This window comes from Lepeophtheirus salmonis, chromosome 7 (assembly GCF_016086655.4).
Source record: "Lepeophtheirus salmonis chromosome 7, UVic_Lsal_1.4, whole genome shotgun sequence".
Classification (NCBI taxonomy): Eukaryota; Metazoa; Arthropoda; class Copepoda; order Siphonostomatoida; family Caligidae; genus Lepeophtheirus; species Lepeophtheirus salmonis.
Window position 1 is genome coordinate 14,421,481 of NC_052137.2, and position 68,277 is coordinate 14,489,757.

At 31.9% G+C, this 68,277-nt stretch overlaps 6 protein-coding genes and 1 long non-coding RNA gene across 19 annotated transcripts in view; 3 read left to right on the forward strand and 4 right to left on the reverse strand.

Moving 5' to 3' along the window:
• The window catches only part of LOC121121905 (uncharacterized), a 13,801-nt gene extending 5,664 nt beyond the window's left edge, over nucleotides 1–8,137 (forward strand). Inside the window, exon 2 of the mRNA XM_040716893.2 lies at nucleotides 3,845–8,137. Coding sequence (XP_040572827.1) covers nucleotides 3,946–7,554 — 3,609 coding nt within the window. The 5' untranslated portion in view covers nucleotides 3,845–3,945 and the 3' untranslated portion in view covers nucleotides 7,555–8,137. The remainder of the gene's footprint in view (nucleotides 1–3,844) is intronic.
• Nucleotides 8,138–10,055: 1,918 nt separating this feature from the next.
• LOC139905942 (uncharacterized) lies at nucleotides 10,056–11,499 on the reverse strand. The gene is made up of 3 exons (XR_011781101.1): nucleotides 10,836–11,499; nucleotides 10,641–10,780; nucleotides 10,056–10,579 (listed from the first exon to the last, which is right to left on the reverse strand). It is a non-coding gene; the product is annotated as an uncharacterized lncRNA (long non-coding RNA).
• Nucleotides 11,500–29,579: 18,080 nt separating this feature from the next.
• Nucleotides 29,580–31,923, reverse strand: LOC121121981 (riboflavin transporter 2). Of its 2 annotated transcripts, XM_040716985.2 has the most exons (3): nucleotides 30,296–31,330; nucleotides 30,090–30,241; nucleotides 29,580–30,032 (listed from the first exon to the last, which is right to left on the reverse strand). In XM_040716985.2, the coding sequence occupies exons 1-3, from the start codon at nucleotides 31,176–31,178 to the stop codon at nucleotides 29,829–29,831; spliced, it is 1,239 nt and encodes a 412-aa protein (XP_040572919.1). In that variant the 5' UTR covers nucleotides 31,179–31,330; the 3' UTR covers nucleotides 29,580–29,828. The 2 variants fall into 2 exon arrangements, with proteins under 2 accessions (XP_040572919.1, XP_040572918.1); XM_040716984.2 differs by having other exon boundaries at nucleotides 30,090–31,923.
• A 3,863-nt stretch (nucleotides 31,924–35,786) lies between these two features.
• LOC121121816 (FK506-binding protein 2) lies at nucleotides 35,787–36,982 on the forward strand. 11 transcript variants are annotated; one of them, XM_040716799.2, is made up of 4 exons: nucleotides 35,787–35,859; nucleotides 36,201–36,414; nucleotides 36,477–36,592; nucleotides 36,664–36,982. In XM_040716799.2, exons 2-4 carry the CDS (start codon nucleotides 36,229–36,231, stop codon nucleotides 36,809–36,811), a joined length of 450 nt encoding a protein of 149 aa, XP_040572733.1. In that variant the 5' UTR covers nucleotides 35,787–35,859; nucleotides 36,201–36,228; the 3' UTR covers nucleotides 36,812–36,982. The 11 variants fall into 11 exon arrangements, with proteins under 11 accessions (XP_040572733.1, XP_040572734.1, XP_040572730.1 ...); XM_040716800.2 differs by having other exon boundaries at nucleotides 35,787–35,834; XM_040716796.2 differs by having other exon boundaries at nucleotides 35,789–35,859; nucleotides 36,205–36,414.
• Nucleotides 36,983–39,919: 2,937 nt separating this feature from the next.
• Nucleotides 39,920–49,404, reverse strand: LOC121121327 (uncharacterized). 2 transcript variants are annotated; one of them, XM_040716213.2, is made up of 4 exons: nucleotides 49,176–49,404; nucleotides 45,412–46,876; nucleotides 40,646–45,355; nucleotides 39,920–40,581 (listed from the first exon to the last, which is right to left on the reverse strand). In XM_040716213.2, exons 3-4 carry the CDS (start codon nucleotides 45,051–45,053, stop codon nucleotides 40,505–40,507), a joined length of 4,485 nt encoding a protein of 1,494 aa, XP_040572147.1. In that variant the 5' UTR covers nucleotides 45,054–45,355; nucleotides 45,412–46,876; nucleotides 49,176–49,404; the 3' UTR covers nucleotides 39,920–40,504. The 2 variants fall into 2 exon arrangements, with proteins under 2 accessions (XP_040572147.1, XP_071746358.1); XM_071890257.1 differs by lacking the exon at nucleotides 49,176–49,404 and adding an exon at nucleotides 47,100–47,217.
• Nucleotides 49,405–49,934: 530 nt separating this feature from the next.
• Nucleotides 49,935–51,636, reverse strand: LOC121121665 (methylosome protein WDR77). The gene has a single exon (XM_040716631.2). The coding sequence runs from the start codon at nucleotides 51,183–51,185 to the stop codon at nucleotides 50,205–50,207; it is 981 nt and encodes a 326-aa protein (XP_040572565.1). The 5' UTR covers nucleotides 51,186–51,636; the 3' UTR covers nucleotides 49,935–50,204.
• A 2,403-nt stretch (nucleotides 51,637–54,039) lies between these two features.
• Nucleotides 54,040–55,367, forward strand: LOC121121835 (replication factor C subunit 4-like). Its single transcript, XM_040716830.2, is given in 2 exon segments — nucleotides 54,040–54,950; nucleotides 54,953–55,367. Coding segments are annotated over 2 exon segments (1,065 nt in total). The 5' UTR covers nucleotides 54,040–54,148; the 3' UTR covers nucleotides 55,216–55,367.
• The last annotated feature ends 12,910 nt before the right edge of the window (nucleotides 55,368–68,277 follow it).

The following is a 68,277-nucleotide window of genomic DNA, read 5'->3' on the forward strand; positions in this document are numbered from 1 at the left end:
GTTACGTTACTTAGTGGAATAACTACTATTTTGAAATTTGTACTTTGCTGTTATTTGAATTGGCAGATACCTTCCTCTCTAAAAGAAGTAATCCATAGAATTCGTACAGAGGAAGTAGAATAACTATTGGTCCGTACATTCTGATTTATTGTATCAAAGTTAGGACTTCCCCCATAAATCGAGAGATTTTAGTCAGTTGTAATGAATCAAAAACCCCTTTAAAATCCCTTTAAAACAAGACTGACTTTTTTTAAACAATTGATAAACAAACAAAGAATAAGAGAGTTTCAAGGACGTTGAATTACTAAACCATTAAAGAGCCAAACGTGGACACTTGTCAGTGCAGTAATCTTGATTATTATTCTAACCTTGATTACTATTTTAGAGAATCAATATAATTTAATCCATGCCACATCAAATGTATTTGTCATCATTTTTAATAGATTTTTTTTTTTTTTTACAAATGAATGTTCATTTAATCTCAAAAATCTAAAGCCTACATAAAATTCTAATTGTTGCAATACCAGCAATTATTAAAACTGGATCCATTAGTGTAAAATTTTAGAAGATCATATTATCAAAATCTTGATAGTACCACGGTGATGAGGAAACATATATCATCGTCGAAATAGCCATCTTTGGACTTTTGTTTTAATTATTTTTACGGGGATATCAAAGGTTGATTCAGAAATAAATTGACCCATTCATCGGTTATCGTTTTATGACTCCAAAAAAACCATAACACTGGTCCGGCCCAATTCTAAATACAAGGTCCTTCAAGCACATCTGTACTATATTTTACTACATTCTCATCAATAAGGGAAGCAAGTAGAGGTTGGAAAATTTATTTACAACTACTAATTATACAAAAGAAAAAAATCATTGAATGGGTTTGCATTTTTGCCAATGATTTGTCGATACGAAAAAGGATTTACAGGCCTTGCCCAAGTCCGCAGGGGAGACTTTGTCGCAGAACTTGATGATTGAGGCATTCAAGGAGTCGATATTGTTCTGTGAATTGGCGGATAACTTCCTCTCTAACTCCCACTAAAACAAGTAATCCATAGATTCATATTTTGGAGGGATTTAAGGGACCATGTGTGGGGGCGTCGAAATGACACTATCTCCTCTTTCAACAAGTTTTCTGTCTTGCACGAGGAGTACGAGTCTTGTTGAAACAGTACCATTTGCCTCAGCTTTCATCCAAGGTATCATTTGGTAAGACAGGAGTTCACAGTACCTGTCAGCACCCACCCTCTCCTTTGGCTCGAAGAAGATGGGGACAGGACAATGCTATTGCTCCCAATGAGCCCAAAAGTCATGATGCTAGCTAAAAACTTGGTTCTAAAGACGCCTGGCTATTATCCCTCTCTGTTACCAACCGTATGTTGTTCTGGATGTTGTAAGTGCTGTCGACAATCCCTTGTTTCTCAAATGAATAAAATATGGTTCGGTTACCATGGGACTTCAAATTGTTCAGCAATTTTCTTCTGTGAGCAGCCCAGGTGGGTTTAATTTTGTCTGTAAGGATATGTCCTTTGTACAAGCGGTATGACTTCATCCTTAGGTCAGTATTTATGGCCCTGGGGACTGCTGCACGGCTTATTTACTGCTTTTTGGCAAGAGCGTTAATCGTAGTACCAGGAAATGCCATCAAGGAATATGTGAGTGAGTTTTTTATCACTCCTGGAATTATGAGCCTTTTTCTTGGAAACTAAAGAAGATTGAAGGGGGAGAAATTGCCTTAGTGATAATACACAACACCATCACCCCCTTGTTCTAATGACATTGCTCCGGGCTCTCTATAGAAGAGGGGGAATGAAAATATTGTAGTATATACTGAGATATTAAGTTTTAAAATTTAAAAAAACGACCCGGTATCATACGGATATACTTATTCGTATTTTCGAATAGAAATCTGAAATTTATAAGGGTATAAGTACAACATGCATACTAATGGATACTGACATTATAAAGAATCATTTAAAGAAAATTAATCTATTCTCAGATGACATTGAACATACCTATCGACCCCTCCCCTTGTGATCATTATTGCTTATACGTACGTACATAAAATTGGTTATCTCCAAATCAATCAAAGTCCCATTACAAATGAGTGTATTCATTCCATAAGAAAAAAAACAGAGTAATCATATTATATAACTAGTACGGGAGTACCCAGTATTGAACGGAGGTATTAGAGGCAAACTGACATAATAAACAATTTATATATAGAATCGGTCCACACCTAATTTTTTTGTAATATCGATCCTGACCCAATATATTTAAATTACCAAATTACAAGGTATGCACCTATAAAATGAGACTTTTATTTTAATTTTGAACATTTATTATGAAAAAATGGTGACAAATTTTATTTTCAATGTATGCGCCTTCGCTAGCCACACATTGGGCCCATCTTTCAAGCAATTTATGTCTGCAAACCAGCCATCGATTCATTTTTTGGCTTTAGCTTGAGAATCGAAGCGTAAATCATTGAGTGCGTGGCCCATTGATGCAAACAAGTAATAATTGGAATGCACCATCTATGAGGAGTAAGCTTGATGAGCAAGAGTTTCCCAGTAGAACGATTCAACAAGCTGACGTGTGGATATAGAGCGATGCGGTGGTACGTTGTCATCAAGGAAAATTACATTCTGTTGCCTCGCTTCATATTTTGGACATAATTGGCGTATAGCATTATTCAAATCGGCCAATTTTTGTTGGTAGTGATCCCCATTGATGATTTGACCGAGCTGTAGAAGGTCATGCCATATGACACCACACTGGTCCCAGAACACACACAGCATTGCCTTCTTCATTTCTCATGTCAAAATCACCACTTTAGAATTTTTTAAACAACATAAAGCACTGTGCTATGCTTAGAGCATGTCCACCGTAAGCTCCACAGGCATTTGATGGGGCTTGAGAAGCGTTTTTCTTCTATTGGTAACAGAAAATGTCCGCACATCGTAGTTTGTAGGCACAAATTTATACATTTTTACGAGCGAAAAAAAGTGTGTTGTTGAATGAGACTATAGAAACAATGAATTAAACATGTCGAAATAAGCATTTAGGTTTTTGGACCGGTTTATAATGACTAACTGGCGAAACCATGGGAGCATCGCTGGAAGAAGTGTGTAGTGGTACAAGGAGACTATGTTCAAAAATAATATAATAGTTCAGAAAAAATGTCTTGTGTCTCTGTTAAGTCGGAAACATTTCAGACCGCCCTTATTAATATATGTTAATAAAACATTAAAACTAGATTGACTACTCGCTAGAGCACAAACTTCGTTTTCAAATCATTTTCTCTAAAAATGAAACTAATTTTCATGATGTGTTTCAACTAATTTATGCTTGACCTTGGCATCTAAAACTGTAATTTGAGTTATGTATGCCAATTTGTTCAAAAAATATGGTCAATTTAGCGTTTTTAACATATCGTTTGACCTTTTTCGTCACCATTATCTTTACTTTTTACCTTGACGTCTCAAAATTGAATGGTTTCTTACTGTTAACATATTTAAACTTCCTAAAATTTCTTCCAAATTGATTTGTAACTTTTTCAGAAAAAAACCGGGGCAAATCATAATAACCTTTGTTCAACTTCGTTGGCGGAGTTAATTTATTTTAATCTAATTCTACTCAGGATAGGAACGAATCAACAAATTAGCATGGATATTTATTGATACTAAAGAAAAAAGTATATACTTGGCGCATTGAGTATTTACTATCTTATTTGTTAATTTAAGGAATTTATATGTTATTTTTCAATATTCTCATATTTATTTCTATCTAATAGTTCCTATGCACTTAATTTATTTTCGTCTTTTTATTTCAGGTGTCCAGCATTATTCAAAACCTGAGCATATTGTCACAAATACATAAAATGGAGCAAATCCCTTATTCATTTAGTTCGAAAAATATTTATAAGTTTCCATAATGCCATTAAATCTAATAAGATCAAAAAAGAAAGATGGTTTTAAGAAGGTTTCAGCCTTTGTAAAGAAGGAAAACCATGAATCAAAGAGTTTGGTCATTAACAAAAAGGAGAATGGGAGTCTGGGAAATCCAACGTCACCTTCTAATGAAATAATTAATTTGACCTCCGAGACAAACAACATTATTGTTGGAGGTACAATTATGAATACTCGTTCCAAAGCACCCCGACTTGGTCTGGGTGGAATTTCGAGCTCTCTTTTCGATGAAGATAGCGGTATTATGTCCGAGGTTGAGACCTCATCTACGGGGATATTACCATCAAACCACGGAAATCGAAGGTCAGCAAAATTTAAAACATCTCTTGTGGGTTTGGGACCAATATACTCTGGTGCTCCTTCTTCCATGATGACAAGCATGGATGATGATCCTGGAATAATGTCAGAAGCTGAAACTTCCTCAACAGTAAGAATGAAAAGAAGTAATCGAGGTAGGAACTCGATTCCAATGGGGTCATTAACCCTACAACGTAGTGGTAGTAGTTTACTTTCAAAGCCTGCCACGGTTAGTTTTTTACATCAGAACGGTCCCTCACCATATTATGAGTTTCAAGACCGATCCTTTGTGCCCCAGCAAGCAGGAATGGGTATGATGATGATGAAGGGTTCCAACTTATTTGAGGATGATCCAGGAATTATGTCGGAAGCAGAAACATCCTCAACAGGTGGCGGAGGAAGAAGAAATCGTCACCATCATCATCATTCTAATAAGAAGTCCACAACTCATAGTAAAAGTACTTTGCCCGTCGTACGAACACCCTCAAAGACTCTTGAAAGGCCATTAGGGCTAGTGTTTTTGATATATAGGGGAGAAACAAAAAGAGCTCTTCTTCCGAATGAAATCACCTCTAAAGATACTGTCAAAGCCTTATTTGTCAGGTCTTTTGGAAAGTCATTAACCATGGAATACATGGATTCACCAAGGGTAAAAATATATATTCATGACAGTGCCAAAGATATATTTTATGAATTAGAGAATCTAGGTGAAATAAAGGATCGGTCAATAATCAAACTTTTTGAGGCTGACAGCTCAGGACGTGGTCCCTGTGGTTTGGGACCTGGTGGATTACCTCCAATAACGAATAAGGATGAAGTACAGGATCACGGCCCGATTCATTCTAATGACTATGTTCCTCTTGAAGGGTCATTTAATAAAAGTGGCGTGAAAATGGGAAACTTTCCTTCTCAAATATCTGGAAACGGAGTGGTAGGAGAAGTCGGTCGCTCAACTACTCTTCCAAGAAATGCTTTTTCTGCCTTGGGCATTCCACCTCCCAATGCCTCAACAGAGTTTACTCAAAATAAGCCTATAATAACGACTAGAGTTAGCAGTAGTGGACTTGGAGCACCAGTAGGAATCCTTCGACCAGAATCTGCATTGGGGGAAAGAAGTAAAACCCTTGGACCAGGTTTTATGAGAGGATACGAAAGAAACAACTTCGTCTCATCTCCAGATGGGAATTTTGGAATTAGTGATCAAATTCCAAGATCGAGATTCTCTACTATACCTGAGGGGCGGTATTATTCCGGTCCTGGCAGTACTGAAGAAGCTAAGGCAAGAATGATGCATATGGAAGCACAATTAAGTCAACTGACAGGAATGGTCGAGAAAGCACTGAAGAATAAAAAGGCTAGTGGTGGTACCAAAAAGACAGTTTCCTTTGAAAAGTCTGTCACTTTTAGTGATGATCCACCTCCAAGTATTCTAAGTACATCCAAGAGGCCCACTCAGACTTCGGTGATGCCCATGAATACTCTTCATTCTCAGCTCGGGATTTTGCAGAAATCTACTCGAGAATTAAGACAAGAAGTAAGAGTCTTGCGGCGACTCACTCAACTTCAGTCAATGGCTATGAAGGATTTAGTTCAAGATACATATCTTAAATTGAAAGAAGCCTGTATTGTTTTTTCAGGTTCAGTATTAGTGGGAAGTGATTCAGGAAGCTCCGAAGATACTGAAGAACGTTTGAGAATAACACAAGATGATGAGGTTTTCTCCAATGAACTGAATGCCTTATTAACACATCTATCCACTTTAGAAGTGCGTGTGGAAGAAATGCGAAGTGGTGTGATAGCCAAAAAGAATAAAATATCTCTACAAGATGTAGAAAATATGGCTATATCTCTGAGTAAAAATTCAAAGGCTGTGACACAACTAAAAATGGCATACCCTTCTTTAGAATCTCGTTTTGGTAAAGAAGGCCTGTTGCAAAAGAAGATACCCGAGAGAATTGACAATGCATGGAGACGCTGTAAAAAACTAACTGGAACTCTTGTCACCCTAAAAAGACTAGCTTCTGTTCAAGAACAAAGATTTAACCCTGGAGCCGTTCAGATGGACGTCACTTCTCTTTCTCCCACTCCGTTAGAAATGAGTAGATATGGATCGCTTTCCTCTACTTCAGCAGGCAGTGTACCTTCCTCTTCTTTAAGCTCAAATGATACCAGTAACTCTTCTCTGAAAGAACAAGATATTAATAGCAAGGATTCAAGTTTAGATGATTTGTTAGATGCACTTCAAAGTTATAGTAAGGATCCCTCGTCCTCAACCTCGTCAGGAACTTCTCAGGTTTCCATAGCTCTCAAACCTACTCCAGTTTCGAATTTAAACACATCCAAATTAACTCCAGTTCCTGCAGCTGTCAAAACAAATGCTCTCTCAAATGAAGAAATAGCTGACTTGTCTCCTATGAAAAAGCCTTCAAACTCTAATAATACCAGCGCAACTAGTAGCAAGAAAGTAAATACACCAGGTGCACCCCATAGAAATACAAAAGGAGCACCTCCTCCTCCCCCACCTCGTACAAGTTCTACACTGCGACAACCCCTGGGAAGAGCAGTATCAACGGATAGTACGTGCACTTACTCATCTTCAAGTTCATCCCTACGAAGTGGAGAAACAAGCTCATCATCTGAAAGCATTAACTCTCAAGAAGGGGCATCCAACATAATGATGCTTCGAAAAGCGAATAGTGTGACGGGTCCTCCAGTTCCTTTAAAACCCATAGACTTGAAATCTTTGACAACTAAAAGCAGACAAGATGCACTGGAAACGCGTCATCAAGAGCTGTTAACTCGACAAAGGCAGCTTCAAGAGCAGTATCAAAGGCTTCAACTAATGCAGGAAAATAATAAAAACAAACAGCAGATTCTTCTTCACCAGACGATAAAGCAACCAACATCTCCTCTTCCCGAAAAAGAAGCAGACAAATCTGAGAAAGACACGCCTGATGTAAGTAGTGCTCAAGGAACTCTGAATAAATCCCCTTCAGTTGCAGACAATAGTGTCAAGGATCAAATTAAGGCTATTAACAATAAAGAAAAAGGAAAAGGTGCTCCTCCGCCATTACCCGTTCGCAGCAATTCAATTTTAACTGAGCGAAAAGAATATTTTCATCAGCAGCAGCAGCAAGTAGCATCAAATGAGAAAAATGATGAACAGGCAATGAAAAAGGAATCAAATTCTGTTGTTAAAGAAGGGATTGATGCATGCAACAGCACAGAAAATAATTCCACGACTTCAACTAAAATATATGAAACAGATATCATTTGAAGAAAAAATATATATTAAATGTTGTGTACAAGTTGCGATTTTGTAACATTTGTAAATAATACAAGAGAAAATTGCTCAATTTCCAATCAAAAAATTACATGACTAGCTTTAAAAGAAGGATGGATTTACAGTACTTGGAATGAGGATATTGCAATAATTGCAATTGACTATTTTAAATCAAATTAATAAATATTCTGTCCCGCAGAATAAAGTTCAAATAACCACAGTTATATTACACGTAATTCATAATTTTAATAGATCAAAAATAAATGATAATATCCAGGGGCGTCCACAGGGTTTGGTTGAAGCCGATGTAGCCCTAGAAAATTTAATTTTTTGTCAATAGCTGTGAATTTTTGATTGGGTTTTCCAAAAAAATTAATTTTCTGTGAATAAGTGTGGCTTTTTGACATTTTTTATGAACAGCTGTAGATTTTTCATATTTTTTTTACGAATAACTATTGATTTCGATTTCGCTAAAATTAAATTTTTTATGAATAGCTGTGGATTTTTTATTTTATTTTTTTCAAAAAAAATTAATAATTAATAATCATTTTTTGAAATTCTTTCCAAAAAAAACAAATTTTTTATGCATAGCTGTGAATTTTGGATTTTTTTTTTTTCGAACAGCTGTGGATAATTAATTTTTTCCAAAAAATTTAATTTTTTGTGAACAGTGAAATTATAGATTTTTCCAAAATCTATAATTTTTTTAGAATAACTATGGATTTTTGAATTCGTGTTTCCTAAAAAAAAAAAAAATTGTGAATAGCTGTAAGTTTTTGAATTTTTTTTTTAAATTTAATATTTTAAGTTTTTAAACAGTTTTTCCAAAAAGTTTAATCCCCCCCCCCAATATATATATATATATATTATCCTTTGAACGCCCCTGGTATCAATGTATATTTGGAAATAATTAGAATTTGGTACAATTTTTTAATACACATTTTAACTTTACAGAAATCGCAACTTGTACACAACATAATATATACGAAGACAATTTCTGATACAACCCTATTATGTCAGTATTTAATGTACTCAATTTATTTTTAATAACATATATAAAGTTGGCAAACGGGATGATTGTAATGATAAAACAATCTTAATCAGAACAATGACATATGAAATATTTTTAAGATAATTAATTTATATTACCCATATATAAAAACATAATATGAATTCTACGATTATATACATACTTATTCTAAATATATATTATTTATTTAAATTATTTATATGATCATTAAATATTAATTTTATTATCACATATTTTGAATAATTAATTAATTATTATTTATAGTTACTATTACAGCTTGTTATTATTCATTATTATCATTTTTGTTTATTTGGTTTTTTTTAAACAATATATCTCAAAATCAAAATACATACCACCCATGTTCTATAATTAATTATTATGATGTTACAATTAGGGATTCATCAATAGGCAATTTGGCAGATTACCGATTATATATTCATTTTCGAGTAAATAATAACTACAGTTAAAGTCCCAAAAATGACAATAATATTTATAACAAGGCCTGCAGAGTTGGAGTCGTGGAGTGCCTTCATTGGTGGAGTCAGAAAATGTATACGGACTCTGACTTTGGTTACAAAAACTATATTAATTTACGTAGATAAAACTTAGGTTGATATTGAGTGTTCGAGAATTTTTTTTTTTTCTAAATGGATATAAAGTATAGGTATTATGTACTATTAATGAGCTTGAAAGTTGACTCCTTTGTATGTTTCCTTCCCAAATTTCAAATGCACGTTATAGTAGTTTATACAATCACAATTCCCCCAACATCTCTAAACTATAACGTTGCGTAGAGTATAGCCACCAGACATGCTAGTTCATTGCCTTGTCTTGTGAATTGTGATGTCATCAGTGTAAAGTGTAACCTAAAGAGTTTATAAGGGAAAGAGGGAGTAGTATATCTATCAAGAATGTTTTTTCTTATCTCTAACTCTGATTCGTCTAAAATTCGGTATGTGCGCTTTATCACCTCTTGTGCAGTTCATTGTTATATCTATAGTTGATAATATTGTAGAGAAAAACGCGTGCAAGGAGGAGGGGGAAAAAAAGACATATGGTATCATTGTTTAAAATACTGATGTGATTATCATCTGCCTGCTTTATTATGATTTTTGAGGGTATAACGAATGTATTTATTAACAAAATGTTTAATGAAGATATACTACGTATAATTGACTTCGACGTTTTTTATCCGTTACAGTAGATTTGAAAACGTCACACTCCATGAAATTGTAATTCATTATGAACCTTATTCTCAGAATAATAGCTAATGAAACGACAAAGTAGAGTATTTGAAATATATTTGAAGCTCAAAGTTTAAAAAAGAAGGCTTTAATTAAATATAATCTACATACTAAAAAAAAAACCATTAAACATTTAAGTTAAATACACAAAATTAAACAATTAAAATCATATAACTATTAATAATGATAAATTATAAATACAGAAATAATAGATTGATCCAGATAATTTTTTCTTGTTTTAACATCGGAATTCAGTTAAATATGTCATAACTTTAGGTTGCAATACACAAGCGAGACGTGGAGTTTAATCAAAAGATAATCACCCCTCTTCTTCATGTGGAAGTTGCTATATACAATTGTGCACAGGATAGATATATCTCTACCGATGAGATCTAACTAATTATTAATAATAAAGTAAATGTAAAAATCATAAAATTAGACAATAAATATACTAATAAAAAAATGTTATAAATAAATTCATCGTAAAGATTTAGAGCAAAAGCTAATTATGTAGTAATGTCCGGCGATATTACTCCCTATTAAGAGCATCAAAAAAGATTTTCCCCGTTATTTAGGTATGCTTATATAACAACATACTATTATCATGATGGATATACACAATTGTTAATTATAATGCAACACCCAATGTAACTACCCTCGTTGTTGTGACCATTTAAACAGTTGTTTTTGCCTTTTATGAGTTTTCTGAACACCATTTCTTGGAGCCCATCAACCATAGCTAAGCCTTTAGTGATAAAAAGTAATATTTATTGACTATGTAATATTGGAAAACCTAATTATCATACCCAAGTCTTAAAGCGAAGTAAGTAGTCTCAGACAAACTAGTTGCGAACCATCCAAAGCTACTACCCCCGTTGTTGTGAACATTTAAGCAGTTGTTTTTGCCCTTTACTGAGTTGTGTATCATAATTCTTGATATGTTTAGCTAAAATAAAATCATATTTTATGGTTAGATTTAAAAAAAAAAATTGAATACTTACTGTGAGATAGTACAAAATTCAGAGTTCCATTTCGATATTCGTAAATACTTTTTACTGATAACATGATCATCATTTGGTGTGGATGACTCAAAACATTTTTATATGTATTTCTATATATGACATCAGTACCAACATCCTCCATTAATTTAATGATGGTTCCTCGGGAAGGGATATGTTTACCCTTGTATTTCTCCATAAATTTTTTGAACGTAGATGATTAACAATGGATAAGGTTATATTACATGCAATAAGCATAGTTGTGAGATCAAAGTTAAAGTCTGACTTGATGTATTCATCGTCAAATTGATTTTATAGATGAATATCCATACTCTTGTTATGATATGAGGATAATGAGTGGCGTGTAATTCTAGACAGGGGACTAAAGGCACATTTATATCGACAAATCCGACAAACCATCTGTTTCTCATCCGGTAAATATTTTCCAAATTCCTGGGCCTCCATTTTCATAAATCCAGACAGAAGGCGACGTCATTTTGGGGATTTTATTCAGTTCTCTATCGACTATCACCATCTAATATTATATTAATATTGAATAATAAAGGCGGGAATGATAACATTCATGATTGATAGAAGAAGATGTATATTATTTAATCAATGATGCCATAAGTATTTCTTCTTTTCTCCTCGCACGCTTTTCTATTCTTACCAAAATTATCACCCTTAGTTATATCACGTCTTTTGACTCAGATTCATATAAAATTATTTAATAGAAGTCAACGTTTTGGACAGGGTTATGTATTTTTCTTTAGATTTAAATAGAAACATGAACTATCAATTAAAAACCTAGTTCATCATATTTGAATCGTAATGATGCTCTAAAAGGTTATAAAGGTAACTTTAAAACAAAAATACAGAAGGTTACGTGAATTCTGAACATAATTCATATGCACTGGCAAGAAAAAGTTTGGAAAAAATGGAATTTCCCTTATTTTTCTAACTACAACTTTATCATCAGATAACACAGTAATTAGTCTATTAAAATGAAAAAAATTAAGGTTCGATATGGGTATAAACATTTATTTGTAAAAAATCAAATTGTTTTTGTTTAAATCTTATCTTCATCAAAAATCTTCCCTTTGCAAGCTATAACTGCTTTACAGACTTTTGGCGTTGTTGCTATTATTTTTTTCAAGAAAAAGCAGGTGTGAAATCATTTCCAGCATTCTTCAAAATGTTTCACTTACTTATGGGGCACTTTTCCCGAACTTTTCTGTGTCTACATGTTCCTAAAATAGCTTTATTAGGTTCAAATCAGTAGATTGAGATAGCCATTTCATAATAGATAAGATGTAAAAAGCTTCTTTCTTTTCCAATAAGTTTTTGCAGAGCTTGGATGTATTTTCTGGATCGTTGTCTTGTCGAAAAAACAAACTTCCTTCCAATTAATCTCTGCCCAGAAGGATTGGCTTGTCATTTCAGGATAGAATGATCATCTTTTTGAAGGAATTAATGAGCAATCTCTCATACTAACCAGAGAGATATATTACATATGAAATTAAGCCTGACCAAAACAACTGGATTTTTAGAGACAAAGTATAAAGAAATATTTTACGGATCTATTTTTTTCATAATAATTTTCATCGGGTTTGATATTGATAAACATTGATGAAAATGACAAGTATTTTTTTTCAAATTTTTTCTTGCCAGGGTACATCTTGTCTTTTCTTTCCTTTTTAGTCTCTTGAGTGTAGCCTTGCATGCAGTAAGAGGATTTTTGTATTGTTTTTCCTCGATTACGATAAATTATCTTCAGAAACTTAAGAATCCAATAGAAATATATTTCATTTGTTGTTCATCTTCATAAATATCCTATATTCCAAATATTTTATTTATAACTGGGACAATTATTTAGTAGATATAACTAATAACTACTTATAGCTATAAATTAAATCTATATTTATAGTCTCGAGACTCAAATGACTCAATAATACTAATATAGCCTATAAAATACATTATTAAAAAATGTTGTGTGGGAGTCGGAGTCGGGTATTTTATGTACCGACTCCATAGCCTTGTTTACAAACAGTAAAAATTGGTTCTACGACACCTCTCCGAAAACTACATTGCCAATGTACAATTTTGCCGAACGGACATAATACGGAGGAAAAAAAAATATTTGGTGATGATTCATGTTGCAAAACAATGTTACTACGAGTATGATTCACATTCATGTTATTCCAATTTTAACAGATAAAATCTCAAATTGATTACTTGCCATGACTTGCAATAATTAAGTTCTGATTAATTAATAATTGGCTCAGTGCATGGTGAAGAAGGATTCTAGGTAATTTTAACGTGAAATTTTTGCTAATGGTAATTTTGCCTTGAGGAGATTTTGTAGCATGTTCACAACCATTTTATTTTTTTTACATTATCGGTTCGAACTTTACTGTTATATCTCGATCAGATTAATTATATAGTTGGCAGAAGAAGAAAAATAATATTAATATGATTTACTTATAATTTATCAAAGATTGATTAATACATTTTACAGTCGACAATGCTCTTCTTTGATTTAGAATTGTATTCATTAAGTCGATCCATCATTTTCTGAGATTTCAAATATTGTACAAAAATGGAAGATTTGATTCAAATACAACGTGATGTTGATATAAAATTATACCTACTACAAATATTATTGGTTATAATTGTACAAAATTGTTATTAGTCGATCAACAGGATTTATCATCAGAAATGATGTTTTTCACGACAATAAGATGCATAGTATTAAAACTCCCTAGCCTTTTCTTTTTTATTATTATTTGTTAAATATTTCATCATTATTCTCCTATTTTCTTCATCTCCTAAACAGCTATATACAGGGTGAGGACTCAAAAATTAGAATCCTCTTCGAGCCCGTCTGACAATTTTGTACTTAGCGCCATTCGAAAGAACTGACAAAAAGCTACAATGTGCAATCAAAAATGTCCGAGCAACAAGCAAAACGGCAGAGGGGGTGCAATCTCCTCGCGCACAAGTCGACAAGTGTACGCTGTTCTCGACAGGAGAAATTATCCTTTCTTCGCTGAATCCAGAGCTCAGGTTAAGGGAACCATCAGGACCCAACATCCAGCTCAGGTCGTGGTCCTTGGCGTCGTGGCGTTGGACAGCAGAAAGATGCATCCCTACTTCTTTAAGGACAACGAGAAAGTCAACATGGACGTCTACTACAAGGTCCTCAGCCATGGTTGAAGAGCACTTTCCCCAGGGATACCTACTTGTTTTCCAAGATGGCACTCCGGTACACACAGCCAAGAAGGTGCATCATTTCTGCAGGGAGAAAACGGCTCCCTTCTGAGTAGGAGACTTTAGGCCTTCGTCCTCACCCAGCATAAGCCTCCTAGACTTTTCTGTTTCTTGCGTCTTGGAGGGCAAGACAAGCAAGACTTCTCATCCGAATTTCAATGCCCTGAAGGCTGGGATCGCGGAGGAGTGGAACAACTTGCCCTTAGACTTCACCAAGGCCAGCTGTGTTTCTGTTTGTCCCTGTATTGAAGCCATCATTAAGAATGGAGGAGGACATATTGAATAAAAAGGGTAGAATGTAAGTTGTTGAATTACCAACTTTTGCTTCAAAAATTTGCCATAAAAATGGCACAAAATAAAAATGTAGAGAAGTAAAAACGGCTTTTATAATTTTTGAGTTCTTGCATTATGATTAATCTGATCGAAATACAACAGTGAAGTTTGAACCGATAATATAAAAAATGGCTAATATGTAATGTGACAAAAACTCCTAGAGGCAAAATTACCTGATGTGAAAATGTTCGCGGTCACGGTGAGAAGTTAGCTCGAACTGATATTAGAAGTATTACAACATAAATCCTCATCAAACATATTTAATAATTTCCCCCGTCATAGTGTTTGTTCGAAAAAACGGTATTCGGGAAAAAGTTTTTGAACAATGGGTCTGTGCACGGTAAAATCTCACTAGCAGCACTGACTTAGCCTTGAGCTCTACCTACTGTATGTTGGAAATAGTTATTGTCATTGAACAACGATAAGCAATTGATATACATGACTTAGATACTTCATTGAGTGCTTATGAATTGAGTCTTAAAGAAAATATTATTCACTTTTTGGAATGTATTGTAGAAATTGCTCCTGATGCAAGCAAAAGAGAAGCCACTTCTTCCATGATAATACCAACATTTCAAGCAATGAACTTATTTTTATCAAGAGCTACGATAAGTATTGCCTTCAAATTCAATATCATCGTTACAACAATGGAAAAACTATAATATTCAATTATGAAGTGAGGTGATAGTTATTAAGAAAACAAATATTTGTATCTTTGAGTACTACATCCTAAATCAGCAGTAATTAAATCACCAAAACCTTAATTATTACCATTTTCTGATTAAACTGGGGAACCAAAACTTGCAGTATGAAGACTTCATTACAAACAACGTGATTTGTATAGAATCAAGAAATGACCACATACATTTAAATACTATATTTAGCTATATTTTTTATTATGGCAGCTCGAAGTGAATCCAAATTGGTATGAGAGGTGCGGGAGACATTCTTCTCCAAAACACCTCAAACTGCAAAGTTCAGGGGGTTGAGGTCAGGGCTGGAGTAGGCCCGCATAGAAACAGCCATATTTTTGCTACAGGAGTTTTGGTAATTGACTTCTTGATTATGTAGGTAGTCCACTTGGAGACTTGTAATAAAAATGAAAGTTATTTATTTTTGTCTGAAATGCCGTTTGCTTGCCTAATGCGTACTATCAATTAAAAATAATTTGAAGTTAATGCTACTGCAAGTTTTGGGTACCCAATCTTTAGTAGCCGATAAATCCGCGCATCCATAGGTACAATAAACGATATATCCCAACTTAAGTCTAATAACGTATTATAATTTGAAACCAAACAAATAAATAACGTAAATGAAGTTTTTTTTCTACCTATGCAATCCAAAGTACAAATACTTAAATAAGATTGGCCTTAAAGTAAGTAATATTTTTTCTTCGATTTGATATTTTACCATTTAGACCAAATATACTTGAAATATAACTAAGAAATTACAACAATGGCATAAGATAAGTTCAAACGTCCATTTGTGATATTTTCATTCAAAAATTAATTCTTTCTTAGATTGAAATAGTCAATTATAAATCTAGATTAAAATCAGGGCTGTGAAGTTAATAAATAACAGTTTTTATTAAATTATTTAATTCCATTATCAAGCCTATTACAGGCCTCTAATTTAGGTATATATATATATATTCGACTATTTTCAATCTAATGAACGTAGGATTTTCATAAAGATATGACGAATGATTGACAAATGGCCTTTTGAACTTATGTACTGTCATTGTAATAATTTCTCTGCTTTATTCTACCCTAAAGCATTAAACTTGGTAGTGTGGAACGCAACTTGAGGAAATAGTATGGTGAGTAATCTTCATATTTTCTCGGAAGATACCGCTTTTCGTATGAAGTCATCAATTATGATACATATAAAATACTTCTATCAGTAAGACCTAGAGTAGAGCTTGCGCCCCTGTTTTCAAGGGTGTTACAATATGATCTCAATAAAGGGGACTTTCATGACCCTTATAATCCATCAATCAGATTGTCATCTAAGAGTCTGAATGACATAAAATGATGGTCAAATTTAAGCGACTCGTGAACTCCTATCATAAGGGAATTCAACTAATATTAAAAAATCGTACTGAAGTATTAACGTTCGGGTTTGGCATATCGTTTTCGGATGGGAGGTTAGAGCAAGGATCTTTAGAGGAGATAAAATTTTACAATGATATTCATAAAGGCATAACTTTTGCTAAAATTATTCTCAAATTTGCTAGTACAATCTTTGAAGATTACAATTGTGTACCTATTGAGATGAAATCAAGAGAGCTAAAGGTACCGTTTCTGCATCTCTATTGTAGAGTGAGTAGTTTCAATACAGTTTAAAATGTCATTAACACTACATATTAAGTGAATTTTGACCTCTGTGTTTCCTTAAAGTGATCCAATCCCTGCCATTGTCTGCCAATATATCTTCTGGATCTTCGTTTTTGGTACCAAGTTTTCCATTGAAATTTGATAAGTGGTCTACACTTTAATAGGCTACATATAAAGAATAAGGGATAATAGACCTAAAATGTGCTCTTATAGCACATCAACAGCAAACCACTTAAGAAATCAATTAAAAATACCAAATTGTCGATATATTGTTTCAATAATTTTATATTATCATTGGAAACTAATTAGTTTTACATCTTGTACATAGTAGTCAGATTCTTCATGAGAAAATCCTCTCTTATACATGAAGTGAATTTCTTCCCATAAATAAATATAAAACTAAAGAGTAGAAAAAAGCTTTACAGCAAAGAAGTTGAAAAGAAGGAACACAAATTTAAGCAAAATTTATAAACTTTATTTCTTTTAATTTATTATGGAATATAAATCTTTTGTCTGAGGTAAACTCTAAAAAATTACAAAAATCCAAATTCAATAACGGTCTGTGATGTAGCCTCCTCTTGAAGGTTCCATCAATATTTATCACCTGTAGTTCGTGGTGCATTTACCTTTTTTTTCCTGAATTGATCTGTCCCAACTTCCGATTTAACCTCATGAATTTCCATAAATTTATTCACCACTGGAGAGACCCCAACAAACTATTGCATGAAGGATTTAAAGATAGAGCCTAGTCAGAAAAGAAACAACTCAATTCATCATTAGCAAGGATCTCTTGGTCAATTTTAGAATGAAACTTCTCCCAGTCAGGGAGACGGGAATGTACCAGTAGGTATCATCTTACATTGGGCAGCAAAGCCATTCAGTATCTGTAGGGGTAAATTGGTTAGCAGAGTTCTTCTCTAAAATTACTCACGATATGGTCAAAAAGCTCATCCGCTCCCTTGAATAACAAGTTGCAGAGCTGTCAAAATAGTCAATTCTTGGAAACCCCATGCATTCATCTAAACATCTCATATAATTTCAATAATTAAGACTTAAAAATAAGAGTGGAGTAATAATTACAACATGTTTACAATATTTTCTGCCGTAACCATTATTAAAATTTTTGACTCTTTTGATGGAAGCTATAAAACTCAATATTCGGTCAATGGAAGTAATAGGTTTAACTAAAAGAATATTTTCTGATATTTTAACAATATTTGACTATGCTTGAGTGATTTAAAAATAACGAAGAATATATTTTACTCTTTATCCTATGATAGACTTATTTTGTACGGTCAGTACAAATAATACTCATGTATAAAAGCATTGGATGTAACCATTCAATCGAATAACAAATATATTTAAAATTATGAATGAGTATTTTGCACATAGAATTAATGGTTCAAATTTGAATTACTTGAATAAATAAAATATATTTTCTTCACCTGAATGGCAGATCCGAAAGTATGACCTATTTTCAAAAAATATATTGATATTAGTGTTGTTCAGTTGCCCGGTACTATACTGATACTGAGAAACTGACGTATTTAAATCGATACTATACTAAACTGGTATTAGAACTGGTATTTGCAGTTCCTCTACGTCATAAAAACCTCAAATCTTTCTTGAAGCGACGTAGCTAAGGGAAAACGATCTGGGCAGAAATTATTCTCTTAAATTCAATGTCTTTAAGTTCGATTTACAGTCGCTCATATAGAAAGACATATTCATTATATATATGGACTTCAATATTCTTGAGAGCGGGAGTCCGCTCATTGTCTTGAATATAGAGCGGGAGGGTACTTTCTATTTTAGAACAGCGATAAAATCACTCGAATTTTCGCTCATTGATATAAATTTGTATTACTTTTTCTGTTTCTACTTCAGAATAGGATAAAAGCAAAAAGTTTGAGGGTTAAAGAATAAATTTAAAGACTGTATGAAAAGACGGTTGAAGTTATGACTCAAGATAAGCTGGAATCCTTTTTCTATGCTCTATCTTTGGATCTTTGCTGTGTTCAGTTGACGAGTTTGCCTCTCATGTAGCTGGCCACTCTTCAGGTATCAGGTCTCTCAGAGACAAGTAGAAATTACATTGGAAGATATATCTATCTTTTTTTTTATACGAACTTTCTATTTTTTTATGTTGTAAATTGAATAAGATCTCAAATTTCACGCAAGCATAATTTCAAAAACTTGAAACCCCTGTGTCACGCACAAACTTCGTAATAAAAGGACTCCTAAGACAGTGATTCCCAAAGCACACCAAAATACAAAAAAAAATGTATTAACACACCTATTTTAGTTAAACAATTATTTAGAAATTGCAAATAATGCATGGTTGTGATAGGAACCAACTTGGGGACCGTTTATGCTCGATTAAAAATTTTCTTCATGAAAACGAATGTTTACGATCATTTTTACTTCATAAATACATATGAATGCAAATATTGACAGGATAAAATTTCAGTAATACTAAGGGTTTCAAATGCTATCTCACAAAACAGCTTTGAAATTTTGATTTTTTTTTCAGTTTGCGTCTATTCCTTTAAAAAGTGCAACACAGAGAAAAATGGTAAGCCAGGCTAAATAATGCAAAACTTTTTTTATTCAAAACTATTTATGGTCAAAAGATCTACTAATGCTAAAGCCATAATTTAACTATAAAATCAATATTATCAACTCTAAGACCGTTTATGCAAAATTATTTTTTTTATGAAGTAAAGTAATTACTATCTTTTTTACTTCATAAATTTATATAAATGCAAATTCCGTGAGAGAATTGAGGCCAATGGATTTCATATTATAAATAAATATAAAATTTAAACAAAACAAAAAATTATTCGCACTGCAATTTCTCCGGATCTGGATGAGGTCAAAGTTTGTTCCAATTGTAGTGCACGACCCTGAATAATGTTTACTGACATTTAATCAGTGCAACTCCATCTGACCAATTAAATGAATATTTAAAAAAAATCTTACCCTTGCAAAAAATGTATGTAAAATGTTAATGTAAAAAAAGCAGGAATATAAATTTCATTTTTATAAAAAAAAGTATCTTAATTTATGAGCTAGGTACCCTCCCAAACAAAAATGGGGTGGAAATATCTACCGTCTTAACGTCACTCTGTTTAAAAAAAAAATTAGTTGAAAATATTTCTTCCACAAATAGTAACGTTAGCATTTTCACATTCACTTCAATAATTAAAAGTCTAATAGAATTCAAAAAATTGTACTGAAAAGAGTAAATTGTTGAACAATAGACACAAATACGTAACCAATTAGTGGAAAAATAGGTGAATATCATAAAAAATAATATAACAATTATTTGATTCAGTTCACTAATTTTAGAAAGTATATCTTAATTCTTAATATATTTTTTTTTTTGAATAAGAAACATTTAATATTTCCTTCATTTGGTAATCACAATACAATTTTATTGGAGCGATTTGTTTAAATTTAATGTAAGAGTTTCTAATTTGTAGAAAATAAAAATTAAAAGTAGGCATATTATGATAAAATTATTAATTTCAACTATTCAAATTTTGAAAATTTTGGAGATGAAAGCTACTTTTATTTTAAAATCATAATTTTCAATTTCTTAAGTAACAAAATTTTTATTATTTTTTCTTTCTTAATAGTGATGAAAATGGTGTATATTTTGGGAGTGTTTAAAAAAAAATAAAGAAACCGAAAATCAACATGGTAACCCTGACAATTTGAAGAATGTTTTGGAGGAAAGCAGCTACAATCATCAATGACAAGGAAGGAGGGGGAGAAAGAAATATACAAGAACATTGGCTAGAAGCGAGGTGGGGGGGGTTGCCCCCCCACCCACAATATATATATATATCAAGGAATTTTTGTTTTGTGCTAGAATTTTTTTCGTCACGAGGAAAACATTTTAAGCCAAATACAGGTAAAAAAATTTTAGCGCATTATGCAACAGAATAAATTTTTTTTCGAAAAGTTCCCAAAAACCAGGCCCCTCCCCCCACCCCCAAAAGAAAAATAATAATAGTAATATATATACCGGTAGTTGCATAAATACGCTAACTATTTGTGGCAAATAATTAAATGTGTAATAAAATTCGTATGACGTATTTTTTTTGAGAATTATATAATAGAGAATTTATTCTGGTATAAAATTTAATATAATTACTGAATATAACCACCATCAGCTTCTATGACACCCTCCAAGCGCTCGCGGAAGGCCTTACACACATTGGTGATGTAATGGTCTTCCTTGGCTACCCATTGCTCATTGACGCTGGCCTTCAATGAGTCCCAATTTTGGTGGCGGGTAGCACAGTCCATCTTCTCAATTTGCCACCACACACTGTAGTCAAGGGGATTCAAATCAGGTGATCGAGGTGGTCAAATGTTTTTGTTCCAAAATGGCATGTTGGCAGCGAGCCAATTCTGAGTAATTCCAGAGGTATGGGCGGGTCTTTCAGATATTTTTCCTCCTTGAGAAGCTTCTGGACCTTGAACACAGTAGTCTTGGATAGTCCAGTGTCCTTGATTAAGCAAAAACAACTGCTTAAAAGGTCACAACAACGGGGTTAGTTGCATTGGGTGTAGCATTATAATTAGCATTTGTGTCTATCTTTCATGATAATAGTATGTCGTTATACAAGCATAAATAACGGGGGAAATCTTTTTTTGATGCCCTTAATAAGGAGTAATATCCGGCGATATTACTCCTTATTAAGGGCAGTACTCAATCTTTACAATGGATTTAATTCTAACATTTTTTTATTAGTATGTTTATTGTCTAATTTTATGATTTAGACATTTACTTTATTATTAATAATTATTTAGATCTCATCGATAGAGATATATCTATCCTGTGCACAATTGTATATAGCAACTTCCGCATTAGGAAAAAAGGGTGATGATCTTTTTGATTAAGCTCCACGTCTGTCACTTGTTTAGTGTTTGTGTTAAGTTATGACATATTTAACTGAATTCATGTCAGAACAAGAAAATATTATTTGGATCAATCTATTATTTCAATATTCTGTATTTATAATTTATTGTTATTATTAACTATATGATTACAATTGTTTAATTTTGTATATTTAACATAAATTTATGATGGTTTATTATGAGGAATTTAATTTAAGCCTTTTTTTTTTTTTATACTTGGAACTTCAAATATATTTCGAAATACTCAACTTTGTCGTCTCATTAGTTATTATTCTGAGAATATGGTTAATAATGAATTACAATTTCATGGAGTGTGACGTTTTCAAATGTACTGTAACGGATAAAAAACGCTAAGTCAATTATACGTAGTATATCTTCATTAAACATTTTCCTAATAAATACTTTCGTTATACCCTCAAAATCATAATAAAGTAGGCAGCTGATAAGTGATAATCATATCAGTATTTTAAACAATGATACCATAAGTCTTTCTTCCCCCCCCCCCTTCTCCTTGCACGCGTTTTTCTCTACAGAATTACCAACTTTAGATATGTCCCAGGCTAGACCTGGGACTGATCAGTGATCACTTATTTGGATGATTTACAAGTGGAGCCGAGAGATGAAAGATGAACAGCTGCATCTATTTTTCCTACATTTAGTCTCTACGTCACTAAAACAACAAATAGCTATTTCATAATTAGGCAAATGCATGATAGAATGACGTCATCACACAATTGTAACATAAAATTGTGGCAATTTTAAAGAGTGATTTAGTGCTAGAGTTGAAGCAAAGTGGAAGAAATGATCACTTCGTGTTGTGCTCTGGGTTGTGAATCAGGCTATTCTAATGAGGGCAAATATCTCATCATATTGTTTCTCAGCGGTTCCCCTTTAAAAATGAAGAACTTCTTCATAGTTGGGTTCGTGTTATACTAAGAAAAAACTAGGAAGCGAACAAAAATTCAAAATTATGTAGCCAACATTTAAAAAAAGAGGACCATAAGGAGGTGAAGACTGATTCCAATCCTCATGGGATGGATGAAACGACACTCCGTCGTCGTTACCTTAAGCCTCATGCCATTCCATCTGTGTTTGAGAACATTCCTTCCCGATTAATAAAATCCCGTCCAATTCCGAGAAATACAACCTCAACTGCAGATTCGAGGTCAAATTATTTGTTCCTTTGATTTCTCAAGTCTTTTGAAATGGGTTATTTACAACTCAAGAACCCTTGGAGTTGATGTCTCCCTCTTACTAGTTCATTTCTATTGTTTCTGTGTATTCTTTCAAATGCATATTATGACTCTTATATAATATTCAATTATTATTTTCCAAATATAAAAGATGTTTGGAGCGTCAAAAAGAATTGGAAATGAGTTATTTTGAAGAAAACAAAGTTTCGTCATTGTGTCAGTTAAAAAATAAGTTAGATTTGTCTTCTTTGCCATCTAACATCCATCCTATAGAAGGCATAGACAACTTACTTTTTTACGCTATATATGGACTACCCTCTCAAATTCAATGTTCATTCCAAATTTTCGACGATCTCACCTTTAAATTATGCGATTGTGATTCCATAGTCGCTCATAATAAATTTCAGCATATCTGTTCTTCTAATAAATTTCAAACTCTTACTCAAGTCGGAAATTTGCTTTGCTTTTGTGAAAGCACTTCCATCTAAAGATGTTCAACAGGCAAGAATAGAATACTGCATCACGATTCTTAACAGTCTAACATTTGTGGAAACATTTGTCAACATACTAAAATGTAGAGAATTAAACTGACTGAATTTAAGTGCGATAAGGGACATCATTTTATGGATTATGCCGCACAAGTAGCTTTTAAATTTTGTAACTTTTTTGGTAAAAATTTAGTAAATGAAAAAAATAGCTACATACATAAATCTGAAAAATGTGCTCTGCCAAATTGTCCTGCAGGTAGAAAAATTACTAAGTTGACTTCCAAATCTTGATTTTTTTTTTGCTCCCCTTTTAATAAATAAGATATTTGTTAAATATCAGCTAGTGTTTTATTTCATTACTAGCTATATTATTTTTAAAAACATAACATCACATTGTTTGTGGAATTATTGAGTTCATTTGTTCTACTGGAATGCATAACATGATATTGAATCAATGTACCGAAAAATTTCAGGCTACTTAATAATTTATTGTGCTATTCTGATAATCGAATATATATAAAACAAAGCAGAACATTGAACAGGACAGAAGTCATGGAAGTAATGCTCCTGCAATAGGAACTTAAGTAATGTAATAATACCTACTACTACTATTCCATCTTCTCGGCTCCAACTGTAGAGAGGTTTAAGTGATTGAAAATCAGTCCCGTCTTTTATTAGTCCCAGGCTAGACCCTTGAAGAATAAAGACCCTAATACAAAAAATAAACAAATTCTATAAATATTACTTAAAACTTTAGTTGGTCTTGCTTATTAATAATAATAATAACTAAGGCCTAAGGGACATGAGTTGTAACAATAACTCATTAGATGTTAGTGAAATCTTGAATATTAATTTGGTAAACTCGAATAATAATTCTTAGATTATGATATATTACGTAATTGGCGAACTATGACAAAATGTATTCTTTTTGATGAAAGTTAAGAAAAACAGAGGGAAGATCTTTTTGGATAAATCTTTGCCAAATACATGGATACATAAGAGAAAGATAGGAATAAGATAGAATATTTTTCTGTGTGCTTTACATTAGTCGTCATAACATTTCTTTATAACTTAATATACTTAATGTTTTATGAATGTATAAATTAATAAAAATGCACTCTTTATTCATGGGAAATTTTGTTAGAGAAAAGAGGGATCATATTCTTAAAGATATAAGTGGAAAAACTTTGATTAGTAAGATTATACTATAATCAAAGAAACATATCAAAATTGAATGGTACATTATAAATATTTTTTTGTATATTGAACATAAGTCTAATATTATTTTATATTATCTTTTATAAAAATGTTTTCTCCGAGTTTTGTTAATTCATTTTTTTTTTCTTATAAATCCTTTTCGACCTTATTATTGATCTAATTTCACGAAAAGTTTTCAAAATATCCAAATTGCTAAATAATTTATTTACATTTAGTCTAATATATTTGTTTATTTCCTGTTCCATCCAAAGAATAGATATATTTTCTGGTTGCATAGCAACATACTTCAGAGCCCTATAAGCAGAGCTACGTCACCGGGCTATCCGCCTTGACGATATCTGACTTCCTCATGTGTTTGAGTCACGGCCCAATCATTCAAAATTTGATAATATATTTTAGGTGAAGAACTCTACATAGGCGATATATTTTGTTAAAATAGCCCGAGTATACCGTCTTATCGTGCGCCGTGGATTACAGGAATCGTTCCTGAGCTGAGGGGATGACACTTTTTTTCCAAGGGACAAATTCCTTGGAATGCAATGGGTCCAGCAGGTTTAACCCAGCGTTTCCCAAAGTGTTTTAATGGTGGGGGAGGTAATGCAAAAAAGGGCGATTGGGGAGCGGTAGAGTAAAAACATACACAAAACAAAAAAAAATTATCTACTAAATTAAAAAAATGTGATTACAAGTCAGCAGCTCTCATTTTAAATAACTCAGACTCTAAGATGACAATCTGATTGATGGTTTATTAGAGGCATTATTTTTGTTCTCTTCAAAATGAGTCTTTGCATCATCAAAAAGATCGTCTGCTCTCTTGAAGGACATATTGCAGCTACTTGGTTTAAAGCTTTAACATACATTAACAAGGGATGGAACTAAGTAGCGAAACGGGACTGTTAGTCTGAGGAAATATTATGGTTAGTATTTTTAATATTTTTTCGCAAGATCGCTTTTCCTATGAAGTCATTCATTTATTTATACTGAAGACGATAACAAGTATTTTATATTTATCTACATATATTCCTATTGATATTTTAGTCTTTATAAAGTTATACTAAGTTAATTATTTTACTTTTTAATAATAAATTAATTATGCGAGATGATAAGAATAATGTATTGGAGTCTTTGAATAAAGCTTGAGTCTATAAGCTCCTCAACTTGGTCTTCAAGAGAGCAAAAAAGATAATAAACTATTCTGATCCCGAAATAATTGGGGCTTGTATCCGTATATGTTTTCCATCAATTGCACATTTAATATTAAATTAAATAATTATAAGTTAATATTTATAAATGAAACATATCAATACGATTAGGAAAGTTTAACTGCTCTCATATTTTTTAACTTATTAATAGCAAATTATCTTTAATAGAAGTAAGGTTAATAGAAATACAAGGTTATACCTAAGGATTGGCGCGTTTGGTCATCTAAATTACTTGGAGATTAGAAAAGGAAAACGGTTGTTGTGGTGTCCTCTTTTTTTTTTTTTTTTTTTTCATTATTTATTAATTAATGTTCTACAACATCTCCCTAATAAAGACTATAGTTTGCCGCTTACTTGAGTGTAATAAATATTGAATATAATTAATTTTACTTGCTAAACGCTTAAAAAAGTTCCCTTTCCACCTGGATTGCAATTAATTGGTTCTTCTCATCTATCCATTTTCCCTATGAGCTCATATTTTTTATTTGGATATCCTAGCCAATTACCTTCTAATCTCTCTTCATGTTCTGTTCAAAGGATATCATCATCTCTGTATGCCTCACTCAGTGGATCTTATCTTTTTTAATGGAAGGATCATTCTCCTTCAACTTCTTCTTTAATTCTTTTATAGACTCCAAATTGGATTTGTAGGTTGGTATTCATTTTCTTTTAGAGATTTTACCTCAGGAGAAATTTATGTCATCCATATGAGTTAATTATTGTTGTTTAAAGATAAAGTAAATAACGCAAAAACAAAATTACCATTATAAGAAGTTTCATCTTTTATTGTAGATGAAATAAGATTAATATACACTTAGTCTATTTCTCTATTTTTGGAAGTAGGAGGTTCCAAATAAGGAGTAAAGTATGTATAATCCTCAAATTGTGAAGAGCTTTTTAACCTTAAATTTGGTATATAAAAGTTGCTTGACATTTCCTTAATTATTATAATAATTATTTTTACGACCCATTGTCTTCCAAGGAATTCGTCCCTTGGAAAGGAAAAAAGTATAATCCCCTCATCTCCAGAGCGATTTCTGCAATCCACAGTAATCCAAGAGAGGATACGAAGAGTATGCCAACAAAATATACCGCCTTTGTCGAGTTCTTCACCTAGAATATAGTATTAAATTTTCTATGTTTTGGGCCGTGACTCAAACACATGAGGAAGTCAAAGCGGATAGCTTGCTAACGTCACTCAACATGATTTTTGCACTCTGATTCAACCACAATGAAGATACATACTAACTCGCTAATTATCTTCCTTCCTTTTTCTTCCCTTTTTTAATTCGTATTTAATATACACTCTTCTTTTTCCCGTAAATTCAATAGTTTTTTTTTTTGTTTTAAAAAAGTCGGATACTCCAAATTAAATTGAATGTAGAAAAACGAGAACGCTTTCATGTTTGTCTGGTACGCTAAAGGTTTTTTTGTTTCTAAAATGTCTATGAGGATCATTAAAAAAATTAATCAAGCTCAAGTTCAAAACACTAATAGCCGACTAAAAATTACAATGTTTTATTTTCAAAGAAGTATGTCCGTTGTGATTCAATCATATCGATCTTCTCTTAATCCCATATGTAAATATCAATGAATTAAGTCATAGTTAATTTTTAAAATCTATTACATATAACTTATGACCAACGTATTTTGCATATTTGTAGCACGTCAACCCAAAGGAAAGCTAGTATCAAAATTGAACCTTGAATACATTTTCCAACAAATTATAGTTAATTGCTATGAACAAATGATTCTTATTAATCCTTTGAAGGCACCGCTAATTTTACTTAATGTAGCCAAAATTAACCGCCACATTTATAGAATTAGGAAATAAATAAATTAAACTTTATGACAATATAGGGCCAAATTAAGTCAGATAGGTAAAGCGGAGTTTTTAAACTACAGTTAACACTCTCTGGTATTTCATTAATCCTAGAAATTTAAATTCAATGTGTTTAATTGATCGTAATATATCTTTAAAATATTTACTGTAATTTTATAAATATAAATGATTGAACCTTTGTATATATAATTCGTGTATTTTTCATAAAAATAAATAATATTTTTTTTAACTAAACCCCGACATGTAGGCGATATTGAAAAAATACATCGCAGCCAAGATTAGTAGAATTACTATTAACTTGATTGCAACTAGTAACATTAAACATATTATGTATAATTTAACTCAAATTTCCACTCAATGTGAAATACTTTAAATCCATACGAAAAATTACAGCCAAAAATCAAGCGTGAGAATGTGTTTCATTGAGTAGAAGATAAATTAAATTATTACTGCGTAAAAGGGATATAAATAATAGTTATGAACTTTTTAGAGTGGTTAATTCACATTTACATGAATATTAATATTAGGGGCGTCTGCAAGGTTGGAGGCTTTAGGTCCCTCCCCAATTTCAAAAATTGCCCCTGAATTTGCATAGATAACATCTAGGATACTTATCCCGTGGACAACTTCACTCCTTCCGAAATTACTATCACCTATTGTAACGGAACGCTAAAATCTCGTTTTTAACGTTCATTGTTCAAAAAAAAAAAAAAAATCCGTTCCGTTCATTGAACGCACGTTCTATGGAACGCCGTTCAATTTAGAGGTTCGTTCACAACTCCGAGCTCATGATTGATTACATTTATTACTCGATGTAGAGTAATTCACCTATGAAGTAATAAATAAACTTATTTTTAGCTCAATTCTATAATTTTTATTTGAAAATCGTATCATGTATTGCTCGGAAATAAAAAGATATTTTTTTATAAGAAATTAATTGAGCTAAAATAGATTTAAGCTGTTTATTCTAATAATTGTATCTTGTTCGGCAACGTCCTTGTACTTAGTCTTCACAAAAGCAAGTTAATTTAAAACTTTGCTACATACCTTTATTCGCTCTGCATCCGCCAATTACTTATTTCATTGATTAAAATCTTATTTGCAGCATTCCACATTTGATGTTACAAGTCTCTTTGAATTATTAAACTAAATCCAATAACTGGACAACCTAAATTGAATTAAAACTAGTTATCAGTCATTAATTAAATAAAAATAAAAACATAGTAATTAAGTAAAAATAAAAAATATAGTAATTAAATAAAAATAAAAATTAATTATCTTCTCAAAAAGAGAGTTATCATTTCTCTAATTTTGTGTGTTGTGCAAAATACCTAAATCTGACTTTGATATGCGAAAAAATTGAACTTCATCTTCCATTCAATCCACTCTTATTTTTGTTTGAGCTCCGACAAATATGAAATTTCATCTCTATAAAACTTTAGTGCCTTCATTTCTATTTCTTCCCGTTTTCTTTTTCGTTTACACCTCTCCTCGGCCATTGACATTATTCTGGTCCTTTGTTTAATTGTCACTTTTTGTTTTGTTTTTAATCCTAAAGATGGTAAAACACTTTTTCTTAAGATGCGTCTTTTTAGTTATCATTTGTCCATCTACTTTTGTTTTTTTTAATGCTTAAAATGAAGAGAAAAACAGCTTTGTTAGAGCTATCAACGGATTTACCATCTATATAAACAATAATAATTGTATACAAACACTCATCAAATATCCATAAAATGAATATATAGTTTTTTTATACCGAGTATCTAATTTATTGGTATAGCTGATTTCCACTTATTAAGAATTTCCATGTATGATGTTGGAAAGAAGTTCTTATTTTATTATCATTGAGCTTTCGATCAGATGTTTTACCAGTGTGGCAACTAGGAACCACAAAATTTGAAGGCATGTTTAACGTCTAGGAGGAATAATCAATTTATATTCAAAATAATATTTATTTATAACTAATTGACGATAAAAGAATATATTTATATAACTTATTGAATGAAAACAGAAATACTTCTAATAGAGAGGTTGCGTCATTTTAAAAGCGAATAATTTATCCAGATGTTAAGTAATCCATGATCAGACAGACATATAAATTATTTTAATACCATGTAGAATAAAAATAAATCTTATGTTCGAGGTAAAAATTTAATTCGAGTCAAAATGTATTATAACTATTCAACAAACTGGAGACTCTGCAGTTGTAAAAACTTGAAATACATTGACCATTAAGAAAGAAATTAAGGCACCCAGTGCAGAGCCAAATTGTGTCAAAGCACCATACCAAAATAAATATTTAGAATTTTTGACATCTCTACATATGCCAGCGATTTCAATCTTAGAGAAATGAAAAAATATACCATTCAATATCCAAAGCATCACCTAGACATAGTAATAAACAGTATGATAAAGTAATTTAGAACAATATGTAAAACTTACAACTAATGGTCCTGAAATAGATGGATCAAATATGGTGAAAGGACTGTATATTGCAGTTGCAAAAATGAATCCCATCATTATTGTGCCAAAAATCACACATCCAACAATGATTTTAAGGCTTTTATAAGAAAAAAAATGCCCTAAAAATGCAACTGTGGGACTCAATGTAGATCCAGCAGTAACCGCAAAATGGAAAATATGATTACCATAAGGCAAGCACGAGTATGATTGAATTGAAGGCAGTACACCATTTGAAAAGAAATTGATAAATGCTTGAATTCCGAGTAAGAAACAAATTTCCATATTGTTGTAACTCCTCTCAACTATTTCAATTGTAGGAGACTTAGGTAAAGTTCCGTGATTCTCATAAGACTCTGAGTTTTTAATAATAGTACTCACTTCAGATTCTGATATTTTTTCACTTCGAGCAAATGGTGACAAGTCCAACATCATAAAAGAAGCAAGGCTTATTAACATCATTCCAAATAAAAAGTAGAAAAATATTTCGACTGAAAAGTTTGGAGGCTCAGTCACTATACTCGTCACCCATTCTTGTGTGGTCTCATTATATAATTTTTCACATTTTGTTTGTCCAATTCCTTGGAACAAAGCAACAATACTTGGAATGAATCCGCTCAATCCTTCTCCCATAAGATAAGAGTTTAGGTAAATTGATTTAAAAGTACCGATATATGGAAAATATAAAACGGAAGATGTGCAGTCTACCAAGGATAACAAAAATATAGGGATAAAAAGTCCTAAACTATGAGCGACTCCTAGAATATTTACCGTTTTGTCCCAAATATAAATCATGATAAATGAGGCAAGTACTCCAATAGTTAAAACAAAGTAAATACTATAGGAGTTATTGACATTCATCTTCCACCGAAGAATAGAGTAGAGTATTGGACCTACATTGGCAAGTTGAACAATAGCTACGAGATAAGAGGGTAAATTCCAATTTTCTGGTAAGACATCGACCATTAAGGGAAGTTCCACCCATAGTCCATTTATGGATATCCATGAACTTATTCCAAAGAGAATAATAAGTAAGTCTACCAGGGTACTACGATTGCTTACAAATACCATTTTGTGGTTGTTTCACAATAATACTCCAAGTTATTTATTCAATGTTTGCACCAATTATATTGACTAATTAATTATTAATAATTATATGTATTCTCCACAGTTTTCAAAATAATGTTTTTATTTCACTCTTCAAGGAACATCGAAATGAATTTCCTTACACGACCAGGAATATACTTACAGTGTTTGTAAAAATCATATTGGATGCCACCATGTGTCGTAAAACAGTAATGATAAAATTTATTTCTACGACTATTATTAGATAAACGATTACACAAGATATTTAGCTCATGATTATGTAAAAATGAAATATTCATAACCAATGTAAATGATTATGATGCATCCAGTAAAACTTTGAATTATCACTTATCAGACACTTATGAAGATTATGAAAATACAATAAGATGAGCACAACCGCATATATTTGTTTAGGAATAACTATTTTATTAATTTTACTTAATTATAACCTAGTTTGTGTCGTGATATTAAATTAATACTATGTTCCATGATATTTGAATTATGTATCCTGTAGAGAGGATGCGTTTAAGGAGCAAGAGTAGAATAAAAATGCACAAATTTGAAATTATTATTATTAAATTTAAGTAGATATTAATAAAATATATGATAAAAGGTTGCCATACTCATACAGAAGTGGCATACTCTATCCTCTGCTTGAATTTGAGACTTGTTTGTAAAAATGGAGGACATAGTGTTTTATCTTGACGAGGTTGAAGATACCCAAACTATTAAATAAAGGAATCCAGGACGGCCGAGAGAAATGAGGAGAGAAAGAGACGTGGAGAAATAAGGCAACGATGAAATTTAATAGGAACACGTATATACTCTTATTAATACATAATCATTACAACTTTGACAGAAATACACAATCAGGCATTCAAAGATACTTAGAAAGGATTAAACACTTAGAATTCAAGTATGGGCTCATTACATTTTTAAATAAGGACTTCGAAGACGACCAATGGCCTGTACAATAACATGTCATAACCTATTAAAAAGAAGCAAACTAAAAAAAGATATAGTTCCATCAATATTTGTACCCGAAACACACTCCTTAATCTTGCGAAAGGTGAAATACGAATTGGGTAACTTCTGAAGCAAGACGCAAAAAACAATTGGAATTATTAAATGAACAATAGACACGCTTCACTCCTCCTATCAACTCAACAGTTTTCATCTATCTAATTATGGTTGTTTTTTTTAGTTTTTATCCTTATCAAAATCATAAAAAGCTTCCAATGTCAAAGTTTGTATATATTGTGAGATCAAATAAAGTTAAGATTGCTTATGCAATTCACAACGTTATAGCTTATTTGAAAGTTATTCTTGGGAAGGAAGACCAAAAGAGATGATTACGAAAATAGAGAAATTGATTTCTTCTAATGTCTCGTAAACCAATAAGCTAAAATTTGCGAAATTTGCTCCCTTCATCATCGAAAAGGATAGAGGATACAGGGAACACTGAAATGAAAATAGAACGCGCTCTTTTTGTTTTGTTTTACAAGAGTGCAAAGAAGAAATGAATCAATCATTCATTTTTTATATATTCATCCCAAATGATTATTCTAGTTTTTAGTGACCATAGAGACATCGTGGTTTAGGGTATTAACGTATTTCTATTTTCAACAATTATTAATTTTTATATTATATATGTCAACTTTTATTTGTTAATTATAAATCTTTACAGTAATATATATACAGTGTGTCATTCTATGGACCTTAATTATATATGATATATCTATCAAATATATCATATATGTATTACATTTTCACATGAATTGTTTAACAAATTTATTAACAATTTCATCTAATAAATTGATATTTTGCATTTATTAGTTTAGACAAAATGATTTGCTGTTGTCCAGGTTGTACTAAGAAAAAAATCATAGTGAGGAAGAAATTGTTGAAGAAAAACATTCTCTTAATAATTTTCCAAAAGATGAACTTATTAAAGTATGGGTCAATTCCATAAGAAGAAAAAACTAGGAGCCAAATCAATATTCAAGAATCTGTAGTAAGCATTTTCCTATATCAGCTTTTATTCATGAAAGAATGGATACAAATTCAACTCGGCATACAGTCCACTTCAAAATATAAATTAAAATCTGATGTTGTTCCAACAGTATTTCCAGATATTCCAAAAAACTTAAGAAAAAAAACTTTTCCTAAAAGGACAACAACTTTATCTACTTCTACTAAAAGGTTATACTTTAGAAAATGCATATTAACATATCAAAGTAGTTTAAAGTGCATTGTTAATTTTTCAGATTTGAGCAAGATAGACTTCGTCTTAATTCTCAAATTGAACGTTTATTTCAAGAAGATAAGATAAAAAAATTCACGTATATAAATAAACCTGGATACATTGTGTTTTTCCAAAGGCGTTAATGTAATATATAATGAAGATTTGTTAGCCTTATCATCACAGGATCTTGTTCCATACATTTTTTTTTTTTTTTGGTTTAAAATGGCTACATAGAGTTACAAAATAGTTCCTCTCTTTCTCCATTTTTTCAAATGGACTTCCTATACTTATTGTTGAAGTGTATATGTTCATCAAAGAGTCTGAACCATTATTCTGATATCAATAACATTTTAACATATTTAAAAAAATTAAGAAAATGAACCCAAACTAGCTTCAAGCATAAAGTATGTCATTGATATATTGGAAGAAGCAGTACATCATCAAGACTTTAATTCGAAAAATCATATCAGCTTTAATATAGAACAACTTCACCTTCACTCTGTAAGTGCAAAAGGACAAAGATACTCTTCTGATTTTTTTGAAATTTCAATAATTTGGCACAATACAAGCCCAGCTTTATCAAATTTATTAATTAAAATTTTTAATCAAATTATAAAATCTGGAATGATTTACTTGCCATCTGAGTCGCCTATAAGAAGAATAACAAGTTTGTTCTCAGTTCAAGGAGGAATGACAGTCTCAACAATTGATTATTTAAAATCTAGAATTAAATTATTGGATGAAAAAGACAATTGTGTTTCTATAATAATTGACGAAGTCTATTCCTCATAGAGAGTTGAATTTAGTGGTGGGAATTTTTTCTCAATGGAAACTATTCTAAAACCATACTTTGTTTTATGGCGAAGAGTGTACTTGCATAAATTTGAGCTCTAATACTATGTATGTATGTCCAAAACAGAGATTATTCATTAAAACTAATTTCTGTAAATTGTCGGGAATAACAATGAATTCTTACAACATATTTTTTCAAAAAAAGAAAGGCGAAATATTATTTTATCTATGGCTACTCCAATAAGTGTTTGTGTAAAAAGTGCACGAAGATTGTTTACTTCTAATCAAACTACAACATTATTTGAAAAATCTTCATACGGTAATAATCATTTTCTCAACAGCACTTTCTTTATTCTCATTGTATCAAAAATGTTTAATATGTTTGCAAATATTTTTGTGTCTGAAGCAAACAACCATCTTCATGTGAATGAAAAAAGGAAAAGTGGTTGCAAAAATTCTTTTAATTGTAAAAAAAATTGCAAAGCTGAAATCAGATTGAATAGTGAATTAGCTCCTTTTTTTCTTCAATGTCATTTGTATATTGTACATATTATATTTGTTTCATTATAAAATTAAGTTCAATTAAAATTATGTGTTAACTTTTCAATACAAAAATTAAATTTTTAGTAGTTTAAAAAGGGTAAGTTATAAATTATGACCTAAGACTTATGAGTTTCAATTTACTGGATTTACTTTATTTATAGGATAAATTCATTTGCACTCTAGTAAAATAAATGCACGCCAAAAGACGATATCGTTCCATATTCATTTCAGTGTTCCCTGACTAATAATTAATAAATAATAATACAGTATTACTGATACTAAATATATACAATAGACCATGGACATCCCTAAAGGACTCTTCTTTAGGCAAGGAATGAATTGTGAACTTGTTTATAAGTCCTATATGCGTAGTAATATTATATGATGATTTTTAAATTGATTGAATTAATAGCTTAGAAACGTCTCATTTCATTGTTAAAAGCTATTGTCCCTGTGTGAATCTGAAAGAAAATGGAAAACGCTAGTGACATTGTGATATATCTTAAATTATTCTATGTGTCTAAATCTAAAATTTATTGTATTTAATATTATAATTGTATCTATAATATTGTAGCAAGTAAATTTCTGTATTTAGCGTAAAATATTATTAATACTGCACTAAATTTTTTTCTGTGAGGTCATTTAAAAAAATCATTTGCATATTTATATTTAAACTGGAGTATTGAATGTATTATAATTGGTTTTCATTGGTTTAGTTAATGTTAATTAATTATTTTCTACATTATAGATGTTGTTTTATTGAAGTCCTATACTTTTTCTAAGAAAATAATTTCCATGTACATCAAAATACTTGACTTTTTTCCTTGGCTTGTCCCCAAATCATGCCAAATATCTAAGATTTATTTTTCGAAGGTTTACCCCTCAGCAAAATGAGGTTGTGTGATTTCAATCTCTGTGCTCCATCCCTTTTCATTATATCATCCCAGGCTTGTACATGTATATCTAAAAAGAATGTGACGTCAGTTAAGGACTACGTCAGCATAAGAAGACTATCCTATCACTTATCAGTATCTTAGTTTATCTAGTTATAAATAATACCGGTTGGATAATCATTAATTAATTAAGGCTCGCTTCCAAATTATCTTGAATTCTCAGCATAGTAATCCAGAGATATCAAAGCTAAAGATACAGTGATCTTTGTTCTACAATATTATTTCTTTTTAGGAACTAAAGGTTCTGTTTCTACTGCATACGTTACTTAAATTTAATTATAATTCATTATGGAGAACAATTGCCACAATTTTTATTTAATATTATCTGAATGTTTTCGATTCCTCTCCAACATTTTCTTTTTTCCATGAACAAGTAACTATTATTATCACCACACTTCATATTTTGTCTTTAATTAAATTAACGTTTAAAAACGTGTAAATGTAATGAGCCTTAATTGATTTAGTTATACTTAGACAGAATCCTCGAGTGTTAGTCGCAAATATGAGAATACCTAAGGTCCATATTCTTGTTTGCCTTTTTCTATTAGTTTCTGTGGTCAATGGAAATGATGACGAATCAGCTCCTAAGAAGAAGACTGTGAAAAAACTTCAAGTTGGAATTAAAAAACGGATTAATGATTGCACGGTCAAATCTAAGAAGGGAGACACCGTATCAATGCATTATACGGTGATGAGCTGTTATCTGAAAATATCATTTCTTTAATATTTTTTTCTATTATCTAATTATAGGGTACATTACACGAAACAGGGGAAGAATTTGATTCTTCAATTCCCAGGGGCGATCCTTTAAAGTTTAAATTGGGATCTGGTCAAGTAATTAAAGGATGGGATCAAGGTCTCATTGGGTAAGTTCGGTTTTTTAATATACTGTACAGAATGCATCAAATATACACTATAAAATTGTATTTCTTCTCAGTATGTGTGAAGGTGAGAAACGTAAGCTGATAATCCCTCCCGAGCTTGGCTATGGAGCATCTGGTGCCCCTCCTAAAATTCCTCCAAACTCAGCTCTTGTGTTCGAAGTGGAATTAATTCAAATCATTCCCGAAAGTGATGAACTTTAATGATTCAATCATTAATATTTTAAAAACAGATTTCTTTCTTTTGTAATGTACATTTTGAATATTTATTGTTTCGAATTAGCGTGATTTATTGTCGTTTTTGTAATTTTGGTAATTATTTTTTTAATCTCAAACGTTAATTTTTGTAATATATTTTTACGTTACAATTCTTAATCATTTCAGTTTTATGGATGGCGTAAATTTTGTTTTTTAAATAAAAATACAGTAAAAAAAATGGGTTACTAATTGGTGCTGTAGATATTTATATTAATTATGTTGGGGAAAAATTGTAAGGCGTGTTATTATTTTATTTCAAAATAAGTATGTTGGAAATCGATACTTACTTCAAGTTCATGTCTAACAGCTTATCTCTATCTCAAAAGTTTAAAGTCATTTAAATGCTAGAACATACATCAGTCAGGAGTTCCCAAACTTTTTTAAGTTTTGACCCTTAAAATATGTATCTTAGACAGTGTGCAACCCCTAAACCTCTCATTGAGAGATGAATATAAAATTTGGAGTGCATTTTATGCAAACATATGACTTAAGGACCATATAATGATTAACTCAGGCAAATAATATTAATTATTTGACTACATTAGTCAAAAATAAAGATTTTAATTCTACATATATTGAAAAATATAGCAAAATATATTGTAAATATAAAATCAGGGTTACACGTACTACTTGGAATCATTTCTAAACAATCAATTCTATTTTGCAGTAAATAAAGTCAAAATTGAGACTCATAAACAAATTGTCTCAAATCAATTCTATTATTGGTTAATTTTGGACACAACCACTCCACGTTAAGTATTTCTTTTTATATTTGAGTCAAATGGGATAAGTAAATCTAAACTGCTTTAGCCAGCAGGGGGGTACTCATTAATGTCAGAAAAACAGAATTCGTCAAGTTTTTAAGAATCAAAATCTGTTTTTATTATTTGGTACTATGAAAGTTCGATAAGGCTATCTTCCTTATCAGAGGATAGATGATTAGTTGTGGTGATAAAATATGTGTACCCAATCATGATTTTGTGTAGACCTATCTTCTTGGAAATACATTTAAAAGGATTCAAAATGTACAATAATAAAAAAATATGTACATTCATCATTATTTAAGTTTTGATGTCCCTCAATGTAATATGTCAATTTATATCATATTCTTCTTTGGAAATCATCTCGCATCTCCTACTTTGGGAACCACTGATTTAAGTGATATATCCTTTTATAAGAGAATAATAACCTATCGATAAAATATGTTAAGGCTTAAAATAATAATATTCAAGTAACATTTTGCTTCATTATAGAATAGTAAAGATGTTACAAGATTTTTTTTTTTTTTTTTTTAACAATTGAATGTTAAAGAGAGAGAGAAAAATCATACGGTATTCTCATGAGAGATGGAACTAATAATTATGTTGTGTACAAGTTGCAATTGGTCTGTCGTATAATGTCTTATTTAATTATAGCTATTAACTAAAAATTGATTAATAGCTATAATATATACTAAAATATTTATAATATTATGATAATAAATATTGGCAAAAAAATGAGTTCACTGAATATATTATATAGTTAAAATAATTGTAATTTAGCTCCTGAGTTTTATTTGGCGTGATTTATGAAAACCAATTAATTGCTTCAATTTTTAATATAGAAAACACGATTTTTTTTCATTTTCATAATTTGAAATTTGCAAAATTCTTAGGACGCAAATTTATCCACGGACTATTCAATACTTAAGAGCTAAAATTGGTGCCAACAGAATTGGTATGAACTACTCCAATTTAGACTCAAGTTTGGGGAAGTTTTTTTCGAAATTGGGTAATTGTAACCGAATTTATTTCAAAAAACCAAATATATTTTAAATCTTTGCGGAATCCCCAATAACGAATTACTTAATCAACAAATTATAGAATAAGTTATGGTGCCTATTTAATCATATAATGTAAATTTAAAGATAAACAAGAAAATGAAAAAATCACCAGGTATTAAAATAGCGAAGTTCCGTTTACTCAGTGTATGGACAATGGGGGTCGCCACCTATCTGATGATTTTCAAAACCGTGTTAAACAAAACTTTAAAATGTGTACTCCTTAAAATTATATAGGTACTTAGAATAATTATCAGCTAGTATTTTTCATTGGAAAAGTACTAATATAATATTCAATAAATTTATGCAAAATAGATGCCTCATTTAAAAACGACTACACTCTGTAAGAAAAAAGATCACTATCATGGTTTAAAGACATAGCTGTATATTGTTTGAAGTAATTTTAGTCTCGTGGTAAAAATAAAAGCAAAAATTAAAATACACAATAACCCTTTTTTTACTATTGGTCTGGATAAAAACGAATTAAATTTATTGTATTGGAAATTGGAAGTATTGGAAATAGGAGATAATACATTTCTTGTGGCAACTATTGTCTCATTTGATCTATAACATTCGTACATATAGCCAGAGTTGTCAACATTACTCAACAATATGTAGGGTATAGTAAATATACAGGTTGGACATCGAATATGACAATTCTCCTTGTATAAAATCTCCCATTGTTGAGAGAATAAATTATTTAAAATTTTCCTTTTGAACCATACATTCATAAATAAAGATAAAACAAAGAAATTCAAATACTTTTTTTTTTAGATGACATGATCCTTTGCATTAAGTCTTTAAGTATAATAATACTCAAACTCACACCGAATTATAAATATTAGGTTTTCTCATCGCTAAAAATAATTCATCAAATGTGGGATTGAATTAAAGACGGATAGTACAAACTACAATTTTTACGATCTATTGAGTTTGTTTACAAAACATTCAAATAACCAATCACATAATATTGACGCTGTTTATTCAAATTAACTAATCATACTCATGTTCTAAATTACGTCATAAGTAAACAATAGGATTCAAATTTTTGACTAGTTATTCATTATAAATGTAAATTCAGTGTCAAAATATCATAAATCATAATCATAAATAAATCAATAAGCTTACAAAATAGTACTGCATTATTTTAAAATAATGACTTGACAGGTCCAATTGTGAATAAGAGAGAGAGAGAGAATGTATAATGAATATTTGAATAAACATTTTAAACATGGTTTGAGAGTATAAAATAATACATTAAATTTATTCTCTTAAGATACAGAAATGAATTTAAAAACTGTTGTATATTGCATATTATGAGTTATTATTATAAATTGGTAAATTAAATAGTCAGTGAATATTAATTTCTTGAGCAACACAACAATAGCAACCACTTGTAAAGTTAACTTATTAGTTATCATTAACTTAAATAAAGGATATATAAATTAGCATCATGGATGTACTGATGTCACTATTTAAGTTCCGACAGCCTTATTAATTAACGAATAGTTGCATAATTTGTTTCAGATAAAGCGAAATTAATTAACACGTTTGGATATATATATATATAATAACGATTTAAAATATATTGCGTACATTCAACAAAATTTGGTATTATTAATATAAAATCATTTCCTTACATCAAAAATTGAGCTTATATGTGATCAAGTTATAACGAACAATTATCAAAAAAAAAAAAAAATAATAATAATCGAGAGTTCTGAGTATGTCTCATTTACTATTAGTATAGTAGAATATTCTTCTAGGAGTGTATATATTTATGACTGAATGAAGGTATCCAAAAAACATTATATTTAATATTAATGCATGTAGACGTGATACTTATAGTTATTGATATTCCTAAACTTTTTACCGCATTCATTGCAAAAGAAAGCGCCTAAGGGAGGAAATGAATAAGACACAATTAGCATATAATTAATTATGATAAATAATGAACAAACCTGAGTTATCATATGACAATGAACAAAATCCACTAGCCGCAGGAACGTTCATCTTAGTTCTTTTTGGTTGTAGCTTCACCGAATATAGCTCACAACCCCGTTCGGTATATAAACCTTGACAATGATCATCTTGAATAGCTTCTATTTGTTTTTCAAATTTGACCTTTGGTATTTCAAGTGACATCTCTTTATGATTGGATAATTCTGAACAAAGCGAGACTACATTTTGGATATTTCGTTTTCGAGACACATGCCTAATTCCATTAGCTCCAAAAGAGGAATCATGAAAAGACAGCTTGTGACTAAATCTAAAAGGAGTACGGATGATTTGTTCTTCAGGAAATATGTATCTTCTGGGCAATATAGGCATATACGAATCGTTTTGAACACAAGGGTGATGAATAGTTTCATAAGTCAGATTTCCACGATAGAGGGCAACTTGAAGTCGTTCCATATTAGCAGGAAATCTTTCAACACTCCACAACTTATTTTTTAAATGATTAGCAGGTACATCTACACCATATATCTTTTTCCACTCTATAGGCCATAAATAATCGAGAGTGTAATTGGATTTATCTATAACTTTTACTTCCATTGCTCTCTGGCGAGTAAAGATCAAATCTTTGACTTCTTTTGATACTTCGCTAAGACTTCGAACTAACGCTATATCATATACTGGAATGCAAGTATTGGGAAAGTACTTGACCAGTGCAGTATTGCTTTTGATTCCAGAATTTTCTGTCTTTTTCAATTGTTTTGAATTCATTATTTTGTTCTTAAATTGGTCAAATTTACGTACATATGCATTAAGGGTCCAAATTGATAAGTGACTCAATTTAGGTCTTACTTTTTTCCATTCTTCAAGAAATAAGTTATCTACTTTTTGAAGTCTTACATCTTTATCGATATCTTTCTTTTTACGTCTACTCTCTTCTCTAGCTTTGAGAAGATCGCGCATCACATCACTGGTCCAAACCACACTTCTTTTACCTTTCTCATCAATTCGACGTAGAACCTCTTCTATTGTCACTTTGCTACTTTCTTCCATATCATCCTTATAGTTATTATCAAAATCAGGGATAGGATTTCCAGGTAAATGATATTCACTTTCACTAGTAGATTCAATGATGGTTTTATTTTCGGAACGAATAAAATTGTGAACATCTAGATTCCACTCCTGAATCTGGATGTTTTCTCTCGAATTATTTTCTTTTTTCCGTCTCCTCAGATGTGATATATATTTTCCTATTAGTATTCTACTATCGAGTTTCAATTCTGGATGTAATTTTCTCCATTCAAGATGGATAAGATTAAGAAAACTTATTTTTTTCTGGTAGTGTTTTCTTTGTTTTAGAAGTTTGAATCTAAATTCTGCTTTTTGGTAGCAATAATTTAAATCTTGAATTCGATCATTAGACCAAAACAATTTAATATTTTTGACTTTAAAATGAGGTCTTAATTTAGATATAGAGGTAGTAGTCGAATAAGGAAGGAATTTGGTCCTAAAGTACCATTCTTTGTGCTGCTCCATTGAAATATTACTTTCGTCATATTCAGATGTACATGGTTTCAGCTCCATTATATTGTTTTTTGAGGAAACGTCTTCAGGCTTGGCAAATTGGAACCAGATTTCTGATATGGCACAATCCAATGTCAGGTTTTCTAATAAGTCAATATCTTGATTACTCTCAAAAATTAACATGCGATGCAAGCTTACAAGTTCTTTAAAAGAAAAATTAATTTTAGGGTGCAAGTTTTTCCAAGATTCATAAGCATTAACATCTTTAGAACATTCTAATTTTGAGTTAGATATCGCTTCTGCAAAACATGAAATCACTTGTTTAAGTGTAAGCTCAGTTACATTGAATTTGCAAGGAACTGTAGTGATAAATTCTAGAGGGGGAAAGTTTTCGCTCCGACAACTATAAAATTCTTCAAGGAACATTTCGATCAGACCCGTAAGATTCCGTCCATTCACTTTTGGATAATTTGAGGCACTGTCTTTTTTCTGTCGAAACCAAATTACTTGAAGTGCAAATGGGAAAAATGCTAAATAACCTCTATTTAAATAATTGATATACTCTTCTCGAGCTATTGTATAACAACTAAGGAGATCATGAAAATCTTTAGCAGAGAGATCAAGCTCTTGAAGTCTGTTTTCGACTCTAGAAGGAATTTTTAGAACAGACAGAACTGCGTAGTTACTGTCTGCATTACTTTTATGACATGAGTCTACAATATCTACAGATTTTTTATGTATTGGTATAAGCTTAGCTCCACCAGGAAAGCGAAAACATTCTTGAGTTTTAGTATCTTCTGAGTTGGAATCCTGATTCTCTTGTTTTTCTAACTCTGAAGAAGAATCATTTTCTGAATTAAAAAGTTGATTCCTTGGTGGTAATAGAGGAGGTAGTGATGTTTGAGATTCTTGTAACAGAGACTTTATATGCAGAAGGAAATCTTTTCTGATATACTTTGAAGGTATTGACACTTGATCACTTATGTAGCTGTCTCTAAAAGTATTCAAACAATTATCCTTTTTAATAGGCATCGATCGTTCTGTCTCACTTTTGTACCATTTGTACTTACGCACTAAATTACGCTTTGTAGATGGACACTCAGGATGTAATTTGACAAATTCTTGATGCCAAACTTGGCTAAAATTGAAAAACTCTGGATTGGGGGATGCTTTTTTCATTTGCAAAGCGATTTTTCTAGTTTCAATCATGTTATTGATCATTAAAGGAGTCCAAATTTTATAACTCTCATTATTTTCTAATACATTCGCTGAAACTTTTGAACGGAACATATCTACTTCGTTTAATAAAGCACTAGGGGTTAGAGGACAATCTTGGAACTTCTTAATAAAGGCTTTATGAAGATTTGAAGCAAGTTCCAGTTTTTTCTCAGGTACAATAATTAGATCTTTTCGCATTCGTCTTTTTTTCAAAGTTTGACGAAAAACCCGCGTAAATATAGCATTTAAATTCTTTCTGGCCTCAGGAGTAAAATTCCAAGATGTGTTAACTACTATATTCTCCCTCAAGTCAAACATACGTTCTTCAACATCTTTATAAGATAGAGAAGAATTGGGAAATAATCCTTTCCATAGTTGAAAAATATCGTTGAAATAGGATTCATCATTTATTCTGTCTTCAAACTCAATTATGCATTGACGTAAAACTCTGTTATGTTCCGGAGTCCATGTAGAAACTAATAATTTCCCACTTCTTTCTTTAGAATTGTTCGCTTCAATTTTATCAGTATCAACTTTTACTTCCTTAAGATATTTTGCGTAAAGCAAATTAAGCGTGCTAGGGTGATCGCCTCTATCTGGGCGCAGTAATTTCCATTCATCACGGAGAACCGCTCCAAAACCTTTAGTTTTTAGATCTTCTTGATCAGTATTATTTTGTAGTTTAAATGCCAGATCTAATAACTGTTCTTTGTCCTCTTTGGTCCAATTCGTGTAAGCCTTCTTAGGGGGCAAATTGTTCTTGGCGCATAAAAAACCTTGATCCGACTTATGACACATTTTTTTGTCAATATGATTTTGGGTTTTCTTCCACTTCCAATAGTGAGCACTCAAACTATTCTTTCCGAAACTACAATTGGGATAAATTTTTTTAAATTCTTCCCACCATGTATGATGAAAAGAAACTTTTTTTCCTTTCGTTTGCACCTCTCCTAATCGCTTAAGTGCCGAATCTCGAGTCTTAATAACATCTTCAATCATGGATTTGTTCCAATAAAACTTTTCTTCATTATTTTCTTGGGGTTCTATCTTGACTTCCTCATTTGGAGTTTCACGCCTTGGTAATAAACCTGATTGGCTTAAATATTTTTTAATAGTCTCTTTCTGAACCTTTAGATGTTTGATTTTTTCGAGAAACGTCTTATCAGTCTCACTTGACTCTGGATATATTTCTTTCCATTCATTTATCAACAAAGGGATGAGGCGAGGTTGATTCTGCTTAGTTGATATAGATTCGTCTTTAAGTGAAGCATATTTTCGTCTAGCTACATCCATGCATGCTATAAAATCCCGAATCATTGCTAAGCTCCAATTGGGAAACCCAACCACTTGAGGCATAACCTCATTCATAGAGGAAGCTGGTGTTTCTCCCTCAAAACCTGGAGATATCATTAAATTTTCTTCGTTTTCCTCGCTGTTATTCTTTATTCCATCGGTAGAGATATCTGTTTTTATATTCGTGGATTTAACAGTCAAAGGACGATCTTCCTTAATCAACGGTACAAATCCTTCTTTTTCTATAGACTGTAACTTAGAAAGAAGGCTTCGCGTGCTTTCCATGCACTTAGGAAATGACTTGCGAAACTCATTGAACAATAGTGTGGCAAATTGTTTGGATTGCAAATCTATAGTCTTTGGATATAATGCCCTCATAATTTTCTCTCTTTAGTATTGATAAGACCTTGTTTCATCGTAGCATTCCATTGTCTAAATCCTTTAACCTCAGAATCGCCTGATTCTCCTACAGGTAAGACTGAGGTCTCACATTTTAATCTGGATATTTTCAATACATTACTCATTTCATCCGTTGATATAGAGGAGGAATAACAAAACTGTGAATTATACTTTTCGACAACATCCTTCCAATCAAAGTTCAAATCTGGATAAATACTTTTCCAGCGGTTTTTCCAGATTTTCGTAACCGCTTGAAGAGATGGGGTACGATTTACATTTTCCTAAAAAATAAAAAAAATGAAAAGAATGAGTCAAAAAGATGTAAATCATGTCTTACCTCTGCCTTCATTTCCGCATATTCTCGAGTTTCTTTTAAATGGCATAGCATTTCATCTGTCCAATCTAAGTCCTCATAATCCTTTGACTCAGTGAACTCCTGACTTTTACATTCACCATTTTGATAAGACTTATACTTGGATCGATTTTCAAGAGAGCTCATGTCATTCATTTCAGGAATACGATCGTATTTGTAAAGCCTTGAAACAAGAGATCTAACGGAATCAGAATTTCTGGGATGGATCTTATTCCATTCATTCAAAATAGCTCCTACAAGACCTGCTTTTCGTGGCTGTTTTAAGTATGGCTTCTCAAATATATCACAGTTTGGATAAAAATCCTTTAAATTGTTTCGAATATTCAATAGATCTTCTGTTAAACAACAATCAAGTTCATATGAACTATCTTCAAAAATATGTACCCAATGTGTATTACAAGCCCAATCACTTTTAGGCGGTAAAGGAATACGATTATCCAAAGACGGAGATGTGCTTGATGGACGAAAAGATTCTTCTATAGAGTTAGAAGCAGATGGGGCCTCAGTAATAATTAATTCTCCGTTTTGTGGACATGTATCTAAAAAAAGATTTGGTTCTTTCTCTAAAAGTTCTTCAATCTTTGTCATTAAGCTTTGTGATGTAACGCCAAGAAGTCCTTTATATTCCTTGCGCCAGTGATGTGATAGGGAATCACCGAGTTTAGATGAGCACTTTTCATCCAAACTTAGTTGCTTATAAATATTAACTAGCAAATCAATTGCTTGTTTATTCCACATATCATTTCTTTTAGAATGTGAAGCATTATCTGGTCTTGTCTTATTGTAAAGAAAAAGTCTGGCTTTCAAATTACGTCCTGTTAATGTTGAATCTGGGTAATACTGAAGCCACTCCTCTCGAAGCTTGGAAGTATAGTCTAAATGAGGATTTTCAACAAGTAATTCGTCAACTTTTTGACCAATAAGACTCAAATGCATGAGTGTAGACGGAGTCCATTGTACAGATTTGATCTCCTTAGCAGCTGTTAACACTTTTTTAGTTTTCTTCACATAAGGCTTACGACGTTTCGAACCCCCTTCAAAACGAGTTTCATAAATGTCTAAAAGGTCTCGAGGTTTAATTTTATATTCAGGATGTAAAGAAATCCATTCCCGATGTAGGAATACAGATAAACAGGCAGGTAAATGAAGTCGCCTTTTTGACTGAACTTTACAGTAGGCTCGCTTACGGCATAATCGTAGAGTTTCGTACAAGTTTTCATTCCAGGGGATTGATACTCTCTCTTCTTCGCTGCTGGCAGTGAAATTATTTTCTTCCTCTACTACTACTACTTGCTCATGTTTATAGTTGGGGGCTTGAGAAGAAGTTAGAGAGATCCTTAGTTTCAATGAGTCTGGGTCCAGAGTTACAGCATGGTTTCTCTCCATGAGACTCGGTGAAGCCATTTCCTCCATTAACAAAGCATTCCACCTGCAGGGAATAAATAATATTCAGTATAACAGTAGTACACATCTAGACTATACAACTACTAGCCACACACTACCCTACTACAAGTCATAGTATAATCTTATCTGGACTCCCAATCTCTCCAACCCAACATATCAAAACAATTCCTAATTACATTTTCATAGATATCACTCCGACACTAGACTTCAAAATGTAGGGATTCGCGGAAAAAAAGTAATATACTTACAGTATTTTTGTACGAGTCACTAAAATAGTATATATACATACATACATTTACATATCTATCTGTATGTAAAAGAAAAGCTCCCCTCTTTTTAATACATTTAGAATTTTAAAGCGTGAGTTCCTTCCTCCGTTTCTGCCTTTTCCGCCCAAATAATTCGCTACCTTTTTTCTGCCCTAGACATCCTTCCTCTCAGTAAAATGGTATATGTCTAAAACCATGTATGAGGATTCTTCTAAATTTATCCTTAATCATACCACAAATATGGAGAATAATAATACACATAATATCAAATGTAGCCGTAGGAATTGGAAATATATTTGTAACACAACCTTATCTGTATTATACTTAGTTATTATTAGAGTACAAGTTATTGTACTCTATTAAAAATCATGATTCATGATGCAATGGCAAAAATGAGTATGACATCTATTGAACTTGCTGCATGTATATATTACGTTTATAAATTTGATAAACTTTTTTCTTTTTGAACGATTATAATTTTTCTTATTAATCAAAGGGATGGTATTTTTCATTTATAACAATCCAAAATTTCCTATAAGAGTCTCAAATTTTGAATTGTTAATTGTATGGGACATTCAAGTAAGTGTTGCTGTTTATTAAAAATACTTTAATTTGTGAGCCTATCCCATCTCATTAAACGTAATTCATCCGGATTTTTGAAGAACATATATACAATATAAAAAATTAGTATTTATACCTTTAAAATATATATTTTTTATTAATATAACTTATAAGAATGTGACGTAAATCCCTCACCCTAAAATACCCTATTCTATAAATAAAAATACAATAAGAAAAAAAACTATAAGGAATCCGGACTTGAGGATTTCATTTCTCCTACAAATAACTATCAATTTAAATATATAAAGGGGCTTGCTTTTGTTTAAATGTAATAATGCATAAAATGAATTTTGAGCGGGCAAAAATATTTAAAAATCAATAATATTTAGTGAGTGCGACATCTAGCACATAAAAAAATAACTACTACCGGGCACAAGAAACATATAGCTATAATAATTATTAATAAGTATAGAAATTATTATCATAATTGTAAATTAAACTCTTTGAATATTTGCTTATAAAAATAAAAAGTGCATATCTAGGAATAACTTTGTCTAGAAGGAAGAACACTATCAATTGCCTTCAAGAACATATTGCGTTTAGAAGTCTAAGAAATGGTACTTAAAACAAATCATAAATGATAATGTATTCAGTTCTATGGGCCATTATTAAAACAGTCCGTCATTTTATTAAAAATGGAGTCATTAAAATAAGCTACTCATTTCATTTTAGTAATATATATTTATTGATCTCTGATAATGATGAAATCTTTTATAAAAATGATTAAAATAATAAGTATCTATCAATTTTACAACGAACATAATAACTACTAAGACCACGAGAAGGAAATGTCAAATATCGGAGGATCTCAAACTTGCAAGAGGAAGTAAATACAATTTATGAAGGGAACGTCATACAAAGACTGCATATGAACCCTATTGGGGCAATTGCCCCATTTCCATCCCTCTTCCGTAATGTTAGCTCATATGAAAGTGAGATGTGGTCCATTTTGAGCATGAGTAGAACATACATGCTCATGTCCCTTCCCCACAAGAAAATAGTATTTCTGTTTTTCTAAAATCCATAGTGAAAAAAAAAAGAGCAAGATTCTTTGGATTTACGTAGACTAAACATTAACTAGAAAAAAATAGCCAGGGATGGATAAAATTGAAACATACTTGAGAGACTACAAAATTAGAGGAAATTCAAGGGTTCTTCTACTATCTTTGATGATTTTTTTAACAATTCCTTGCCTGACTAGTATATATCCGTCCAAATAGTTATAATGTATATCGTTTGGCTAAAGGGATTAAGTGTACTCAAAGATCCTCCCTTCAAAATACAATTCGATTCCAGATCAAAGGCCCTAGTCCCAAAAACGTTTGAATTACATATAAAAGACCCACAAGTTACAACTATTCACAAAAAAACACTTACATAATATCAACTCATCCACAGATACAATAGTCATTGTTAATTTAATAATTTACTTACCTTGCAGTAAATTAACAATATAAGGGCTAACCACAAACGAAAATCAGAGAAAACAACTTATTGAGATAATAAATTATATGGTTTAAAATCTAGGTGAGTATCTTCTGAGCAACAAGTTCCACTAGGATATCATTAATGAGTGCTCCTCACTTGCACAGTCAGAAATAATATGTATAATATAGAAATATAAGTTGTAGTCTTCTTTCGAAAGAGGTTGCGTGAATCTTTCATTACACAAATTTAACTTTTTTACTTCCTCTTATACAACACCCAATAAAATTTGCAAAGTTCCATTCAAAAATAAAATAAAAAGCATGAAAGAAAGATTACAAATCGTTTCGAGATAAATTTATATTTTATACACTTATATGTACCCTTCTTAAATTGATAGGCCTGTTTCACATGTTGTTCTCAATCGTATTTTTCAAAAATGATTAATGAAATAGTACGACTATCGTTTCGAATATTATTATATTTAATATAAATCCAGGTACACTTTCTTTAGAGTGTACACGTTCTTGTTTAAGAAATGTTGAATCATCTCGGTTGAATTCGATATATTTTAGGACTAAGAGTAATATTTATTCATTTTACGCTAACCTACGAATGACCACTTATGAAAATCAAGTCAAAAGAGAGATCCAAGTCGCCGATAGATAAATTTACAATACTCAAGTTTTTAAAAATATGGTTCGATTCGATGATGAATTGAATTATTTGTGGACAATATTTTTCAATCATTTCATAATAAAAATACTGTTTTCAAGTTCATTGGTACACATTTATTTAAATTTGGATTATACATGCCTCATAGGAGTTAGGATAAGTATTACTAGGTATTTTACTAGGGATATAAGACAGAAAATAAAGAACAACATATAACTTTAAGTAAAAATACTTTATACGAAATTAATACATCTACATATTAAGTAAAGCCCTTCAATGCTTCAGAACAAACAACAAGGAATATAATTTGTACCAGCTTTGGTTGAAACAAACAAATGATAGGAAAATTGTTTGCAGTTAAGATCAAGCCACATTTTTATTCTCTAAAAAGTCTAAAGAATGAGATAAAACGCGTCTATCCCAACCACAGGTCCAGAGATCTTTATTTTTAGGATGCCAGGCAAGTCCTCTTACAAAGTCTTCGTGTCTTTCATCCTTATAAATAGTTTTGAATCCCTCAATATCAAAAATACGCACAGGGTATGAGTCAGCGGAAACAGCAAAAATATCAGGAATAGTTGGAGAAAAAACTATCCTGTGAATTTGTTTGTCCATAGAATTCGTTGATGAGACAGGAGGGCATTTAAGCTGACGGAGATCATAATTTCCTATTTCCCCCGATTGCATTCCAACCAAAAGGGATTTATCATCTTGAGGTGACCAAGTTAATGCAGTAGGCCAATCTGAAGCATTATCATAAGCAATGGAAGGGAAAGTGGGAGATCGTAGATCCCAAATATGAACTATTCCATCGCAGCTACCTGATGCCAATATGAAAGGATCTAGTGGATTCGAAGCAACATCAGTTACCAGATCCCAGGAATGAAGACGAGTATTTAAAGCCAGGGAGGTTGCAATATCGTATACCACAATTGTTTTGTCATAAGAGGATGTCATAATACTATCCGGAGATCGAGTTAGACCCGTAATGAGATCATCATGTTCAATAATAGCTGAAACTCTTTCAAAATAAGGACCTTCCTTAAGAACCAGAGTTTCCAAAGCCCCTGAATCCAGTGCTACAACCACCATATCATCATTCAGGAACAGACCATCCGAAACACCATCATCACATTCCACAATTGCCGCGGAATCTCCTTCAGGTGCTTCTTTGGGATCATGGTAATACCAAGCTGAGCCTGTCCATGTCCGCCCACAAAGATCGGAGCAACCCAAAAGCAATCCACCCTTACTATTAAAAGATACAAACTCTAAATGACGATCAGAACTCGCTTTCACAGGTCTCGTAGCCGTGGCTGCCACAGAAGCCTCTTCACTTGACATTTCGTATCCTCGAATCCCAAGGTCGATGGATATCTGATATTGACTATTTAATTTTTATTAAGTATCAATTAATTATTATAATTAATAATTTATATAATTGTATCAGTTGAATGTCACGAGGAGCAAACAATCCAAGTCAATCAGGCTTCAACGGTGTCCTTCAGCCAGCCTTCAAAAATAGTACAAAATAACAAACAAAGTTGATGTTTTGAACGCTCAAAACAAACAAACTAAATAAGGGTGCGTTATTTCACATGACAAATGCGTAATATGGCTTTGAGCCGAGAAACTTGGATTCATCCAAAATTTTAACTACTTAGAAGTATATTCAAATAATATACTTAAATATGTCCAGAACGTATTTTTTCTTAGGTCCATACGTTTATAGTCATCTAGTTTTATCTATTCGCTTTAGTTTTTTTTTTTAGTAACGCACTTAATACATCACTTTTAATATGAGTTATTCTATAATTTAATAAATAACATCTGGAACTTTAAATGCGCAACCTCATAGGTGGGATAAATATCATTTGAAAAAATAAAGTGGCATGCTTTTCATTAATTTATAAATCGTGTGAAATAATGGTGGATATTTCCAACATATCAACAAACGAAACAAAGAATATTTTAGATCCTGATAAGAATTTACGTATTCGGTATTATTCAACGAATTTGTGATCATAATTTTCATTTAAAACTTATTTATAATAAAAAATTGACAAAACAATAGTTTTTAGTATGTTGGAAGAATATATGTATGTACATGATTTTATAATAAATATTATCAAATAAAGAATATTTCGATAAAATACTTAAGATAGAGTCAATTAGTTTAAATGTATTAGAGATCTATATGTCAATTATGATTTATGAAATAATCTGATCTGAATCACCAATAAAAGAGTCGATAAATACTACTATTGAAAAAATTACAACCCTTTCTAGTCGAATAGATAAGGAAATTAACATAGATCAAATAAAGAAATATTGTATTTAGAGTTTGGAAACTAAAATAACTCAAACTACTAATTAGTTGAATAATTAATTGCTAAAGATTTGGCTATATTATTATTATTAATAACAATTTTATTGCCAAACTTTTGTATGGTATCATGGGTAATATCCATAATAGTTACTCATTAGTTATTACCCGGACATTTTTTTGTCTGTCAAATAATTTAAATATTGGCATCATGGTTACTCCACATCTGTATTCGTTAAGCAAAGTTTGTCTTTATAAATGTGTCCCGTAAAGTCCTTTTTGAAGGAAATAATATTAGGCCCTTAGCTTTCTAGCGGTTCTGGTTTTTGAATGCTAGAACCAGAACCGACAAAGTCAAACCGAGACCACAATATATTGCTTATCCGTCTCGGTTCTTGTGTTTTTGTTCCTATTTAGAATATATATATTATAAAAAATGAATTAATCAATTTTCTGCGTTTTTTTTTTTTTTGTGCAATTGTAGCGTTTTCCAATGATTTTTTTTTACATTGCCAGGGTGATACAGTTGTATCTGAGTTCCAAATAGCTAAGGGTTTCTTATGCATCTGGAAAAGAGGTATTAGGCAGCAGACGGTGCAAATAAAAGAGGGAAGGGGTGGGGTAGATTATGGATCCTGGCCCGCTACTAAGCTTTATTTCTTAAGCCAGGGTTTCTCAAACTTCACTATGTCAAGACTGAAAGCAATTCTCAATTTTGCATCTTACTGCCCCCCCCAGCTTCCCCTCACGGCCCCCACTTTGAAAACCATTGTCTTAAACAACCTTAGTTTTCAGGGCCCTGTAGGAACTCGGAGCACTACGCACTCTGCGTATAAGGTAGCTAAGGCCATGTTTGTATCTAATATCATTTCCTGGGTCCGAATTTTCTAGCGATGCCCATTGTTTTAAGGGCCTGTTAACCAAACTGAGCCTGTATAAAAAAGAAACGAAACCGAGACAGATAAAGCTGAACCGAAACCTTTGAAATGAAAGAACCGGGACCGATAGAACCGTTGAACTTGAACCGAGCACAACCTTAGTTATTACTATTAGGAGTTTTAAAAACCTAACTCAAGTGGAAACTTGAATATGATGATAATGATTAATTTAGGGATTGAGAAACGAAAACTATCCATATATTCATCTTGGAAAAAAATCATCGAATAATTTAATAGAGCGTTTTCATGGGACTTCAGTATTGTTGATATGTGCCATTTTGGGTGACCAAAGGGGTTCCAAGTTTTATCCCACAATGGAAACCCTTTTTTCATTAAGATTAAGAAAAATAGCGAACTATTGGATGCCAAAATGGGACCAACAAATAAAAGGCTTCAAACTTTACTGTTTATCAAAAATATATCCCTCTAATACCTAGTTTTATTGTTTACCAGACCCTTTTATGTATTAAAAGTATGATACTAACACTTGATTAATTAGCATTTCCATATTGTAGACAATAAATACATTTAATAATGTAAAATAAAATATGATATAAGTACAGTAGCACACTTAGTTTATGTATACTATCAATATGAAACAAATAAAATATTTTACTTTAAATATCCTAATTTTATCGTTCTTAATCGATCAAAAAAAGTTATACACATCTAGTCATTGTTAGGGATTTTCAATACCTATGTATAACATTAATTTAGTTATAATATCAATATTAATCATTGCCATCAAGTAGTATTCAATGCAGATGTTATATCTTTTTTTATTCTTAAATCCATTTGAGAAAGTTTAATTAAAATTTAATGAAAATTTGCCCATTTTATATAGTAAAAATACGAACTTTCAGCCCACAATATGGCGTTTCCTTCATTTATGATGCAATTTATGACGTCAATGAAAACGCTGAATTGTGTAAAAGTTATTGTTTTGATGACGTAATAGATTTTGGAGGGATTTCTTCAGTATTTCTAATTCAATTCGTACACTAATAATAAGTAATAGTAGTCTAATAGTCGTAGTGATCCAAATGGATGCATTTCTAAAAACGGGCAAAATAGGAGTATTCAAGGATACTAATGGTACAAAAACGTCAAAATCCTCAAAAGGCCCAGCTCCATGGGTTGAAAAATACAGACCTAAAACCGTAGATGATGTTGCCTACCAGGATGAAGTTATATTGGTCCTTAAAAAGTCATTACAGGGAGCGGATCTTCCTAATCTTTTATTTTATGGACCACCAGGCACCGGTAAAACATCAACCATACTCGCAGCTTGTCGTGAATTGTTTGGAGATGCATACAAGGATCGTATTCTAGAGTTAAATGCATCCGATGAACGAGGAATATCAGTTGTTAGACATAAAATTAAGAATTTTGCTCGACTAACGGCAGGAGGAACTCTTCCAAATGGGAAGTCCTGTCCTCCTTTTAAAGTCATCATTCTGGATGAAGCGGACTCCATGACCAAGGATGCACAATCTGCTCTTCGTAGAACCATGGAAAAGGAAGGAAAGTCCACAAAGTTTTGTCTTATTTGTAATTATGTTTCTCGAATAATTGAGCCTCTGACATCTCGTTGTGCTAAATTCCGTTTTAAGCCCCTTGAAAAGAGCATTCTTTCTATACGTCTGGAGTCTATTGCTCAAAAAGAAAAGCTTAACATTAAGGATACCAAGGCACTCAATGCCTTTATACAAACTTCAGAAGGAGATCTTCGTCGAGCTATTACTTCCCTTCAGTCGTGCAGTCGGTTTTCCGCTGGTACACCCATCACCGAAGATATTGTATTGGAAACTGCGGGTGTTATACCCAATGAATGGATTTCCTCTCTAAAAAAGCATGTGCATCTAACTCATATGAAAAAGTTGAAGCATTTGTAGATAATCTTATTGCTGAAGGGTATTCTGCCTCTCAATTATTCATTCAAGTTCACGAATGGGTATTGTCCCCTGAAGATCATGATTTTAAGGATATAGGAAAGGCCAATATAGCTGAGGCAATTGCTGTAAATGAACATAGACTCCTGGAGGGATCTAATGAATATCTTCAAATCATGGATTTATGTTGTGTTATTATGAAAGAGATGAATAAGTGATGTCTTATATTGATGTAACTTTTTATACAACTCATAATATGAGGCTCAATTACTCATTCCCATTGAAAGTATTGTATAGATTCATTATAAATCAAACAAAAATATGTCATATCATTTCGGGTTTTAAATATAGTATAAATTTATTTTTACAAGGTATATTAATTTATTTATCGATAGTAGAAAGAGTTGATTTCTACTTTAAGAGAAATTCTGGAACAAAATATTGATAGAATATTAAAATATTCAAAAAGTAGATATAATAGAAACTACTTAAGTAGTCTATTTATTCAATAACATACAATCAATATTTTATTTGCGTAGTTTCCGAAGAAATTAACTATATTTTATAGTATTTTTGTAATCCTGCTTCGAATTTCTTATGATAAAAATTATACGTAGCTATGTATTATTAAGGTCGTCTTGAATTAATACCTAACTAATTTTAAGTGAACTTGAATACGGGGGAATCAAATTATAACTGTCTAGTATAATTAATTCTGGAGTTATTCGCGTTCAAAGAATCTAAAAAATTTCAAATTAAATTGACTAAAAAGGAAAACAAACGGAAGTCACCCAATTTCTTGTATGCACAGGAAAACTCACCTGTGATGCACTCATACTGGATTTAGATGAAGTCAAAGTTTGTTAAAATTGTAGTGTACAACCCTGTACATTCATTGTATGTAATGTTAATCAGACTAAATATATATATTTTTTTCTAAAACATTGAATTTAATGTAAAGTCAATTTGATGAAGAATTTTCAATTGTTGTATTCAAAAATATTTTCAATTTGTCTCATAGTTCCAAAGAAACATATTTTTTGCCTGACTTGGCTGCCGCATCAAAGATTTCTTGATCTCAAAATTTATGACATGGATCCGCACGAGGTAGCAAAGACATGCAAGGCATTCATGCGCTTTCATTATGAATAATCATTTTACATTTAATGTGGCTTTCAAATATATACGAAATTATCCTTCTATCTTTTCTACAAGTCTCATAATTAGGTGTAAAAGTTATTCCGGATTTATTTTGTCTACCCTGTATATTAAATTAAAGTACTGATGTCTTCTTTAGATATTGGAATCACGTTTTTCTCTCATAAACAAAGAATCTTTGAAGTCTTTTACCTCGAATATTATATTGCCCAAGGTTAATAGAAATAAAAGGATAAAAGTTTATACCATCATGTAATCGGGCATGCTAGAATTTTCAATCTGATGTATTGTACCGACTGCTTGGCAAGATCAAGATACTTAGAGACAAGGTAGGTCAGAGACGCTATTTTCATGAAAATTTTATTGATACACACACCCAATTCTGTGACGTCATATATATAAAATATCTGGATATATAAATATAATTAATGAACTTGTAAACAGAAACAGCTGACTATATTATGTTTTATTCATATCTGCATGGCGAGGGTAAAAAAAGGACCTACCTTGTCTCCTAAGTATCTTGGGCAAGACAGGCAGATTTTGACAGTACACATACCCGCTTATGGTCTATGATGTCACTATTGCTATAATTTCCAATTTAATTTATCGTACTGATTGCTGAGCAAGAAAAACAGATTTTCACAAAATACGCAACCACTCATCTACCATGACGTCAATATTAAAAGTGTGATGGAGGTCAAATATCAATCGTACACGCGTTATGGACTATGGTATAACCTTGTATTTCTATTAACCTGGATATTGCCTTAATTTTTAATTGTCATGAGATATTCGACTATTTTGAGAAGTGTGTTTTATCTACATTGAAATTGCTCAATTATTATTGGCGTCGATAATTGTAACTCTGGAATGACGTTAGAACTAAACATGGGCTGATATCAAAATATTTTACGATATCATTGTAAATAATAATTCATTGCATTTAAAAATCTTGTTATTTATTTCTCAAAGAAATAATTTTTTTGTCTATTTTTCTTAAGTTTGATCTCAAATTCGATTTTTGACAGTTGTAACCGTCCTTGGCTAAGGGAAAATATACCGGGAGGGGTAATTGAAATCTAAACATTTACTAATTTAATAATAAATTAAGGGTGATTAATTGAAATTTAGTAATATTTCGATATATTAAATCATAAACAATTAGTTATGAACTAAAACTAACCTGAGCTCTCTAGCTTACGTGCAAGTAAAGAAAATGACACTTGAACGTGATCGACGAATTTCTATTCGCGCACTCCAAGCAGTTGGGTGGCTCCAGGATCACTGTCTATACCCTCAGCAAATCCAAAACGTTGGAGAGGAAGAAGGGCTCTGTCAAAAAGGCTATTGGGATCTAGAAAGATTGTACAAATATGCTTTTTTTCCATAATATATTCATAAATACCTGGTGGTCCATTGAAATATGCACTATTACTAATTGAATAATTAATGAAGGTTGAATGATGGAAATAAATTCATATTTCGATACATTAAAGATAAATAACTAGTTACAAAACAAACTTGAGGTCTGTAACTTACGTACAAGTCGAGAAAATGACACTTGAACGTGATTGACGAATTCACATTCGCGTACTCCAGGACCACCGTCTACACCGTCAGTAAGTCAAATACGTCGGACAGAAGGAAGGGCTCCGTCAAAAAGCCCAAACTGGACTCGGATGAGTTAAAAATTCAGGCCAATCTCCTAAGTCCACGAGGGGGTTCACACTAGACCGTCCAGAGAGCTACCAAAGAAGTAGGTGAAAATAGACTTGTGAGGATAAGGAGGCCACTTTTGACAGCAGCAATGAAAAAAAACAACATCTCTTCTATTGCATAACTCTTCTTTTTTGCCAGTTTTGCCCCCCCCCCTCCCTACAGCCCTGATGCTAACCCCCTCGACTACATATTTTGGGTGCATATCGAGGGGAAGGCCTATAGTGTCCGTCATCTAAACACATAGGCCCTCAAAGACACTGTCAGCCAGCACTGAGACGCCATGACATAGTAGTACATCTTCAGTGGGTGCCAGGCCTTCTACTGCCGCCTGGAAGCCATTATTGCCGCTAAGGGAGGCTACATTACAGATTAAAAGAGCACAGACACACATCTATTTATAGTAGTAATTTTGTTGAAATTCTATTGTTAATTAATAAATTCTACCTTGTTGAAGTTTAAAATTCAAAGTCTTCAGATTTTAATGGACCGCTCGGTACAATATTCAACGAGTCGTATTCAAAATTCAATTTCTGAAAAAACTAACGACTGGAATCATGACTTGTTACATGAAAGTGTTACAACAATTCCCATCTCCTCCGCATCAATATTATTTGATATAAATAAAAATTATTTTATACAAGTTACGAATTAAATTTGCACGAAACTGTCGGTACTAAACAATCTTCGCATAGTGAGCTGGAGCAGCATAGTTTTGTAAGAAAATATACCATCAATATGACACCCCAAATTCAAAAGCTGTAACATCTGACTTTCAGAATATGTTGAGAATAAAATATTCTAGATAAGAAATCATAATTGTCAACTTTGAATGCTTTAAAATGCTATTTTTACTACTAACTACGTCATTTGAGTAGCTGAAGTATCAGCATAATGAGAGTGGAAAATAATGCAGTCCACTAGTATGGTAAAAAAAAAAGATACCTAAAATTAACCTGGTACCCCTGACAATTGAAGAATGTTTGGGAGAAGAGCAGCTTAGCTGTCATTATGTATACTTTGAACAGATCTAAGAGAGTAGGAAAGGAAGTAAACACAAATCCTACTCTGTATCTACTAAAAACAGTGCCAAGCCGATCCTAAACTCTAGTCTTAGTCCAACAAGGAGTTTTTATAATAACCATAAGTATAACTTCCTAACCAATGTTAAGAATAGTTACAATATTAATCAATTATCTCACTCAGTTTTTATCAAGGTTGAATGACTTACCAAATGTTCAAATTAGAAAAAAATAATCTAGTTCCAAATCATTTGTGTCCTAAAATGGTAAAACTCTCAATAAAGGTATGAGAAGAGTAGACGAATCAGATCCTGGATATTACAATATTAAACTGCCATGCCCTCTAAATATTGAAATAATATAAGCTTCTTAATTATCAAATTATTATTGACAAAAATCGGATTCAATACTTTGTAGGACATCAAAGACGATAAAAAAGACAAGCCAAATGGTTTAAATGTATAATTCTGATGGATATTACCGAACTTTGATTAAAAATGAAATAAAAATGATGTCAAATTTAAGAATAAAAATTTATTTTAATTTTATAGCATGTGTTCCTTAATGTAGGATAAAGTTTATACACATTTTCATTTGCATAAAATATAACACGTATATTATAGGTAGTTTATTTTTTAAGCATATTTATTCTCAAATGTATTGAACCTACAATTTCGATATTACATACTTTTCTTATGAAAAATTATAACATATTTTAAATATAATATTATGCATGTAAGAAGAACAAATAAATAGACATAACTATTAATTTTTTTATAACATTAATTTTCATTCTATAATTGTTAAATATAATTTTAATTCCCTTTTCGCCAATAAAGAAGGAGAAAAAGTATAGATTTATGGTAAGGCTTAAATATTTTTGTCATGTGACCTGTGTGGTTTTGGGATCCAAGCCTCAAGAAAATTCGCATTCCAACAGCATAAGAAAAACTGTATTGATGAAAATAATTTGAAGCTTTATTCAAAGAATCTAATTGAATCAAGTCCTGATGCTTCTAATTTTATGTCAGATATGAACAAAATGTCCTGCAATGTCTCACTCCATATTGATAGCCATCTAAATTTTGTAAAATTTATGAAACTTTATACTGTGAACGCTATTCTTTTTCTCTACACCATAACAAAGTAATTGGAGTCCCTAAGTAAAGTAGTGTCGTTAAAGATTAGGAAATAATTTGTTGGAAATGATAATCTTCTTGTCTTAGACTAAACTATGATCAATGACTGCAGTATCGATTAGTCCTCTATATGACCATTGTTAGGTTTCCCTTATTTAAAGATGAAAGATGTTAAGAAGGTATAGAAGGTTCCATGGCTTAGGTCAAGTCTGAGTCATCATGCTGCAGGGTTTTCAAGTTCTGAGTGCAAGTTCTCATGCCCCGTGTCCATGGGAAAATAAATAATGCCTGGATCTACCTGTAGTCTCGTCTAAGGCAAGATATCATTTCTCCCAAGTTCTTCCTTAATCTTTGACGGCACTTATTTGCTTTTGGACTCCATTGATTTTGGTTTGTGATGGGGCAGATAAAAAATAATAATGATGACAGCTTTCCTAAATAAAACTTATATTAATGGAGGGAACACTCCTTGAACCAGGTAGCAACTGTAAAAACTCGGACCCTCTATTTAAATAACATTTTATGCTACTCTGATCATAATTCATAACCTCTTTCAAAGAGACAGAATACGTGTAGGAGATGTGTGACTAGAACATATCAATAATTATCATACGTTCTAGCTATCATTCATCATTTTCTTAGTTCGTATATTCTTCTATCCTAGCTATGAGTGAGGAAAATAAAAAGAAAGCTAGGGGTGAAAGGCAGAAGTATCAATCCTTAGGACCGTTGAATGCTATAAATGATCGGATTGATAATAAAAATAAAAAAGATTGAAAGGGGCGAGGAAAAAAGTCTGATAAGGTTATCAGTCCTAGTACTTATCCAACACTAATTCCGAGCGACCTTCCTCTCTCTTGACTCTGCAGAAGATTTGAGTGAATGCATGATGAGATGTCTCACAAGCCACTTTAGTCTAGAGCAGGGATAGGCAACCTATGGCACCCGTGTCACTGCTGGCATGCGGAGGAATATTCACCGGCACGCGCCACACTGGACCAGCATCAGAAAAGAAATCTCAGACTGACAGCACGATACTCCAATCGAATTCGCTTCGACTAGAATGGTATTTATTCATGAAAATGCAAACGTTTATATGCGTTATTTTCAGGATTAAAGAAAAGGAAAAAAAAGCCCTTAAGCAGAAGTGCACAAAGATCCAACCCCTCACTATTGAGAAGAAGTCGTTGAACTGCCACACTCCTCAACACATTACACTCAACACATGCCGACTCTCCCACAGGCCCATAGGCGTATATAAAATTGCCCTACTACAACCTGACCAAAGCAAAGAACGTACATCTAACTTGATCAAAATCAGTTAGTCGTAAGTAGTACCTGATATAACAGATGATGGAGACTCCGGCTAAAAAAAAATAAAGTTAGGGTATTCCAGCCCTTCTGGACGAAAAAATAGGGTTTTGTGTATGACAAAAATCACACTGTTTGACAATGTTGATTACCGAACTTCCAGCATTAAGAGGCACTTCGAGACAAAACACGACAAACTGTATAAAGACTCCACCGAAAAAGCCGAAGCCGTTAAACATGCCATGGCTAGATATAACAAACAATCCATCTGTCTTAAAGTATCTGTGAACATCCAAGGCAATTTCACGGATAAAGGACATGACCACGTCGTCTTGTACTGTTCAGCATTCATTGATGACAGGGTAGGTGATATTAGAGCCCAACAAACGGAGGGGACTGACAGATGCTAATGTTTTTAGCCTAGCCTTAGATGAGAGTGTGAACGGGAATGACCTTCCTCGATTGGCTGTCATGGCGAGATACTGTGATAGTGGCACTACGAATATGAGAGAGGAGCTTTGCTGTTTACAGCCCATGCAAGACACAACCAGGGCAAGGATGTAGTTACGGTGATTACAGGCCATTTTGAGGATAGGGGAGTTGATATGAAGAAGGTGTTTGCTGTAACTACAAACGGCGCCCCTTCAATGGTTGGTAAGTAAAAGGGAGCTGTCAAACTAATTGAACAAAAAGTTGTACACCCCGTCATGAAATTCCACTGCATAATTAATTTGAAAAACCTGTGTCCTACAATATCCAATTCAGATTTCAATGATGTCATGGCTACGGTGTCAAAGGTAATCAACCTTGTCCAACGGTCTGCACTAACACACAGGCAGTTTATATCCTTGCTGGAGGAAATTGACAGTGCATACACAGATCTCCCTCTCCACTCGGCAGTGAGATGGCTGAGCTGTGTAAAAGTTCTTGAGTGCTTTGTAAGCTGCATCAGGGTGTTTCTGGCAGACTTTATCCGCAACCGGAGGACGAGACGCCGATTGTGAAACTGATATTTCTAGGGGACATCACCGGCACCTTAACGAGCTAAATCTCAAATTGCAAGGCGAGGGCCAAACTGTTCAGGACATGTTTGAAACGTGGAATGCTTTGGTCGCCAAGCTTGCAGTATGATGATATTGCGTCCTCCACTTTCCGTTACTTCCAACACTTGAAGTAGTGGTCCTCAAAACGAAACATCAGCGCTTTTGAAATAGCCGAATACATGCGTGAGCTAGAGGCAGAGTTCCCGACCTGCTTTGTGTATTTCAGACGGTACGGTCCGATGTTTTCCTTCTTGATCAAGCCTGACAGCTTTAATGGACAGGACCTGGACACAGCTTTGATCGACTGGATGGATGTACAGGACGTAAAGAGCCAGTTGATAGAGTTGAAGAGATCATCACTGTGGGGGTATGCTCCAGCTAAGTTCGGCTGTCTAAAGAATATTGCATGGTCCCTCCTCTCAATGTTCGGCTCAACTTACTTGTGAGAAGAGGTGTTTTCGCATATGAAAAGTGTGCTCAGCCCTATCTACAGCCGTTTGACGACTGACAATTCCCAGTCATTTTTACAATTAAAAGTGACAAACTATGAGCCTTAGAGAATAAAGTTCAGCCAAGAAAAGCAAGGACACGGATCGCACTAACCAGTAGACAGGATTAATTGTGGCATATAGCCTCAGCTTATACTGTTAAGTTGCTGTTTTTTCATATAACAGGCTGTGGCTGTTTGTTATGGTATCCATGCCTAGACTACAATAAAAATTGGAGTGTAATTATAGAAATGTATGGTTAAGATTTAAGTAGTATTAAAAAAATAATTACAATTGTTATATTTGAAAGCCACATTTTTTGGAAAAATGAAATTCAAAATTAGAACATATTCCCGTAGTTAGTGTATGTTTTTACCATTTTTGTTGATAGTGGCACACTCATTGATTAGAAAGGGTAAAGTTGGCACTCCATGTCTCAAAGGTTGCCTACCATGGTCCTAGGTTTACCATTGTATACTATAAAGGAATTTTAATTATATTTATTTAATTTATTCACTTAATTTTTATTGCCTTGCAATGAAGTAATTCTGGATTTATTACTTACAATTATATAAGACAGAGTGCTATGCGTATCAACAGTGACGTCATTAAATTATCCTTCATCAGGGATCATTCAAATGAATATATTCCCTGTCTTGAATTAAAAAAAAGACACAATCATTGAATTTCCTTGGTGCCTTACCTTCACTCAGTGCGGCCCGCAAATAGATCATAATAATTAAAAAGAACAAAAAAACAAAAGAAAAAAAACTTTTTTATATGAAGGAGTTAAAATTTATTTTTGCACTTTTTTTAAGCAATTTTTGTGTCTTTGTTGCTTATTAAGGATATATAAAAATGCATTTATATGCAGGAAATAGTTGCTTGTTGTTACAATAAACATACTGATGTAATGCATCTAATATGCGTTCTTATTGATAATCATTTGTAGCGTCTGTCATATCAAGTTATTTGAAGTGGGTGCTATGTTGCCCTCCAATGATACTGCTGTAAATATGTTGGCCCCCTTCATCAGGGATGGCAACTTCCATGATCTATCTAATATGATTTTAAAAACTTAGAAATCAAAAAGATATACCGGCAGTTTTCGTACTATATTCCAACTTTCAAAAAACTATCCAAGAATAGAAAAAGTATTTCATCTAGTCATAATTAATAGCCTTAAAAATAAGAAAAGTTACTTACCGGGTGGAAACTTGAAACTTACACACATGTATTATATGGATTGGAGAGGTTTTGTGTCAGGAAATTAGAACTGTCTGTAATTGTATAAGTAGCCATATACCTTAAGCACCTGCTGCTTTTTGAATTTTTTAAATCGGACGAGAAATGTCATCGCAGTAAGATTCAAGGCTTAGGGTATCAACTCTTCCTAGTGAGGGTCACACTCCAACAGAAGTGGGCAGGCTTACAGGAATGGCTCGTAAGACCATCTACAATTTAAAGAATAGGCTAAATCCCAACGAGACCATAGAGAGGAAGGAGGACTCTAGAAAAAGTCCATCAAAAAAGCAGATGCGCTCATGGACGTCGCGAATCTGGTTTTGTCGACTTTTTCAAGGCCAATCTGCTCCCTTGGGGCCAGACAAATTTCCACAACGGCAACGTCATCTTTCAGCAAAATATGGCCCTGCTCATACTATGAAAATTAATCATATCTTCTTACATAAAAAAATTGCTTAAGGGGACAAGTGAACGTGGTCACAAAACAGTCCGAATGTCAATCCTCTCAACTTTTCATTCCAGCTGCACATCCAAAAGAGGGCCTGTAGCATCCACTACCCGAAGGTTGAAGCCATGAAGACCTCTATCGACGAGGAGTGGACTGTCATGGAGTCGAACTTCATTTGCAATACTTGTAACTCTTTTATAAAAGAGGCTTCTCGCCATCCGACAGATCACTGGTGGAAGAATAGAATAAATCAATTTTATATTGACTATGTATCAGAAAAATATTAATAAAGATTTTTGATAAATATATACTTAATGAATAACAATCTATCTTCTTTTTTCTTTCCAAGTGTGTAAGTTACAAGTTCCCAAATGGTTTACATGAGTAGTTAACTTCTTTAATAGATGTTTTAAATAAAATCAAAACAAGATGTTTTGATACGATACATCATCAATTAATTTAAGATACAACTTTAAGAACAGTTTTAGATGGAACTATAGAAGAATTAAATTGAAATCGATTGATTCATTCCAAAAAATGGAAGGAAAAGTAAAAAAAAAAAAAAGGTTTTAAAAATTAGTCAAAGTGACGTTAAAAAGGTTAACTTTTTTACATTAAGGATTTTACATTTTATATTTACAAATATAAATATTTTTATACCAATTTTTTCGTTAATTGTGCCATTATCAAGATATATATATTAAATGCGAATATCTGTGTTTGTCCAGGAATCACACCCAAACAAATGAATGGTGGTTTTAAAGGCTCAAGAGACGGTACTAGTAACCATTTTTTGGCCTTCAAGGCCATGGAAGTTTTTAAATAACATTGTTCTAAAATCAAATTTTTGACTAACAATCCACTATTTTATTTAAAACAAAAATAAAAAACGTAAAAATTTGAGAATGATTCTCGCAGCATTTTGGTACGTACAAACTTTGCAAACTACATTCTAAAGGAGGTTATAAGGCTTAGAAAAGAAAAAATAAGAGAGAATAAGGTAAAGGATTTTTGACAATAATATGAAAGAGGAGCGAACGATAGCTAAACTTGAAATTTTTTTGTCCTTTGAACCTTATAATCTTTATAAGAAGCGGAAGATTTCAGAATTAGTTTTAGTTTCTTCACGTCTTTACGCCGGGTAAACCTACTCTAGTATAAAGTTATAATCAGATAAGTGCGTTCTATACAACGTCTGTAAAGTAATTATCCTCTTTTGAATGGAAAGGATAAATTTTTGAGGGATAACATAAAAAAAATATTTATGACATATTATGCGTAGTTCCACAATAACTATTTAAAACAAATCAAATTGTCATAACTGTATTAAAAAAACACTTTTTATCAATAGTAATTCATTCTCCCCCCCCCAAAAAAAAAAAAACTTTATAAAGTTTATATTTCTGAATATTTGTTGTGAAAACTTTAAGATAATTTAGTAACATTACCCCTTTAATTTTCTAAACATTCAAAATAAAAAAAATGTGTTGTCATTGACTCATTGCAGATATAACTTTTTTTTTGCGCCAATAAAAAAAATGGATAATTGGATATAAAACATCGATTTCCTCAAAAAAGGCCCCATAAATTTTCTTAAAACTATTAAAATCGTTAAATATAAATATCAAGTAATATTAAACAGCATTCTAAAGTTTTGGAAACGATTTTGACAAAAAATAACAGCATTTTACAAGCGTGTATTGTACATAATAGGATTGTTTCATTCTAAAATTGTGTTATATATGAAATAAACATTCTATGTCATTGAAGTAGTAAATTATGAAGGGTAAAGCTTACTTTAATTACACTAAATTATTAATAAAAATGGGCCTGACAATATGAGATGATAAAGTTTCTTTTTATAGCACTTACATTAATAACACCATTGGACAGGACATTTGTACAAATAAGTTGCAACCAAAGATGATATTAATCTTTGGTTGCATAGTCCAAAACTTATCTCAGTTTTTCATCAAAAATATCTGGGATTATAGTAATTCAACACTATTATTATTCAAAGTCATTTTTCTCCATTAAGACAATCAGCAAATTAAAAGTACCATGGGTTAAAGTTATGTAAAAATATTTTTATTGATTTTGTATTGTTTTGAACTCGACATATTTAGTTTTTTTGCTAAAAAATGATGAAAAAAGACACTTAATTCATAGCTTATATTATTTATAAAAAAATGTACAGTGTTTAATTTTGAAAAAAAAAAAAAAAAAAAAAAAAATTTAAAAAGTATCCATATCCAAGGATTTTTGTTCAATATTGTAATGGAAGGGGATATAAATTTACTACAATTGGAAGACTTATATTTTTTCACTAAAATGACTACAAAAATAAAGGTGATTAGCAGATCTGTAGTGAGTAGTGTTGGATCTATCTCGAAAAATGCAGTTCTATCAGTCTGGTCTTAATAAAATTTGTCAGTCCTAGGACCAATTCTTATCGGTCTTTTGTAGAAACTACAGCAGTTCAAATGACGTAGTTACAACTAACTACGTCATTTGAGTCAATGAAGTTGCATCATAATTCATTACCTCTTTATTAGAGGCAAGATGCCTGTAGGAGCTGTTTGACTAAAACGTATTAATATCCGTTCTAGATATCATTCATTATTTTCTTAGTTTCTTAAATTCTTCAATCCTAGCTATGAGTAAAGAAAATAAAAAGATAGCTGGGACCGTAGGACTGAAAGACAACAGTATCAATCCGTTGAATGGTAAAAAAAAGTCAGATTGATAAAAAAAAAAAAAGACTGAAAGGGGCGTGGAAAAAAGACTGATTAGGTAATCAGTCCTATGACTAATCCAACACTAGTACTGAGTGATCCTATTTTTTATGGATGTGTACTAACAAACAGACAACATTATCGTAATATTTTAATACTTGATTTTTTACAATTTCAATTTATTATTATGACGTCATATTCCGTAATAAATAATAATAATTAATATCATAACACTGCGCTTCCTAGAAGTTCAAATAAAATAATTATTTATCATATTTGGAATATTTAAATTCCCTACTCTCTGTCAATGGATCTTTTTCATTATTTCTATACTGGAATATATTTCACAAAGAAGGACTACTCTCTTATGTGGCCTGGTAGTTTTCTTCAGATGAATTTTCATCTTGTCGTTCCTGATCGAGTACGGAATCCGAGTTAGAGCATCCCTTGAAATGGATGATCAAGTTACAGGTATCTTCATTTGATTTTCTCTTCATTTCATTGGTCTTAACTCTTGGAGTGCAAAAAAGTTCACTTCTTCAGGCCTTAATGAATGAAGAATGATGTTAGGCCTATGTAATTATCAAATTAAAAGAACAAATCTAAATATTAAAGAATTGTTGAAATGTGTTATAAATATATATTAGTTGTATGAAGAAACTATAAAGGGATCCAATCCCTTTCTGATAGAGATAAAAGGCTCTAGATGGGAAATATAAAATAAAGACATGTTAATTAGTTACTAGTACAATATGAAGTTATAAGTTCTTATAACCATACAAACTGAAAAAAAAAAAAAAAAAAATATGTATAAAACACTAAAAAAATCTATCCTACAATTATGATTCAATTTATGTTATTACAATTTTAAAAGATAAAATGTTTAATTATTTGCCACGGATTCCACTGATTAAGTGATGATCAATTACTAATTGATTCATTTTGATATAAAGATGCTTCAACAGTTCGCTC

Coding starts and splice junctions, on each gene's coding strand:
- LOC121121981 (XM_040716984.2), bottom strand. CDS start 31,178: ATGGTATTTGTAAGCAATCGTAGTACCCTGGTAGACTTACTTATTATT. Junction 30,033..30,089: donor CTATTTCAGGACCATTAGTT/GTAAGTTTTACA, acceptor TACTATGTCTAG/GTGATGCTTTGGATATTGAA.
- LOC121121816 (XM_040716795.2), top strand. Junction 36,415..36,476: donor CCGTATCAATGCATTATACG/GTGATGAGCTGT, acceptor ATCTAATTATAG/GGTACATTACACGAAACAGG. Junction 36,593..36,663: donor TGGGATCAAGGTCTCATTGG/GTAAGTTCGGTT, acceptor ATTTCTTCTCAG/TATGTGTGAAGGTGAGAAAC.
- LOC121121327 (XM_040716213.2), bottom strand. CDS start 45,053: ATGAGGGCATTATATCCAAAGACTATAGATTTGCAATCCAAACAATTT. Junction 40,582..40,645: donor ATTGTCATATGATAACTCAG/GTTTGTTCATTA, acceptor TTCCTCCCTTAG/GCGCTTTCTTTTGCAATGAA.
- LOC121121665 (XM_040716631.2), bottom strand. CDS start 51,185: ATGTCAAGTGAAGAGGCTTCTGTGGCAGCCACGGCTACGAGACCTGTG.